Raw genomic sequence first — 72,089 nt, forward strand, 5'->3', positions numbered from 1 at the left:
ACATTTGATACACCTTATACACGTCTGATACACCTAATACCTCTTGATACATTAAGTCCATTTATAAGTTAGTTTGATTAGATTATGTCACATATACATGTATTACAATTAAGGGACACTTGCGAAAATGGCAAAATAAGTTATAATAATTAAGTCCATAGAACACATACTTTATTATTTGAGAAAATGACAAAAACAAAGACCAACTCACACATCAAGAGGTAAAATGTCACAAATGCCCTTGTTAATGAAGTACATTTGATACACCTTATACACGTATGATACACCTAATACCCCTTGATACACTTGATACTTCTTACTGATACACTTGATACATTTGATAGATACAATTCATGCACTCGGTACTCATTGATACACTCGATACTTTTTGATACACACCTGAAACATCTTCATACACATAATACTTCTCGTTACACTTGATTCTTCTTGATACACTTGATACCTCTGAGGCCTTGATACACTTGATTAGTTTGATACACTTAAAGACTTCACTTATAAGTTTGATACACTTGATACACCACTAATAAACTTGTTATACTTCATTGGTACACTTAACAAATTTGATATGTTTGATGTACATGCACTACAAGAAATTTACCCTTTGTCGATGACAAATATCGTCAGTAAATCTTCAAAAACTAATCGACTTTTCTTTTGCCAACGAAATTAAGCTGTCAACACACACCGTCACGCAGGTCTGTCGGAAGATCCTCTATCGATGGCAAAAAAAAAAACTGTCAGCAAAAATAGGAACAATCGATGAAATTGAACCATTAGTGTGCGTGTGTGTGTGCGCTCGCGTGTGCGCATGTCCACGTGTGCTTGGGTGTGTGTATGCGCACATACATGTGTACGTGTTTGCGTGTGCATTTGTGTGCGTGCGGTTTGGTGTGCGTGTGCATGTGTGCGTTTGTGTGTGTGTGCCTACGTTCGTGTGTGTGTGTGTGCGTGTATGGTGCACGCGCGTGCAAGTGTATGTATGTGTGTGCGCGTGTGATTGTGTGTGAATAAGTTGATATTTTTTAATGTTGAGTTGCTCCCAATTTTAAAACAATAATTTAATTATCTTGATATTCAAGCCATTAATATTATTGTGAGATAAAGATAGTGAATAAGTTGATATTTTTTAATTTTGAAATTCAATTAAAGTTATTTTGATACAAAATCTATTGCTGAGATTATCAAATTTTGAAAAATAATAATTTTGTTATGTTGAAATTCAATTTGGTTATTTTTGAAATTCAAATTCAATTAGGTTATTTTGAAATTAGTAAGATTAAATAAAGTTAAAGTCTTGAATCCATTACTTGAGTCCCGAGATATTAAGAAAAAAGTATAATATGAGTTTATGTATCTTTTTCAGGTAAAAAATAATTAAAAGTTGATAAATGCATAATATAAATTAATTACAACATAGAAACAAAATAATTTTAGTTGGAGAATGTGGATATTTTGGTATTTTATAAAATATTATGCACGTGCAAAAAATGTTATTTGCTAAAATTAAAAAAAAAAATAGTTTTGCCATTTTTCAAAATGACCCATAAAAATGTTCCTATATCTCTTATGACATAGTGTATATCTACTGGTTCATATTCGACCTGTTTGTTGCAAATAGAATTGGATAAAATCGCATTATATTGAAATAATTACACGAATGACACTTTTAAGCCAATATTGATAGAAATTATAGTTTAATTAATGTTATTAAGTCAAATGAACATGGTTTAAAAGTCCTTCTAAACACAATTAATGTAGTTTTTTTTTAATTTTAACTCATTTATACATCTTTATGCATATGTGTGTGTACGTGTGCGCGTGTAGGTAGGTGTGCGTATGTGTATGTGCGTGCGTTTGTGCGAGTGTCCGTGTGCATATATGTGTGGGTGTGTGCATGTTTGTATGTGTTTGTGCGTGTGTGTGTGTGCGCAGGCTATTGCGTGTGTGCTTGGTGTGTGTGGTGTGATCGCGCGTGCGTGTTTGTGCGCGTGTGCGTATGTGTTTACGTCTGTGCGTTTGTGCGTACGCGTGTGTGCGTTTGTGCATGTGTGTGTGCTTGTGCGCTTGTCGATAGGTGTGTGTGTGCATGCGTGCGCGTGTGTATGTGTATGTGCGTGCGTTCGTGTGTCTGTGGGTGTCTGTGTGTGTAGATGTGCGTGTGTGCGCGTGTGTGTAAGTGTGCATGTGTACGTGTGTGCGCAGTGCTTCTATGCTTGTGTGCGAACAAGTTAATATTTTTTAATGTTGAGTTTCTTCCAATTTTAAAATAATAATTTAGTTATCTTGATATTCAAGGCATTAATGTTATTTTGAGATAAAGATAGTGAACATGTTGATATTTTTTAATTTTGAAATTCAATTAAGGTTATTTTAATACAAAATCTATCGTTGAGACTCTCAAATTCCAAAAAATAATAATTTTGTTATTTTGAAATTCAAATTCAATTAGGTTATTTTGAAATTAGTTATGATTGAATAAAGTTATTAATATGTGAATTAATTAGTTGAGCCTCGAGATATTAAGAAAAATATTATGATATGAGTTGATGTATCTATTTCAAGTAAAAGATAATTAAAAGCTGATAAATGCATAACATAAATTAATTACAATGTAGAAACGAAATAACTACAGTTGAAGAATGTTGATATTTTGGTATTTTATAAAATACCATGCACGTGCAAAAAATGCTAGTTGCTAAAATTCAAAGGAAAAGGTAGTTTTGTCATTTTTCAAAATGACCCCAAAAAACGTTGTTATGTCACTTATGACAAAGAGTGTAGATCTATTGATCTATATTCGATTTGTTTTTTGTTGGTAAAATTGGATAAGACCGCATTATATTGAAATAATTACACGAATGACACTTTTTAGCCAATATTGATAGAAATTATAATTTAATCAATGTTATTAAGTCAAATGAACATGGTTTAAAACTCTTTCTAAACATAATTAATGTATTTGATTTTTAACGTTAATTAATTTACACATCTTTGTGCGTGTGTGCATATGTGCACGTGCGTGTGCGTGTGTGGATGGGTGTGTGTGCGTGCGTGTGCGTGCGTTGTGCACGTGTGCGCGTGTGCGAACAAGTTGATATTTGTTAATGTAAAATTTCTCCCAATTTTAAAATAATAATTCAATTAACTTGATATTCAAGCCATTAATGTTATTTTGACATAAAGATAGTGTACAAGTTGATATTTTTTAATTTTCAAATTCAATTAAAGTTATTTTGATACAAAATCTATCATTGAGATTCTCAAATTTCGAAAAATAATAATTTTGTTATTTTGAAATTGAAATTTAAGTAGGTTATTTTGAAATTAGTAAGATTGAATAAAATTAAAATCTTGAATCAATTAGTTGAGTCCCGAGATATTAAGAAAAAAGTTATGATATGGGTTGATGTATCTTTTTCAGGTAAAAAATAATTAAAAGCTAATAAATGCATAACATAAATTAATTACAATGTAGAAACGAAAAAATTACTGTTTGAGAAGGTGAATATTTTGGTATTTTATAAAATATCATGCACACGTGCAAAAAATTCTATTTGCTAAAATTTAAAAGAAAAAGTAGTTTTGCCATTTTTCAAAATGACCCATAAAAATGTTGCTATATCTCTTATGACAAAGAGTGTGCATCTACTGGTACATATTCGACTTGTTTTTTGTTCGTAAAATTGGATAAGACTGCATTATATTGAAATAATTACACTAACGACACTTTTAAACCAATATTGATAGAAAATTATAATTTTATTAAGTCGAATGAACATGGTTTAAAAGTCTTTCTAAACACAATTATTGTAGTTATTTTTTAATTTTAATTCATTTATACATCTTTGTGCATATGTGCGTGTGTGCATGCGTGTGCGCGAGTGCGTACGTGTGTGCGTATGCACATGTCCACGTGTGTGTGGGTGTGTGTGTCTACGTGTGCGTGGGTGTGAGTGTCCACGTGTGTGCGTTTGTGCGTGTGCGTGTGGGTGTGTGTGCGTATACGCACGCGTGCGTGTGTACGTGAGTGGGCGTGTGAGCTTTTTGTGCTTTTCTTCCAATTTTAAAATAATAATTTAATTATCTTGATATTCAATTCATTAAAATTATTTTGAGATAAGGTTATTTTAATATAAAATCTATCGTTGAGATTCTCAAATTCTAAAAAATAATAATTTTGTAATTTTGAAATTCAATTTGGTTATTTTGAAATTCAAATTCAATTAGGTTATTTTGAAATTAGTAAGATTGAATAATGTTATTAAAATGTTGAATCAATTAGTTGAGTCCCGAGATTTTAAGAGAAAAGTTATGATATGAGTTGATGTATCTATTTCAAGTAAAAATTAATTAAAAGTTGATACATACATAACATAAATTAATTATAACGTAAAAACAAAATAATTATAGTTGGGGAAGGTGAATATTTTGGTATTTTATAAAATACCATGCACGTGCAAAAAATGTTGTTTGCTAAAATTGAAAAGAAAAAGTAATTTTGCCATTTTTCAAATTGACCCCTAAAAATGTTGGATTTTTTTGTATTCCCTTGGCCTTTCTTGTTCAATATTTAGTCAAATTGCAGTATACATAAAATTTGCATTTGTTACGTCATAAGATTTCATTCACTATTTGTGTCTGTATTATTTTATATTTTATACAGGAGACTCCGTTTGAGTGTTGAGCTTTGGGAGGGACTACCGTTGACCCCAAAATTACAAGGTTTCATGTTGCTTACTGGATCACTAATGATTTGTCTCTATCTTTGGCTCATCGAGTGGTGGAGTTGGAACCCCTTGAAAGTGTAGATTTAGACTCTCTACCGTTGTCAAGAGCTGTTAAGTATGCAAAAATGGCCTTGAGAAATCCTATAAACTCTCTAAACAGGAGACATTCTAGTGTAAGAAGAAATACTCAAGTCCTTGAAGAAATTGAGGACACAACTCCAATTCCTAGCATGCTTTCTCTCTAAGACTATGCTGGTCCTAGTCGGGGAGTGGCATTTACATCCCAGAAAGACACACATGTATCACCTCGTGTTGGCACTTCCATTGCAATGCACAACTCAAACATATATAGTGCCGACATTTCCTTCCTTAAGCTTGAAAAAAGTGTTGGATCGGTATGGCAACCCTAGAGGGGGGTGAATAGGGTTTAAATAAACTTTTAGACAAATAAAAAGTAAAATCAACTAATTAGATATTTTTTCATATTTAAATAAAGAACTTTGTAAACTTTGTTAAATAACAAGATTGATAAAAAGATATGAATGGAAATATGCAATCAAACTTAACCAATAAGAATATGTAACTAAAATTAAATTAAAAAATAATTAGAAAAGAGTTAGAGAAGAAGACACCGTAATTTTATAGTGGTTCGGTTAAACTCAACCTACATCCACTTTCCCAAGCACCTCTTGGGATTTTGATTGAAAATCTTCTTTAGACTCTTTCCACGGATTTGAGCCGAACCGATTCTTGCTCCTTTTTCGGGTTCAAGAGCAAACCCGATCATTTCCACGGGTTAGGATCCAACCGTTACAATATGTTGAAATTTTTAAATCACACAAAAGAAAACTCTCTAAAAGAGTGAGTATACAATTTGAAGCTCACAAATTTAATCCTCACAATACAATAAGAAACTCTCAAGAATAAGATGAAAAGAATAAAAATTGGAAGCTTTAGAGAGAATAACAATGTTGGCTTTTTGCTTGAGGATTGTAAAGATATTATGATCTTGTGTAAATGTGAAGTATTTAAAAAGAGAGGAAAGATAAATTCAAAATCATTTGGGTCATTAGATATAAGTAAAAGAAAAATGAATGGTTGAGATTTAAACTTAATTAGCCGTTAGACACAATACAAATAATAATATAATAATATGTCTTTTCAAAATATTTTGTTTAAAAAGAAATCAATAAAGCAACTTCACCCTCTTTTAAAAAAACTAGCCGTTAGACACAAGAAAAAATAATAATATTAAAATCATTTTTCTTTTAAATTCATTTTCTTTATAAAAGCCAATAAAACATAACAAAAAGCCACATTTTCTTTTAACTTCATTGCTTCAAGTGGCTTTCTCTAATTGGTTCAAATTGAATGCTTGGTCGTCACGTCACCATCTCGGTATTTTTTCGTTAACTTTCTTTTAGCAATATTTTCTTCATTTGAACTTCGATTTGGGTGATTGAAGAGGCGTTAGAATCATTTTTCCAAGCTCTACGATATGGTCTATTCAAATTAATAAAATTGTCAATAAAAAAAGTCAGATTTGTTATCATCAAAACATAAATTAATTGAATAATTAAAATAAATTAATTTGAGATTAAGGGCCAAAAAGCCAACAAAAAGGTGATTTGATGTCCATAAAAAATTAACAGAGCAGTTAGATATTTTCTATCACGTATCGCACGTAATTTGATGCTCATTGATACTGCATTACTGTGTCAGGAACGTGTTGATGTAAAATCTTTCAGTTTTGATGGATCTTATTACAAGTTTTCAACTCTTCTTAGCACGACTTCTGACAGAACAAAGGTTTTATATATCTTTACACGATCGCATATCACATATGAACGATCGCATATCCCATCTGAAATATCGATCACCCCTGGTAAAACAACCGTTTAGATATTCTACACGATTGTTTGCTTAAGGATACACGATCATTTTGTAACTATTTTTTTTTATTATCCTTTTTTCTTTCTATACTAGAATCAGAATCAATTGTTTGATGATATTAACAACATGTATGATGATCTTCGTGATGATTCTAGTCATCACAATCTGGACAAGAATGATGACCATCAAAATAACAAACATGTGATCATCCATGAGAATCCATCTGTTCAAGAGTCACATCTTCAAGAATCTACTGTAGAAACTCAACAGTTAGTGTTTAATTCATTAGTTACCGCTTTATATTGTTTAAAATTGCTTAGATTATAAATAAACAACAATAATTTTTTTCTTTTATGTGTAGGGAACAAAAATGAACAACGCCTCAACATCAAGAGCAGTTAGGCAGTGATATTAGCATAGATGGCAGAGATGCACATTTGATATTAACTATAAGTAATATAGCAGAAAATATGGAAGGTCATACTCAAACAGAAACGGGACTGCTAGAAATGATTGAAAATCTTCCGTTGGTAAGCCAACCACTTACACTTTGTGAGATGCTACCATTAACTACTGTCAAAGGTCTTGCATTAGTTTAATTGGTATGTGTGCCCTAAAGGGATAAAAGCTCTTGGCAGTGAAAGACTTTACAAAACCATTCATCAGTTTTAATTTGAAAATTCCAAAATATCAGTACATTGACAATATTTAGAATCAAAGTTCTAAATAAAGAACTAAATATGCTATTAAATTAAAAGATTCATAGAACTTACTCTTGTTGACGTCTCTGAATCTATAATCCACCGAATTGGGGACACCACCCGTTGGAGACCTTCCTATCTTCGAAGATGAGATTGGTTTGTGGAAAACAATTGGAATGAAAAAAAAATTTAGAGAGAAACTATGTAACACCCCCAATATCAAGGTATTTCTCTTAAGCTAAATTTTTTAAATTTTATTAAGATTTTAAGGAATTTGGTTGTGGTGTGGATTTAGCAGGAAGTGAAGGGGGCTTTTATGAAAAAATATACTAATACTAAAGGTTAAATAATAATAATATATAATAATAATAGAATTAATCTTATTATTAATTTAAAATATCAATTCTTTATTGATTCACGTGCAACTCCATCTCTTTCTCCTTCACTCTTCCTCTTCCCCGTGCCCACCGCCGCCTGCCTCTCTTAGCCATTTTATATTACTCTTGGATGTCAGCCGGCCACGCCGTCACCGAATTCTTCGTCTCCGTTGAAGCCGAAGCACCATTCGTCGTGAGTTCGAACTCTCGGCATCGCGTCTTACCTCTGTTTTCTAGCCAAGCTGTGATTCATTCGCGCGTAGCTCCTTCCAAGCCGTCGACCAAACCTGAGCCCGTCGCGTCTGTCGAAGTGCCGTCGCGTATATCGAAGTGTCGTCGCGTCTGCCGAAGTGTCATCGCGCAACTCTTCACCTTCCAGCCATGGGTTGTAAGCTAAAGTTTACTTTTCATTTATTGATTAGATATGATCTATTACACGCGTCGATTCCAGTTATTCGAAGTTGTTGCCTCCATTTTACTCTAATTTTTGGGATTTTTGTGGTAAGTTGTATTGGTGAGTGTGGTGGTTTTACACTGTAATTATCCTTGGGTTGTAGTTTTGGATAATTAGTTAAATTGTTAATTGATTCTTGAAGGTAGCGTTTGAGTTCGTTGGATTCACAACTAAATTGTAGATTTGTTGGAGTTCGATTCGCCAATACTTTGGTAAGCTAGAATTTACATTGAGGAAATTAAATGAAAGAAAGTATTGTGAAAGTAATTGAGTTCCATATTCTTATTATTAGGTTTCCTTCGTTCGAGAAATTTGAGTAACATTAAAGTAAGGGGTTTCTATTACTGGACTCTTTGAAAGTTTTGAAATGTGTTGACTGTTTGGATCTCTGGACTTAGTATGGTTTACCAATATATGTAGAAGTCGATATGATGACAAATGTATATTATGCCAGACTGGTATAGAAGTAGATACGATGGATAATGTATTTGTAAACTGAGAAAGGTGTTATGTATATATATATATCTTGACTGTCTGGTGTGTTGTTATAGTATCAACTAATTTTGTGATAGATTGAATAGATTGAACGTAAGTGTGTTAAGTTGGATTGATGATATGATGGAGTAGTTTGACTATACTAGGAATGGATTGATTAAATGTGTATAACGGACTAAGGGAAAATTGATAGCTTTGTCGATTGATCACAAGACTTTTAAAGTGCAGGGCACCTCCAATAGGAAGTTAACAATTTTATTTTTCTTCTAACAAGATCAGTAGTGGGTCTCTTACTGGGTATGTTTATACTCACCCTTTTATGTTTAATCTTTTTCCGCGAAACTGCCATAGGGAAATGTCCTTCAAATTGCTTCTACTTTAAATTTTTTTTATTTTGGTTTTCTTTAGTAATTGAGACTGTTTTGGGTTTCATGATTGAACGACTTTTATTATCGATACTTTTACACTTTCAAAATTTTATTTGAAATAGAGCCCGAATAAAAACTCTTTAATGTTGTTAAAAAATATATTTTTTAAAAATTATAAAGTCTTATGGTTAAAGGATGAATCTAGTCTTAAAGTAATAACTTCGGCTTAATTAAAAAAATTAGGTCGTTACAATCTATTTTGCAGAAAAGAAAATCATCGATTTTATTTTGGTTAAGAAAAGCTGTTTTTCTTCTACATATTTATAACTCTCTTTCTTTCATTGAGTAGGAGACGGGGTAGGAGAAAATCATAGGATTCTATTAACTTAAAAAATATTAAATTAATAGAAGTTTCCAATCAACTAACTAATTAACCATTAATCAATTAGTTAATAATTAATTAAGTCATATTTATATTTAATATTTCGTTTAAATCTTATTGAATGAATATCTCTCCAATACCTTATAGTTTCATATTAATTTAATTAAATAATATTAAACTAAACTATTAATTAATTCTTCACATTAATTAATAACTAAATTAAATATTTTATATTTAACTTAAGTTAAATTTGAATCATATTCAAATATAACTTTATCTCATAATTAATAATTTTAATATGAAACAAATTCACATTAAATTAATATTTGAACTCATTCAAATATTTTATCTCATAAATTAATTTTGAACTTTATCTAAAATTAAATTTATATAATAAAGTTTCATTAACATATAAACTTTATATTATAATTGTATCACTATATATTATACTAATTAAACTAATTTCCAAAGTAAATTTGAATATTTCAAATTAGAACCAATATAAATATATCACATTACCATTTTGTATCATCCATTATTTTATATTCAGTCATACTAATTGGATCAACCTAATACATAAAACAAATATAGAAAAATTAAAAAAAAAAAAGCATGCACAAATAGAGACAAATAGACATTGATAGCTATCTATCTCTATCTATCTGAAACAAGCACACATAAATTTTTATATTTCTCTATCGGATGGACAAAAATAGCAGTCTATTTATATCTACCTAAGATACAAACATTAAAAAAAAAAAAAAAAACCTTACCAATAAAATTCTTGACTTTTCATGTTATTCTAAATGCAACACGTTCTCAGCCCAAGAAGTCAAACAACTCTTCATTGTAAAAGTAGCTTTACTTCTTTCATCAAACCACTTTTGCAATACATCTCTAATTGAACTAAGCATGGTAGCTACAGGTAGTTCTCTAAGATCTTTAAAAACTAAATTTACACTGTCTACACAATTTGATGTCATCATTCTATATATGAAACTCATTATACCTGAGATAGATTCAACCAATTTATCAAAGAACCTTGGAATCAACATGTATGATTTAACTGTGTCACCTTTTAATATCTTTACTATGTGTTCTTTTGCCCTCCAAGCTTTCTGCTAACTTATATTAACTCCAAGATTTGTACATGCCTTATGCACAATTGCTTTTGGAATGAAACGATCAGTAGACATGAACCTGAACTCATCTATCAAGCAACTGTCAATTACTGTTGAAGAAGCTTGCATGTGACAACTAGTATTCAATGAACAGTCATGTTCATAAATGTATTTTCATAGCATCCACAACTCGCTCTTCTTATCGTGTAATTGATAATGGTAACTGATCGTGTAATTCCATGTAAATTATCGTCAAAAACTTTAAACTATCGATCTTTATAATGAAGTACATAATTCTTACATTAATACTTAAATTTTGTCGTAACGACCCAACTTTTCTAACTAAGTTGAAGTCATTAGTTTTGACAAAGAGACCGTGATTGACACAAAATATAGTAAAATTCACTTGAAATCATACGATCAAAGAAAACAAACTTAAGTTCGGGCCCTACTTCAAATAACCAAAACTTTAAAAGTACTATTTACAAAACAACAGTTCGTAAACTCAGTTCCATCACAAAATTTTTTAAACAACCTCATGTACAAAGGAAAAACAAAAAAACATAAAGCGAAAGCATTTGAAGGACATTCCCTTATAACAAAAAACTAGTATTCAATGAACAGTCATGTTCATAAATGTATTTTCATAGCATCCACAACTCGCGCTTCTTATAACGAGATGTCCTAATAAACCATTTGCACTCTTCTAGTAGGCATCTAAATTCAAGAGACCTCAAATTTGATATTGTAGTTCTAAATTGAAAGTTGTTATTCACTTCTATTATGCCAAAACACTTTGAAAGCACATGCTATCATTCATGTGCACGTGATATTTTTTTTTTTTAATTTCTTTGTCCCTCTTCCGCTGTACAGATGTAATATAGGGAGTCTATCAGATTCCTCCTCTTTTCAAAGCCTCCAATCAAACTCAATGCTAAGTTTGACTGCTTCCTTCAGAGTGACGACCCTCATTTTCCCCCTTCCGTGGTTTGGGGAGGATTCCTCCTCTTTTTAAAGCCCTCAATCAAACTTGATGCTATGTTTAGAACGCTAAGAATAGGTGGTCTAGTTTTGGTTAGGCCAAAAGTGAAAATTTCCCCCAAAAGCACTAATAGTTAGGGAACTCAACACATTCTACTTGACTTAATCGACTTGACTCTCTAATTTTTATGTGCTTTTTTCTATGCATATTGCATATGTTTTTTTTATAGTTGTTGATTGTCTCACATTTTTATGGTTTGCATTTACAAGCCTTTTTTTTCTTTCTTTGGTATGAAATATGGTAATAGGCCTTGCTAGAACCGGTGGGGTAATCTCCTTATGGTTCTACACTTAGTTTCAAAGTTTGATTACTCCCTTCGAAGTGACAACAAGCCTCGTTTTCCCCTATTGTGGATCAGAGAGGATTCCTCCTCTTTTCAAACCCCTCAATCAAACTCAATGCTAAGTTTAACTGCTCCCTTCGAAGTGAGAACAAGCCTCGTTTTCCCCTATTGTGGATCAAAGAGGATTCCTCCTCTTTTCAAAGCCCTCAATCAAACTCAATTAGAGTAAAAAGGAAAAAAATTTCATCTCGGGTGCGTGTCCCTCACACGTGTCTCTCTAGGATTTCCAAGTTCTCTCACTCGGCTGGTGAAGGAGGCGAACGGCTGGTGAGTGTTGCGGTCAGCAAGGGATCAAATTCGAAGGTAATTCGTTCGGTTTTGGCAGATTGAATGTGAAAACTAATGTCATTTGGTATCCATTTCGAAATTTATTACAATTGATCAATTGAACCATTACGAATGATATTCGTTTTGATTCGGGAGAATTAACGTCTGTCCAGAAATTGTTTAAATCGGTTTCCAAGCTGAATTGATTTGAACTATCTTGAAAGTATTGCGTGTGGTACGAATCGATTTATTGGCTATCAGTTTTGGGTTTGAAGACCGTGATTTAATTCACTCGCTGGAGGGATCTAACATGAATCTCCTCAGTTGAATTTCAATTCTTTTTGAGTTCATTCGTGTTCCCAGATTGGGCCGAAAAGATCATCACGGGTGTTGGGTTGATGTCCTAAGCATGAAATGATGAAGAAATTCTCCAGTGACGTTGAGGAGGTGAAGAAACGCGTGATGTCAAGCCTTCAACGCGTACATGATATGGCGACGAACGACCGAAGGGCGACGACTGCAAAGGCTGACCTAATTTCTGTGAGGAAGAAATGGTCCGACATGAGTGGACCCGAACTGGTTTACGTGAATCGTGAAACATATAAAAACTGAAATACAGGAAATTGACCGAGCGGAGATGGTCCCATGAAGATTGTTGGGTTGAAACATATAAAAACAAGTGGTCTCTTTTTGTTTCTTTAACCATTGGGTTGAAGAAGCGTCCTTTATGGATGTTGTGTCCTCTGCTTGGACCAAAGATACTAGAGTTTCTCCAATTGTGAATATTGTGAGGAACTTAAGAAATCTTAAGTCGATTCTTCGCAGGCATTTTGGTAGGCATATCCGGACCATCAGTGAGGATGCTCATCTTGCCAATGATACCATGGACTGAGCTCAAAGAGAGATGGAGACGAAGTCTCTGTCGGAGGAGGCGAGTAATCACGCGAGCTTAGCCAGGGTAAACTTTTGGAAAGCGGTTAGAGTGGAGGAAGCCGCTATGTGCCAGAAATCGTGAGTCAGATGGTTGAAGCTAGATGACCAGAATACTGCCTTTTTTCATCGATCTGTTCGATCAAGGCAGAGCAACAATGCTTTGAAATCAGTTATTGACCCAGATGGAAATCGATTGACTAACCATGATCAGGTGACTCAGGTGGTAGTTAATTATTTCAAAGATAGTCTGGGTTCTCAGAATATTAGCTACAGAGAGCTCTCTACTTGTATTGAGGAGATTGTTCAGTTTAGATGGACTGAGGAGTGTTGCCAGGCCCTCCAGTCGCCTATTGGCAGGAGAGGAAGTGAGACGTGTTCTGTTCTCCATGGATGGTGGAAAGGCTCCAGGCCCTGATGGGTATTCAGTTGGCTTCTTCAAAGGAGCTTGGACGGTGGTTGGAGAGGGTTTCTGTGATGTCGTCTTACACTTCTTTGAGACCAATTACTTCCCTCAAGGGGTGAATACGACTGCTATTACACTTATTCCTAAAAGGAATTGTGCTGATCGATTGGAGGATTTCAGCCCTATATCTTGTTGCAGCGTTATTTATAAGTGCATTTCAAGAATATTGGCAGATAGGCTTCGTGTGTGGCTTCCTTCTTTTGTTAGTGGAAATCAGCCAGCTTTCATCCCTGGGAGGAGTATTATTTACAATATTCTTCTTTGTCAGGAGCTTGTAGGGGCATACCATTTGCACAGAGGTAAACCTCGATGCACTATGAAGGTTGACCTCCAAAAAGCTTATGATTCTGTTAATTGGGATTTCCTCTTTGGCCTGCTGATTGCCATAGGTACGCCTTTAAGATTTGTGAGTTGGGTTCGAGCGTGTGTGACCTCTCCGATGTTCTCCATTATGATTAATGGATCGTTGGAAGGTTTTTTCCATGGGAGGAAAGGACTTAGACAAGGTGACCCTTTATCCCCGTTCTTATTTGTGATGGTCATGGAGGTGCTTTCTCGCATGTTGAACAGCCCACCTCAGAATTTTCAATTCCACCAGTTTTGTGAGAAGGTCAGATTAACTCATCTTACTTTTGTAGATGACCTGATGATCTTTTGTACTGCTGATAATCATTCTATGAGTTTCATAAAAGAGACTATTAAGAGGTTTGGTGAGCTTTCAGGACTGTTTGCTAATCTTGCTAAAAGCTCAAATTTTTCTTGTGGGGGTTAATAGTTCGAAAGCTTCTTGGCTTGCTGCTAACATGGATTTTTCCATTGGTCATCTCCCTGTTCGTTATCTTGGGCTTCCTCTCCTCTCTGGAAGATTGCGGAGCTCTGATTGTGATCCCCTTATTCAGCGTATTACCAGTCATATTCGGTCTTGGTCTGCTAGAGTGTTATCTTTTGCAGGTAGACTTTAGCTTGTTCGCTCAGTCCTTAGGAGCCTTCAGGTTTATTGGGCTAGTGTGTTCATGCTTCCTATGAAAGTCCACAGAGACGTTGATAAGATCTTGAGGGCTTATCTGTGGAGAGGTAAGGAGGAGGGAAGAGGTGGTGCTAAAGTTGCCTGGGATGAGGTTTGTCTTCCTTTTGATGAAGGAGGTCTTGATATTCGCGATGGATCTTCTTGGAATATAGCAAGCACGTTGAAGATATTATGGTTGCTACTTGTTAAATCTGGTAGTTTGTGGGTTGCTTGGGTGGAATCTTATATCCTTAAAGGGAGATCGCTGTGGGAGATCGATGCTGGGGTGGGTCGATCTTGGTGCTTTAGGGAAATCTTGCGTAAGCGGGATATCCTTAAAGCTCATGTTAAGATGAAGGTGGGCAATGGAAGGAAGTGTAGAGTGTGGTTGGTTCCATGGATTCAGGGTGGGCCGATTATCCAGCAGTTTGGGTAGAGGGTGATCTATGATGCGGGTAGTCGGTGGGATGCGAGGCTGGTGGATTTCATGGGTCGGGATGGTGATTGGAGGTGGCTGCTTGTTTCTTTGGATTTGATGGACATTTGGGATAGGGTTTAGGGAGTGAGGCCGAGTCCGAGTGTTGAGGATAGGTGGGTCTGGGTGCTGGGGAGTCATGATAGTTTTTCGATCACCAGTGAGTGGGAGACTATTCGTCCTCATAGTAGTAGGGTTGACTGGTCGGATTTACTATGGGGTGGGGGAAATATTCCTAAGCACTCCTTCTGTGCTTGGTTGGCCATCAGGGATAGGTTGGGTACTAGAGATAGGTTAAGTCGGTGGGATAGGTCGATTCCTTTATCGTGTTTGCTTTGTGGAGGGAACTATGAGTCTCGTGATCATTTGTTTTTTTCTTGTCATTTTGGGTGGGAGATTTGGTCGAGGATCCTTTTGCTTATGTCATCTTCTCATAGAATCGGTTATTGGGGGTTGAGTTATCTTGGATTTATAATCAGGGTATTGGGAAGAGTGTGAGGAGAAAACTGTGGCGCCTTCTCTGGTGTGCTACAATTTATTTCATTTGGCAGGAGCGAAATCATCGTCTTCATGGAGGTGCTGTTCGAGAGCTTATGGTTGTATTCCAGCTCATTCGGTCGTGTATTAAAGCGCGTGCTGCTTCTTGGTCGGATGGTGTTCATGGTCTTATTTAATGTTCTTTTCGTTTGCTTGTCCCCGGGCTGTGGGGTTTCTCTTCTCTTTATTAACTTTGTTGTCTTTCTCTCTTCTTCTTGTCCTTTTAATGTTTGGAACACTAGTTGGTTTCTTTTGGTTTTAGTTCTTGTTCCCGAGATGTGGGGTTGTTTTGGGTACTTATGGGTTGTTTTGTCTAACTACTTGTTCTGTGAGTGTTGTTCGCTCTTTTGTCTTGACCTCAGGTTGTGAGGTCCACCTTGTTGTTGTATAATATTATCATTACCTTTTCAAAAAAAAAAATCAAACTCAATGCTAAGTTTGACTGCTCCCTTCGAAGTGACAACAAGCCTCGTTTTCGCCCTACTGTGGATCGAGGAGGATTCCTCCTCTTTTCAAAGCCCTCAATCAAACTTGACGTTATGTTTAAAACAGTAAAACTAGATGGTCTAGTTTTGGTTAGGCCAAAAGCGATGTTTTCCCCCAAAAGCTCTAATAGCTAGGGAACTCAACATGTTCTACTTGACCTAACCGACTTGACTCTGTATTTTTTATGAGCTTTTTTTAATGCATATTGCATATGTTTTTTTTTTATAATTGTTGATTGTCTCACTTTTTTATGGTCTGCATTTACGAGCCTCTTTTCTTTCTTTGTTATGAACTGCGGTAACTAGGCATTGCTAGAACCGATGGGGTAACATTTCTATGGTTCTACACTTAGTTTCTAAGTGTGATTGCTCACCTCTAATTTTCAAAACACTTAATTTCTAAGCACATACAATGTTCACCTAGAAAAAAATGAAAATTGTTGTAGTTAAGATCAAAACTAAATAGTTATGAAATAAGACATAAGAGATTTGATTTTAACAACCTTCCCGTTGTACTTGGGATCCACTCTGGCTTTGTGCTGGAAAATTGGTTTGGAGCTGATCGTAAGCTTTCGGTTGCTCTTCTGTAACCTTTAGATACTCTTCAAAGCTATAAGCTTTGCTTCCTGACGAAGAATCTTCTACTATTACAATACATAAGAAAATTCTATTTCATAAACCCTGTATCATAATTGAGGCTGATAGAATGATTATTCTATAACCCTACCGATAGTTTCATTCTTAACATTCATAGACACGATGCATGGCAGCTATCCAATTCTATTTCATGTTCTCGAGAATGGCTCGGTTTAACAATAATGTTAATTTTTGTTTTCTATTTTAAAATAATAACGCTGCTTACTAATCTTTTTTTTTCCATTTGGCATTCTACTTTTTCTACTCAGCTTTCTTTCCCTAGTGATAACAAATAATACGGGTGATAAAAAACTTAATCACTCACTTGTTTCAGCCACCGAAAGCCCTTCTGCTTTAGAAATAGAAGATGGGTTTGAGTAGGTAGATTTACTTGCATTGTATGTGCTGTTCATTGAACTCTCAATTTCATCGAGACCAATTTCTCACTCAAACATGGTCTTGCATTCTCTAGAAACGTCCTACAAACAAAAATGAAGAACAAAAAACTACAATAAGGTCTATGAAAAAGTTACAAAGGAAAATCTCAAAAACTGATATGTAAGTCATAACAACCTTAAGTCCTCTTATCGTGGGTTAAAATGCACGTAAGGTTTTTCCAAGAGTCCGAGCAACCAGCATGTAAATAAGTTAAGTCAACTAAATTTGCTATAAATTTACTCGTATTAACATTATCATTGTTATAGACTTGACAACTTCAAATTTATCAATATAAAATATGCTTTAACAAAACGTACCTTGAGGTTCCTCCAACCTTATTAAAAAAGCAAATAATCCAACAATTTAACAAATTTATAGTGCATATTATGTATATCAATTGATCACAACAAAATAAGATCGAACAAATACCCATGACTAATATTTAGCCACCAAATGAATAATGATGAAAACCTGAAAACAAAACCGAGAAAAAAAAGGAAACAATTCATCAACAAAACAAATTTAGGGGACTAAAAAATTGCTTACCTTATTACACACTTCAAAATATTAAGAAAAGTGGAGGGAAAAAACCAACCAATAATCAACAAATAAACTTCAACACAAATAGCCATAAATTTTCTTCTTTAAAGGTATCACAAATAAGTCCATCAGTAATAACAAAATAAAAAAGGGCAATGTGCAATTGAATTCTGCAGTCGTAAAGCTATGCTAAAGGCAGTATGAAATCAAACTTGAGCACTAACAAGAAAATTTGCAAAACAAAAATTACTAGACATCATTAACTAAAGTACCAGCACAACAATGAATGTGTAACCTCCGCAAGAGCAAACCCGAATGGAGAAGAACATGAAGAAATATATAAATAGAAGAAACATAAAAGACAAACATGAAACACATGGAAATATACAAAGGGGATAAATAAAAGTACAATTATAAAGTGATGAAGCACAAATATAGGTATCAACAGAACCAGAATACAAGTCTTACCCTATCTCGACTGTCGAGGAGTGTTAACCAACCGTCGGAAGGTTGGTTTTATTTTTTAGAAAAAATTAATGTTGTCTGAATTCTTTTCCAAGCCACTAACCAGCCCCTCCTTATCTATGATCGACGATCAACTCCTCAACCTCTAATTACATTTAAAAGAGTGATGCGAACATTGTGTGAAATCCCAAACCTTTGATGGATCCCACCATCACTCTCTTTCTATCCCCTTCAAAACCTCATTATTTTCAAGAGAGGCCTCAAAGCTTCTTCCAATTAACATAAAAGAAGAATGAAAGAGAAGGAGAGAAAGGGAAAGTGGTTCAAAAGCTATGGAAAAAAAAGTAAAAGAAAATGGTCTACTCATTGGCACATCTTACACAGATGATAATGTTAGGGCAAGGCAATGAGAGACAGAATGCATTTGGAGCCTTCTCCTCTACTTTCGAAGATTTTAACAAACTAAAATATGCAAATGTTACAAGAAAGATCTTTGGAGATTTGAAATAATCCAAAATAAAGAAAAAGGAAAACCCCAATATGTACAAATTTCAGAATCTAAAACTTGAAAAGTGATTGAATGATGAGATATGTTTGTACAATCAATTATAGAGACAGTGAAACATTAAAACAAAAATGAAACGTACCAAGATAAAAAGAATAGCAACTAGTATTATGACCTTTGTATGTCTTCAAAATACAAACATCAAAATGAATCAAGAGATCTACCACACAAATAATGGTATCAACACAAATAAAGCAATTGTTTTAGTAACAATATTTGAGTACAATTAAACTAAGCATGCTATTGTCCTTGACAAATTTACATTCTTCTAATCGAACAAAATCTGACCTTTAAATAGTGATAGAAACTGAAGATGAAAGCAAGTTTAGCTACAACTTCAGACCGTGATATATATGACGGAACCAATAAAAAAAGAAGAGTACCTAACTATATATACACAGAGGAGATCTGATGCTTACTAGCACATCAGAGGCTCAATCAATTTATATTTAATTGAAAAACAATCCCTATATTTTAATGCATACACATTGAATAGCCTCTGATTCAATCCAATTTACAAAACTACCTCCATAAAATTACATAATGGGGGAAGTTCGACCGGATGCACTGTGCTTTACCAGAACCACATGAAATTATTGGAACATAGTTCATTCAATTAACTTTCTATTCAATAATTGAAACAAATGGAAAGAGGACAATTGAATATTAAATAAAGATGGAATTAATTGGGAACTCACGGAGTAATGCGATTTGTTCGGGGGCTCACCACTGGAGTTAGAAGAGAGACAAGGATTAGAAAGGAAAGGAAGAGGAGCGTCTGATATATAATCCAGCGGATTCTTTGATGAGTGGAGTACTAGTAGTAGTAGTGGAGGTTCCAAGGACATTGAAGTCAATCCGGTGAGAGTGAGGGAATCCAGAAGGTTGAGGTTGAAGAGAGTAGAAATTGCAACCAAAATCGGTGACGATGGTGGAATCGAAATTGCGAGGGAAGAAGAAAAGAGCATCACAGGTCGAAGTAGAGGAGGAATCAACACTGGAGAAAGGAGGAAGATGAGGAGAACCTGCCATTAATGGAAGAGGAAGGAAGTGAGAGAGAATTAATTAATTAAAGAGAATTAGGGTTTGAGAAGAGAAAGGGAAAATGGAGTGTATGAACAAAGAAGAAGAAGAAGAAATGGAAAGGACGCGATAAGAGAAGAAGATGGAGATGGATCGGTGAAATGGGTATGATAGGGTTTCTTCCTTAAAGAAACGAAAATTGAGAGATAGGCCTTAGGGTTTTGAAAAGAGAAAGGAAAAATGGAGTGTACGAAGAAATGGAAAGGACGCACTAAGAGAAGAAGATGGAGATTGGATCCAAGACAAAAAGAAGGGATGGATCCGCGAAATGGGTATGATAGGGATTCTTCCTTACAGAAACGGAAATTGAGAGATAGGCCAAAGAAGACAAGAGAGCAAGAGAGAATGGGGGAGGAGAGGGAGGAGAGGGAGACTTGGCCGTTAGAGAAGAGGAGAAAGAAATTTTAAATGAGAGAGACTGTACATGTAGGGTTTTTATTAGAATTTTTTTTTTTTGAAATCTTGCTTAATTGGATTTAGAGAATTTTGTGTATTCGGTTCACCGACTCGTATTAGCTGTCCATTGGTCCATTGTTTTGTCATTTTTTTTCAACAAACTAAATGTTTTAAGCCATTTACAAATTAGATTTCGATAAATCGATAATCATATTTTTTTACAATATAGGACAAAGATAACATAGATATACATATATATATATATATATATATATATATATATATATACATACATACAGATATATATACATACAACAGTATACAAAAAAAATTCTTTTGAATTTTGTAGTTTGTGTAAAAAAATAACCTTAAACTTTGAAATGTTAAAAAAAATTGTTTTGAACTTTTAAAAATTATTCATAAATACATCTACATACGTAGGATGAAGGTATTGGCATGATTCTCTAAAAAAACTTTCCAAAAAGATGTTGTGTGACTTTTGAAAAGAAAAATTACAAATGGGGTCGTTTTTAAACAAATTAGATATATCGAGTTATATTTCTTTAATTTTTTTCCTTTTTTCACATATTATCAATCACATCTTACTTTTTTCTTTTTTCTCTGGAACCCTGCAAAAATAACAAAAACATTTATAATCACATGACTCATGTCACTACATTTTCTAAATTTTAAAAGTAGTAAATTTAAAAGTTGATAACCCTATGATTATCGTTTGATAGTCATCTAATATCACTAATTTTGTCATATTCGTAATATCCAAATAAGGTTTCTTGGTGAGTCTAGAGTCAAACGTGAGGACTTATACTAAAAATATATTTATATTTTAAAATGATCATAAGGTGATTAATAACATACGCCTAAGAACAATAGCGGTATCATCCACTTGTAAGGGGGGAGGGGAGTCATCCACTATAGATAAGGTCCACTTGTCTCCCTCACCCAACTTCATAAGGCTGCCAAAAGAGTTAGGCATAATCACATCCACACGTTTACCCTTCTCTCGAACATAAACCAACTCTCTTTTCTTCCTAATAACGAGTAATTTCATCTCGATTACCTACCTCCTTTTCCTTAATATGCCTAATGGGGAGCTATTAGTCTTACTTTCCTCCAACTATTTAAAGTCTAACACCACATCCACAAGACACAATTGTCCGTTCCTCCTCTTTGTTTGAAACCACCTTACTCACATCCTCCTCTCGATGAACTTTGTTTTCCACAATCTTAGGACACTTACCACTAGAATGCCCAAAAGACCGGCACAAATTACACCTTCGAGGCTTCCACTCATAATTCACAGCCATAACGAAATCCTCTCCCCTAAGGTGAATTGTAAATTCAGCAGGCATAGGAGAGTCCACATTTGATTCAACACATACTCAAGCATGTGACAACCTTCGTCTTTCCTTAGTAGCTAGATCTAAAGATAGAGGTTTGCCTATAGCACTAGCCACAACAGTCAAACTGACATCTGTCCATAACTCCATTGGAATCCTACCTAGTTTAATCCATATAGGAACATAATAAAAAACAAAGGATTTAGGGACAATACCTGGAGTCCATTTACAGAGGAGCATACTTTTGCCAGCAAGATGTCGCGATCAACGTGATAGGATCCATTCAACAAGTTTTGGGCATCTGAATTGGAAACAGATGAGTCCGTTCTCAAGAATTGTAATCGTTGGCATTTTAATTTTATCAACAATAACAACGAGCTAAACAAAATCCTCTATCCAGGACGCACTAATGAAAACTAAAATGTAAAATAAGTACGAAGTAATTAATTAAAACAGAAGACAAAAGAAACCCAAAGTAAGTTGACAAAATGCCCACAATAAGCTTCAAGATGAGTAAGAGGGAACACCAAGAGAAACATGAATAGCCTTGCTAACTTTTCACTACTAGCCAACTACATATTTTTTTACAATACGTGTTAGGGAAATCTTTTGTAACGACCCAACTTTTCTAGGTAAGTCGAGGTCATTAATTTTTAACAAAGGTAATAAAGGTGGCAAACCGGCGAGGGGCAGGAAGGAAGCGTGATTGCCATAGGAAACGTGTCATTTTGCTTCCGCTTATGGTTTCTTTTGAGGTTTAAGATGTATTAAAACTTATTTTACAAACTTTTATTTGTAAATAGTATTATTTTTAAGTTTTCTTGAATATTTGAAAAATCAGGCCTGACATAAATTTGTTTTTCAATTGACTTACGTTTCATTTTGTATCAACCAAAGTCTTTTGTTAAAAATTAATGACCTCGACTTACCTAGAAAAGTTGGGTCGTTACAGTTGGTATCAGAGCCTAAGTTTTAGGTTCTGTAGACTGACTTACGATGTAAGTCTATGTTTTTGTGTTCCTATGGCTAACGCGACCCTTCGTCTCTCGTCAGGTATGCTTGATGCTTATATGTATGGTTTATTTGCATGACTTTGCCTAAATTAAACTAGATTGCATGACGATAAAGACTTGCTTATGCTTATGATTAAGACTTTTTTTAAAGAGTGTTGTTGGTGGATAATAGGAATTATGCCGCCAAGGGGAGGTGTACGTAGAGGAGGTCGTAGAGGCCGAGGTAGAGGAGCAGGAGGCCGAGGTAGAGGAGCAGGTCGTAATCAGCCTACTGAGGGTCAAGCTGAACAGCGAATTCCTGCTGCACCCGTGACTCACGTCGAGTTTGATGCACTGTCTGCTCACATGGAGCAGAGGTTTACGGAACTTATGACGGCTATAGCTCGAAACCAGCAGGCACCTGCAGTTCCACCTGCACCTGTGGTTCCCCCTGTACCAGCAGCTCCACCTGCACCAGCAGCCCCTCCTGCACAAGGATTGGCTGCACAACAGCCGCAGATATTACCGAACCAACTTTCTGCTGAGCGCGAAACATTTGAGGGACTTTAGGAAATATGACCCTCAGACGTTTGATGGGTCACTGGAGGATCCTACTAAAGCTGAGTTGTGGTTGTCCTCTGTGGAAACCATATTCAATTACATGAGATGTCCCGAGGAGCACAGAGTTCAGTGTGCTGGCTTTTCTACTGAGGGACAGAGGCATTATCTGGTGGAGGACTACAATGCGCATGCTAGGTGGAGATGTGAGGCAGATTACCTGGGATCAGTTTAAAAACTGCTTCTATACCAAGTTTTTCTCGCTAACCTTAGAGACGCCAAAAGCCAGGAATTCTTAGAGTTGAAGCAAGGACATATGACAGTCGAGGAGTACGACCAGGAGTTTGATATGCTGTCACGTTTTGCCCCTGAACCTGTTGGTAACGAGCAGGCTAGAGCTGATATGGTTCATCAAGGGATTGAGAGATGAGATTAGGGACTTTGTGCGAGCACTAAAGCCCACTACCCAGGCTGAAGCGCTGCGTCTGGCAGTGGATATGAGCATTGGGAAGGATGAAATACGGCCAAGGAGCTTTGATAAGGGATCGTCGTCTGGTCAAAAGAGAAAAGCAGAGCAGAGAACTATGGGAGTTCCTCAGAGGAACTTGAGACCAGGCGATCCTTTTCGCAGTTTCCAGCAGAGTTCTGGCGGGGCAGGAGACACTACTCGAGAGAAGCCATTATGCAATACGTGTGGGAAACGTCACCTGGGTCGTTGTTTGATGGGAACGAGAGTCTGTTATAAGTGCAAGCAAGAGGGACACATGGCTGATAGGTGTCCCTTGAGATCTACTGGGGCTAGACAGAGCAGTCAGGGAGAGAGACCTCCACAGCGGGGTACAATCTTTGCCACTAATAGATCAGAGGCAGAGAAGGCCGGCACAGTGGTGACAGGTACATTACAAGTGTTAGGGCATTTTGCCTTGACCTTGTTTGACTCGGGATCTTCTCATTTATTTCATCGCTTTTTGTGACGTATGCATGCTTAGAGGTGGAACCCTTAGATTATGTTTTGTCAGTGTCTACACCGTCTGGAGAAATTATGTTGTCTAAGGAAAAGATTAAAGCGTGTGAAATTGAGATAGCTGGTCGTGTGCTGGACGTAACCTTGTTGGTATTAGATATGCGTGACTTTGATGTAATTTTAGGTATGGATTGGCTAGCTACTAATCATGCTAGTATTGATTGTTCTCGTAAGGAAGTTGTGTTCAGTCCCCCTACTGCATCTAGCTTTAAATTCAAGGGGGTAGGAACAGTAGTACTGCCTAAAGTAATCTCAGGCTATGAAAGCTAGTAAACTACTCAACCAGGGTACTTGGAGTATTTTGGCAAGTGTGGTGGATACTAAGGAAGATGAGACTTCTTTAACTTCAGAACCTGTGGTAAGAGAATACCCAGATGTATTTCCAAAAGATCTTCCAGGACTACCGCCACAATAGAGAGGTTGATTTTGCCATTGCATTGGAGCCAGACACTACTCCTATTTCTAGAGCCCCTTATAGGATGACTCCTGCTGAGTTGAAAGAACTGAATGTATAGTTACTGGAATTGCTTGACAAAGGCTTTATTCGACCTAGTGTGTCACCTTGGGGTGCACTAGTATTGTTTGTGAAGAAGAAGGATGGGTCGATGCGTCTTTGCATTGACTATAAAGAGTTGAATAAAGTAACAGTCAAAAACATATATCCTTTACCCAGAATCGATGATTTGTTCGATCAGTTACAGGGAGCCACGGTGTTCTCTAAGATTGACTTACGGTCAAGTTATCACCAGTTGAGGATTAGAGACCGTGATGTTCCTAAGACTGCTTTTCGTTCGAGGTATGGACATTATGAATTCATAGTAATGTCTTTTGGTTTGACTAATGCACCTGCTGTAATTTATGGATTTGATGAACAGGGTGTTTAAGGATTTCTTAGACACTTTTGTGATAGTCTTCATTGATGATATTTTGGTTTATTCCAAGACTGAGGCCGAACATGAGGAACACTTACATAAGGTGTTAGAGACTCTTTGAGTCAATAAACTGTATGCTAAATTCTCTAAGTGCGAATTTTTGGTTGAAGCAGGTGGCTTTTCTTGGTCATGTGGTTTCCAGTGAGGGAGTTTCAGTAGACCCTACAAAGATAGAAGCGGTTACCAGTTGGTCTCGACCCTCTACAGTTAGTGAGGTTCGTAGTTTTCTGGGTTTAGCAGGGTACTACCAGAGGTTTGTGGAGGATTTTTCACGTTTGGCTACTCCCTTGACTTAGTTGACAAGGAAGGGAACTCCGTTTGTTTGGAGTCCAGCTTGCGAGGATAGTTTTCAGAACCTTAAGCAAAGGTTAGTTACTGCACCGGTCCTTACAGTACCAGATGGATCCGGAAGTTTTGTGATTTACAGTGATGCTTCCAAGAAAGGACTGGGTTGTGTTTTGATGCAGAAAGGTAAGGTGGTTGCTTATGCCTCTCGTCAGTTGAAGAGTCACGAGCAGAACTACCCACACATGATTTGGAGTTGCAGCAGAAGTGGTTTTTGCATTGAAGATATGGAGACATTATTTGTACGGTGAAAAGATACAAATCTTTACTGACCATAAGAGCCTGAAGTACTTCTTTACTCAGAAAGAGTTGAATATGAGACAGCGAAGGTGGCTCGAGTTGATAAAGGATTATGACTGCGAGATATTGTACCATCCTGGTAAGGCAAACGTGGTGGCTGATGCTCTTAGTAGAAAAAGTATCACATTCAGCAGCACTCATTACTAGACAGGTACCATTGCATCGAGACTTGGAGAGAGCTGAGATTGCAGTATCTGTGGGGAGAGTCACCTCACAGTTAGCTCAATTAACGGTGCAACCGACTCTGAGGCAGAAGATTGTTGATGCTCAGAGTAGTGACCCTTATTTGATAGAGAGACGTCGCCTTGTTGGAATGGGACAGACTGATGAGTTCTCCATATCCTCTGATGGTGGGTTGATGTTTAAGAGACGTTTGTGTGTGCCAGCGAACAGTACAGTTAAGATTGACTTACTAGATGAAGCCCATAATTCTCCATTTTCCATGCATCCTGGTAGCACGAAAATGTACCAGGATCTAAAACGTTTTTATTGGTGGCGGAATATGAAAAGGGTAGTGGCGGAATTTGTTAGTAAGTGTCTAGTATGTCAGCATGTTAAGGCACCTAGACAGAAACCAGCAGGTTTGTTACAACCTTTAAGTGTGCCAGAGTGGAAGTGGGAGAATGTGTCGATGGATTTTATTTCAGGGCTGCCTAAGACCCTGAAGGGTTTCACAGTGATTTTGGTTGTCGTAGACAGGCTTACGAAATCGGCACATTTTGTACTAGGGAAATCCACTTATACTACTGGTAAGTGGGCACAGTTGTATTTAACTGAGATTGTGAGACTGCATGGAGTGCCTGTATCGATTGTTTCTGATAGGGATGCACGGTTTACTTCCAAGTTTTGGAAGGGACTTCAGACTGCTATGGGTACGAGATTGGATTTCAGTACAGCCTTTGATCCACAGACTGATGGTCAAACTGAACGTTTGAACCAAGTTTTAGAGGATATGCTACGAGCTTGTGTTTCCAGGTAGTTGGGACTCTCATCTACATTTGATGGAGTTTGCTTATAACAACAGTTTCCAGGCTACCATCGGTATGACACCATTTGAGGCTTTATATGGCAAATGTTGTAGAACCCCTGTTTGTTGGAGTGAGGTTGGTGAACATAGGTTTATGGGACCTGAATTAGTTCGATCTACTAATGAGGCTATTCAAAAGATTAGAGCACGTATGCAAACAGCGCAGAGTAGACAGAAGAGCTATGCAGATGTACGATGAAAAGACCTTAAGTTCGATGTGGGAGAAAAAGTATTCTTGAAGGTAGCACCTATGAAGGGTGTTATGCGTTTTGAAAAGAAAGGGAAGTTAAGTCCTCGTTTTTCTGGACCATTTGAGATCTTAGAGAGGGTTGGTGTTGTGGCGTATCGCTTGGCATTACCACCATCACTCTCTGCAGTTCATAATGTTTTCCATGTTTCGATGTTGAGAAAGTATGTGGCCGATACGTCTCATGTAGTGGACTACGAACCTTTGGAGATTGATGAGCATTTGAGCTATGTAGAACAACCTGTGGAGATTCTGGCTAGAGAGGTAAAGATGCTTCGTAATAGAAGCATTCCATTAGTAAAGGTTTTGTGGCGGAATCATCGAATTGAAGAGGCGACATGGGAGCGAGAGGAAGAGATGAGGACTCGTTATCCAGAGTTATTTCAGGATTAAAACTTTCGAGGACGAAAGTTTCTTAAGGAGGGAAGAATGTAATGCCCCAAAGGTATATATATATATATTTTGTTTTTATTTTATATATATATTTTTTAATATTTAATTTAAATAAAAAGAAAAGAAAAAGAAAATTTCTTTATTTTTTTCCTTTTTCTTTTCTTTTCTTTTCTCTCTTTTTCTTCCTCCTGTGCGCCGCAACCCCCATCCGTTTTCTTCTCCTTCCCGTTCGCAGCAACCGCCGCCTTATCCGTTCTCTTCTCCTTCCCGTTCGCAGCAACCGCCGCCTTATCCGTTCTCTTCTCCTTCCCGTTCGCAGCAACCGCCGCCCATCCGTTCTCTTCTCCTTCCCGTTCGCAGCAACAACCGCCGACCATCCCTCTCTTTTCTTTCCGCCGCAGCCCAGCAACCGCCGCCCCTATTCTTCTTTCCGGTCGTTTTCTTCTCTTCTTCGGATCCAAAACTGCCGTTGTAACCGTCGGCCGCCGCGTGACCTCTGCCCAGCGCCGTGTGACCCTCTGCCCAGTCCCGCCGCGCAACATCTGTCTCCGTCGAAGCCAAGCCAGTCGCCGTCCATTCCTCTCCTTTCTCCTCTGTTTTCAGCCAGCCGCCGCCGATTCCTTCTCCTCCATTGTCTGCAATGCCGCGCGACTCTCCGTCCGTCTGTATACGGTCTCTCCGTCGCACGTCGTCTCTTCGCAAAGCTACTGCTCGACTTCTTCCGCGAATGACATCTACCGTGAATCGAATTAAAAACCCCAGATCCAACTTTCTATGCGTCGAGTTCCTTCTTCGTCCTGCCACAGGATTGGGTCGTTAACTGTCGTTCCTGCTTTGCCACGAGTCATATACATGTCTGTTTCAAGCCTGTGTTGAACAACTTTTAATTCCCTAAGATAAGGAGATTTATCTGAAGGTTCAAGAATAATGACATGTCCTAAACTAACCCACCAGTTCGCAACAGTGAACCAGTTTGATCGTTAGGGGGCAACTTTTGATAATAAGCGCACAACCATGCCCCAATTTCAATGTTGCCCAAAAGTAAAGGCCTTTCTTCACAATGCTCCATAAAGAAAAGTTCGACTTTCACATAAAGATCTTATTTCTTTTTTATTGCTCCAAGAGATCTAATAGATCTATTTTCACCACGCAAATCCCTTTTGTTATCATGGAAAATGTGTTGGTTGTGCTCAAACCAAATCTCTGCTAGCAACACTTTTATCAAATTAACCCATATTTTTTTTTAAAAAAAAAAGAGGATATGAGTTTCACTATTATTAATATTGAAAAATGAAGAGACAAAGCTCAATGTCATGAGGATTATACAAGATCAAAACCAAAAGCCACAAATAGAAGGCTTTTTTTGTGTTTGTTTTGCCTTTGGACATTACTCCTTTGGTATGGGTTTTAGCTTGGTTGGATATGATGAGGGCGCTAAGGGGGTGTCAACCTAGTTGAGATGCCAAGGTGCCCCCCTGATCCATGGTTACATATTCATTGTATAACTCTCTTGTACTATGAGCTTTTGTCTAATTATTATTATTATTTTAATATTAATAAAGAGGTTGTCTCCTTTTCAAAAAAAAAAACAAAACAAAACAAAACAAAAAAAAAGCCACAAATATAAAACCAAACAAAATCATAAAATAATATGTCAAAAAAAAAATCATAAATCATAGGTAGCAGGTCGAGAACAAAGAAGAATAAGCCTTGATTGAGCAAAAAATCCCAACAAATATTGAATGTTTGGAGAAGATGGAACCAACATTTCGATATAAAGACATAGTCAATTAAAAGGTGCTAAATATTTTTCATGTTATCAACACAAATGGGGCAGACATGAGGTGAGAGGACATGGGAGGGAAGTTTTCTTTGAAGTACTAAAGCACAGTTTAATTTTCCAAACAACGTAATCCATATGGGGATATTTATCCAAAGAGTGAGCTAAATAGCCCAATGAGTGATTGTTTTATAAAACATCGTTTTGAAATAATAAGTATTTAACAATTAACTCTTAACATAAATGAAATAAAACTCAAACAACTTATCTCAAACTTTCTGTAACGACTCAACTTTTCTAAAACCATTTAATGTGTTTCGTATAAACTTGACCGTGTATTTAGTCCTCGTTAAAACCACCTACATAACTTATTTTTCTTAGATTTCCAATCACAAAACAGACAATTTCGCTAACAACGTCTTACTTTTCTACTACTCGACCACTCCTTTGAACACGTCTACATGGCAACATTTTTCCTAAATTTCACCATTAAATCCTTCACCATTAAATCATAACATTCATGTAATTCTAGTTTAACTTAGGTAAGGTCATATACATAAACCATACATATAAGCATAAAGCATACCTGACGAGAGACGAAGGGTCGCGTTAGCCATAGGGACACAAAAACATAGATTTACATCGTAAGTCAGTCTACAGAACCTAAAACTTAGGCTCTGATACCAACTGTACCGACTCAACTTTTCTAAGTAAGTCGAGATCGTTAATTTTTAACAAATAAAGACTTTGATTAATATAAAACAAAACGTAAACAATTAAAAAAAAAAAAACATCTTCAAGTCAGGCCTGATTTTTAAACATTCAAGAAAACATAAAATAATACTATTTACAACAAACGTTTGTAAACTAAATTTCAATTCATTTTAAACCTCACAAGAATCCATAAGCGGAAGCAAAAACACATTTCCTATGGCATCACGTTTCCTTCCTGCCCCTCGCCGATTTGCCGCCTTTATTACCTTTGCCTAAAAATTTAACATAAGAAGGGTGAGTATTTAAATACTCAGTAAGAGACCCTCTACTGGTCTCGTCAGGGGAAAATTAATTGTTAAAGTTCTATTGGGACACCCTGTACAGTCGCAGTCTTGTGATCCCGTAGGATACACATCTCAGTCTAACGCCCCGAGGGACGTACATATCAGTCTAACGCCCCGAGGGACGTACATATCAGTCTAGTGTTCTGTAGAAACACATATCAGTCTAATGCTCCCGAAGGTGCACAATAAATTGGTGATCCCTTGGGACACCTACAAGGTAAACATCCCAATACAATCTAACAATTTTCCCCTCATTCCATTCAACCCATCTTTCAGTTACTTCAAGTCACAAAGTTCTTTCTTTCAACATCCTAACAGTCAACTTATTTTACTACAGTCATATGTCTGTCAATAATATGCTAATACATCAGTCAATCCACTATACAGTCAATGCACCCCTCAGTTCACCAGCACACAGTCATACTTTAGCGTAATCATACACCCAATCTAAACGAGAATCTCATACAAACACAATCTACAATCTCCATCCTGTCCACATACACACATTTATATATAGATTCCATGACAATCACGACATACATTCGACGTCAAGTCTACTTCAATTCATATACATTCATATATATTTTCAGTCAACCCACAATATACATTCAACACACATACAGTTCACAATCACAATTGAGTCCAGTAGAAAATCCCTTACCTCAAAGTTTACGTAAAGTTCTTCAATCGTACTAAATCCAATAAATTAAATTCCAAGTAGAATGAAGCAACAATTCCAATGAAGTTCACTTCGAAACTTAAATATCCAAGCACAGCTCTCCAATATCACCTTAAAATCAAGCAATACCCAAATCAATTAATCAATTTCAAAACTTACGCTAGCCAAGAACAATACTACTAAATCCACAATTTCTCCTTACCAATGAAATCACAACATAGCTTTGACGATTGACAACAGAATAGAATCAGCGACAATCGAATGAAACTCATGCGTGCAAAACAGATATGCACTACAATAAAGATGGATGTCGGACCCGTGACTGGAAAACGAGGAGTTGCGCAATAGATGAGGACTTCACGATGCACAACTGTTGGATGCTACACGGCTCGTATCTGAACGACAAGTGTCGGCAAAACAATTGGGACGGGGCTACCGGTGGGGACCCGGCGTTGCAGATCTGGACAACGGCGCGGAGAGACACGGCGGTTACAGGTTCACGCGGCGGCCTTGGCTTCGACGGAGACAGAGATGGCGGCCGACAGTTGCAGCGGCGGTTTTGGATCGAAGAAGAAAAAGAAAGAGTGGCGGTTGGGTTCGGCTTTGGTGAACGGAGAAAGGAACAGACGAACCTGGTGGACGGCTCGATCTGCCGGAGGTGCGATGGCGTGGCAGCTGTAACTGGTGAACGGGGAAGAAGAACGTGCGGTTGGAGGCTAGGGCAGGGTGAAGGAGAAAATAGAAAAAGAAAATGAAGGGGAAAGGGGGTTGCACACGGAAGGAAGAAGGAAGGGAATTTTTTTTTTCTTTTCTTTTATTTAAATTAAATAATAAAACTAAAATATAAATAAATATATATAATTATATTTTCACATTTTCAAATCTTCTTTCTCCCCCTTCAACATATTTTCTTAAAAAAATAAATCTTGTACAAATCGAATAATTTTCTTAAAATAAATTACCTTCGAGTTTCGGGCGTTACACTTTCCCTTTCAGTTGCTATACCTAGAATCGTTGAGACGAAAAACAATAAACTAGGCATAGAAGCCCTATCCCGTGATACGATACTTACGAGATGAAACTCTAGGCATCAATTGTACCCTATCTCGTTATAACTACAATGAGATGGAAAACTAGGCATTCGTACAGGCTCTCGTCCCTTGAGATGGGAAACTAAGCATCTTTAGAAGTCTTCATCTCTTATCTAATACCAATGATGGAAAGCTAGGTATTTACTGAATTTCCAAATCAAATGACCTCTATGCACAAGAAAATCTCTCCCGAAGGGTTGCTATATATCTTAGAATATTTTAGGTATAGACTAAAACATGCTAATATTATTTTCAAGCTTAAACATTTTGAAAACTTAGCACAATCATAATTGCTTATAATTTTCATTAGTAAATTCATCAATAAAAACATGTTTACCAAAATGTTTCTAAATTCATGCTTTGGAAATACTTTATAAGTCAGTATCCTCAAATATTCAAACATCAAAGCATACTTGAAACATTTGATAGTAAATTCATGTTTAGAAATCAACTTTAAACTCATTTTTGTCACTTATAGAGAGTAGCTTGGACCCTTGTCTTATAAACTTGTTCGATCTCCTTCAGATCTAAAATAATGCAAAATAATGGGAAATAATTCCATTTAATTCCCGTTGATCATAAAAATATCAAAACTTTGCTTAAAATTTCCAAAAACCACAAAAACAGCCCAAAGACATTAGCTTGCGTACAAAATATTGTGGCAGAAGTTGGCAGGCGCGCGTAGGGCTTGCCTTGCCATGTCTCATTCTAACCTCATGTGCAGCGTGTCACACTCACAACTTTTCAAACACGGAACAGACTATTGTGCGGCACTTGTTGTAACTCGATGAACACGTTAGTTGTATGAAATTAGATACGATGTAGCCTCCCTACAGGTTTTAAGAGAAATTGGTTTTATTAAACATGAGAGAGAAAGGAAAGCATTGGAAACATCGTTAAAAAAAACTTTGAAGACTGTCCATTGCAAAGAGAGCTTAAATTGCAAAGAGTACCTCTGTGATGAGATTGGTTTGTGGAACCAATTGGGATGGGAAAAAGTTTAGAGATATTTGAGAGAAACTCTTTTCTTTTTGCAAACAGCAATAGCGTTAGCCTTATTTTTTCTTTTTTTAAGAAAATTGTTTTCTTCCAGATATTATAACTCTCTTTCCTTCTAGGAAAAAAAAATGAAGTAGAAGAGAACCATGAGATTCTATTAATTTACAAACAATTAAATTAATATATATTTCAAATCTACTGATTAATTAAACATTAATCAATTAGTTAATAATTAATGAAATCGAATTTAATTAAATAATATTAAACTAAACTATTAATTAATTCTCCAATTAACTAATAACACTAAATTATTTATCTTATATTTAACTTAAATTAATTTTGAATCATATTCAAATATAAGTTTCTCTCAATAATTTTAATATGAATCCAATTCACATTAAATTAATATTTGAACTCATTCAAATATTTTATCTCTCATAAATTAATTTTGAATCATCCCCAAAGTTAAATTTATATAGTAAAGTTTGATAAACTTTATATTATAATGTATCACTATACATTATACTAATTCCCAAGTTAAATTTAAACATTTTAAATTACAACCAATATAAATAAATCTCATCACCCTTTACGAGCTAGGAAAGGGACCTAATGGACCTACAGATTAGAAGCTACAACGATCTAAGTTTAATTGGCTAAACTCATTAACCAAATTAATCAATATTCGTTAGTTGTGTGTACACTCCACTAAAGACTCACAACTGAACTCTTCTCACTAAAAAGTGTTTGTCCTTCACGAGTGTTTGTAACACCAGTTGGATCAATTTACCGCTTTACCCCTATGTTACCTCTAATCCTTAAAAACCAGTGCTCCTCTAATGAACAACTTGTTTATGGTCCTACTAATAAACAAAAACCCCTCTCATGTCATAGAGAGGGTACGTGCCCTTTGTTCAAGTTTTGGAGACACCATTTAAGCTAACATTCATCTACTTACCCTAAAGTAGGAAATGAGTGAATTCCATTTTGTGCAATTATAATCTCAACTCCCCACTCAGTCTTGTCCCCAAAATCACTACTACAAAAATAGGCTCTCTTGACGGTTGTAGTTTTCCTTTCTTGATGTTTCTGAGAAAAAACGTCAAGAAAGATGTGATTTCAAATAAAAAAACGTCAAGAATTTTTATGAAAGGCCAATTTTCAACTTTCTTGACGTTTTTTCTTGACGTTTTTTGTGCAATTAAACGTCAAGTAAGATGTATTTTTTCTTGACGTTTTTTAAACATCAAGAAATATCTAATAATTTTTTGACGTTTAAAAAACGTCAAGAATGTTCATGAATTCAACATAAACGTCAATAATATATAGTTTTCCTCGACGTTTTAACAAATTCTTAACATTTTTAAAATGTCGAGATAATTCTAAAAAGTTCTTGACATTTTTAAAAACGTCAAGAAATTTATAAAAAATTCTTGACGTTTTTTAAAACGTCAAGATAATTCTAAAAAAATCATTGAGAGAAATTTTAATTTGTTTTTGACGTTTTAAAAACGTCAAGAAATTTCTAAAAAATTATTGTGTTAATATTCTTTTACAAAACACAACGTTTCAATTTGATCACTTCCCCTTTTCTTAATTAAACCTAATTCGCCGCGACTTTGTCCCTTCTCCACCCGAAATCAAAAGCGTCGTTCACCTAACCTTCCCTTCGCGTTCATCTGTGCATTCATCTGCGTTCATCGCCGAAAAAGACTTCCCTTCGCGTTCATAAGCATTCACCTTCATTCATTTGCGTTCATCGTCCGTCACCGTCCGTCTGCTTTGCGTTCCCTTCACCTTCGTTGATTTGCGTCCGTCTGTTCACCGTTCGGAATGCGTAAACACATTCTCTGTTCGAAAACGAGTAAACACGTTCACCATCCTTCTGTCGCATTCCACTTTCGCTAAACCTCTATTCGTTTCCAAATCCTTCATGGTTACTCATTCATTTTCTTCCCTTTCTAAAGGTAATAATTTTCCTTTTTTCCTTTGTGATTAAAATTTGTAATTTGTAATTTAAAATTGGAATGCAAAATTAAAGAAGAGGAGATATGCCTTAGAGAATGGAAGAAAGGTTTTGCATTTTAGGCTTCAAAAGGGGGGATACAAGTTATTATAATTGTAATATATAATATTTTGAACAAGGCTACCAAGCGTGCGAATATGATTCATTGGCTAGTTTAGGGATTGGAAAGAGAAGGATTGTGGAGTTTGTGATAATATTTTGGTACACTGGAGCTGGAAACAGAGAATATTAAAAAACACATACTGTTATACACAGTATTATAATAATACGAATCACTAGCTTTTCTTCTCCTTGAATTTTTGTTATGGGTATTATATTGAGTTTTGTGTTTTAGATTGTGAAGTATGGGGTAGCTAAACTCTTAATCTTAGGGATAGATGTAGACAAAGTTTATGAATTATTCTTTGTAATGCATATGATTATTTGCTCTTAATCTTTTCATGTTTTTATGTGAATAGCGTTCATAATATCTTAATCACAGATTAATTGTTGATTGGCCATGAACCTTAATCTTTGCATGACTAGAGTGGTTATGAACTTGGATAGAGATAATTAAGGATCCTTGAGGAGGTTGTTGAAATAAGTGGACCTAAAAACTTTTGTTTGTTAATAAAAAGAAAAATGAACAGAGATTCATCTTCGTCAGGGTCTTGATGTTTAATTTAATTTAAATTGTGTATGAATTTTTAATTACGAGAATTTTAATATGTTGCAAGAGCACTATAGCCAAGGTATAGAGTGAGGGAGATAAGGTTTATATGTCTTAGAGAATGGAAAGATGGAATTTGTGCTAAAATCATTAGTGTTCCAAATACAATTATGAATTGGGTATAGTTGCATTCCCCCTTCTGGATTGCATAGCACATAAATATACTCTCATGGATTGCATAGCACATAAATATACTGTCAAAAACAATAACATAAAACACAAACTTGATTTAGTTTCATTCACACTTGTACACCAACATGTTTCAAGGAATGATCATATATTAAAAATCATTTTCAAATTTGGTAATATAAAATGGAAGAAGTGAGACCTTGAGGTTTTGACCACCAATACTATCTAACTGATGAGTTTATGATTTTTGTTTCTACTGTGTTCTTTCCTTAAGCTTTAACTTGCTTTAGGGGCAAGATGGTGAAGGTCTAGTCCACAACCTTTCCCAAGAATTTAATGATGTTTGGGTTGACCCAATTATTGTTATTGGACAGCGTTTTATGGTAATTGGTTGTTATGGTTTTTAAGTGTGTTTTGATATCTTGTGTTAAAAAATAATTGCAAAAAGTCGGAAAAGTTTGTTAAAGATTAGGTGTTTTTAAGTTTGTCATTCCACTTTAATTCTCACCAGTACTTGCTGAATGGAAGCCTCTTGTCTAAGACAATTCGAGTGGAATAACTCTCGTGACTACCACAACATTTGGGAACTCACCAAATGTAAGACTATTCCTTTATCCTAGCATTTGATCTCTCTCTATAATTTGGTTTGCTATCGTAAGTTTGATTAAAATAAATGTTGATAATTCAACTCCAATGTTCTTATTTTCTTAACTCTCATTCAGTCAGTTAGAATCAGAACTCATTTATTTATCTTGTCTCCATAATTTGGATTCAAAGATTCATCACAATAATCTTCTCAACAACATTCTTGAAAAGGTATTGAATTTTCAACTGTGTGACCTTTATACACAAATTTCTTCAAAGAAATTTACATTCTTTAGAGTTTAGAGCTTTGAATTCTAGTACAACTTATAAAGCTTTTGATACTTGTTAGACTTTTTTGCTTGGTGCGGATAAAACCTTATTTACATTCTTTCTTTCCTGCATGTTCTCTTTTGATATTTGTTAGACTTTTTTGCTTGGTTGTCCTTAGTGTTTTCCTCTTTAGCTGAAATTTCTCTATCTTGAAAAAAATAGAGCTTTAAAATTCAACTTTAACTTTATTTGATACTATCTTAGTCCATACTTATTTTGGTATTTCTTTCCTTTCTCACAAACACATCTAAGAGGTTGCCTTCACAATATGGCCAAATTAACAATATGGCAACCTTTTTCATTGCAAAACATATTAGACGTGGTTACTTAGTTAGCCTTATTGGGTAAATAATTGACATTTAGGTACTTTTTAGTTTGTATATTTATAGATGCCAAATCGATATGTGAATTTTAATTGTTGCTTATTTGAAACATTGCAACCATTTGATAAAATGTTGCTATGTGAATCCATCTTAACTTGATATATTATTTTATTTTGGTTTAGGTTGTGGAATCCAAGTTTGTATTTGAAGTCAAATTCATCCAAGATCATTGAGTTCATAATACACTCAAGATTAAGACTAAGTTATCTAGGTCATCCTAGTGAAATAGAAACCTAACTAGTTAATGTAGTAACACCAAGTGGTTACTATTTCACAGTCTAGTCTATTGCAATCTCATTGCATAGGATACCTTCACTCGCATGTCAACTACATGAACACATTGGATCATTCAATACTTATTAAACAGTTTAGGATGTTAGTTTATTGGATTTGAGTTATTAAGACAAAACTAATAATATAATCAATAACAATTAATTACAATAATAAACACTTTATTAACAATGGTCAATGGATTAAAACTTGATTCCAAGGCTACTCATGTTTATTCTCTTGGTGAAAATGAATTGTCAGGTGATACTGGCTGAACCTATCAAAAATAAATGAGTCATAGTTTGTTTGATCATTCATTTTCTAATCTTTCTTCTTTATATTTAATTAGTTGTTTAATTTCTTAAAAAAGAATTCTGGTTTATTTATAGTATATTTGGTAGTATGCATGCCTCAGCTCCTTTAATGCATGTCTCTTACAGTATATTTGGTAGTCTTTTATAATGTTACACCCTTTTTTTTAATTCCTAAAACCTTTTAACTTTCCAAATTTTCATTCATTCTTTTAGAAAATTATTTTCATTATTTTTTTATGGTTACAAAACCATCCATTAACTACATTAATTAGACAATTCACTCCAATAATAAATAAATAACTTTTTTGGATCTAAGGTCTTTTCTCATTCTACAAATTTAATTTACTATATAAAGGTTATTATGCTAATTGAAAAATATATTTCTCTCAAGTATGTAATGACAGAAAATTAGGTTATAAATATAAAAAAATATATTTTTAGGTATTATAATTTTTTTTAAAAAAATTATATTTTAAATTTTTAATAAAACCTTGCATTTGGGGATTCACATGTTGTTACTTGTCGAACCAAAAAAGATAAATTCGCGGTGAAAACTCTTTAAAACCCAATTTGTGGAAGGAAAAATTGAACTGTGGCGTTGAGTTATTTATATATTTATGTATGTATGTATATATATATATATATATATACGTATGTCATTACTACAAAAAAGGCCTTTCTTGACGTTTGTTGTTTTTCTTTCTTGACATTTTTTTCAAAAAACGTCAAGAAAGGGGTAGTTCCAAAGATAAAACGTCAAGAATTTTTACGAAATGGCGTGGGTAGGTCAATTTTCAGATTTCTTGACGTTTATTAAACATAAACTAATATGTATTTTCTCTTGACGTTTTAAAAATGTCAAGAAATATCTATAAATATTTTGACGTTTTTAAAACGTCAAGAATGTTTATATATTCAACATTCTTCAAAATTTTCAAACGTTAAGTAATATGTACTTTTACTTGACATTTTAAAACCGTCAAGAAATATATTAAAAATTCTTTATGTTTTAAAACGTCAAGAATTTTTATAAAAAGCCGAAGAAGAGTTATTTTTAAAATTTCTTGATGTTTTTTAGACGTCAAGTAAGATCGTTTTTCTTGACGTTTTAAAAACGTCAAGTGTTATTAAATATATATTTATATATATATATATATATATATATAAGAAAATATTTGGGTTGAATCCTTCGAAGCCCTAGACTTGTCTCTGCCGCATTCGAAAATGCCAAGTTCTCTGTGAGGATCTCTCACTTCTGCCGTGTTCACCGTCCGTCCATCCGCATTCACCACGCCCTCTCCGAAAATGCGTACTAGATCCTTCGCTTTCAGTCGTTCACCATCCACTGAGTACGAGATCCCTAAGACTTCCGCCATCTGCCATCCTTAATACTCTGAAATCGTCATTCGTTGTCCCTCAAAATTGTCGTCCTTCTGTACGAAAAAGTCGTCCTTCTTTTGAGTCTTCATTCCCCTTTATGTCGTCCTTCTGTATTTAGAGGTTATACTTCATTTCCCTAAAACTTCCACTAGTTTCCATATTTCAAGAATTTGAAATTTTTATAGGATATTACTAGTGGAAATTAAGTCAATTCTGTTTGCTCCCAAACTACCTCCTAATTATGCTGTCTGGTTGGGAGAAATAAAGTCTTTGTCATATTTCAAGGTAGTGTATGTTAACCAACACTTAGTGCATTTTCGTGTTTATGAGCTTATTTTAGTTAATATGTTTTTGTAGGAAAAATATGATGTCAATATGGCATATTATATGATGAAATTGTAGTCGTTTAACACAAAATTTTGAGGTTCTTTTTCAACTAATTATGCTTTATCTAATATATTTTTCCAAATCTTAAAGAAGAACTTTTGATTTCATTGGAGTTTATCATTAGAGGCATTACAATATTGGCTGCCTCTCAGTGGGCTATAGGTTTTCCAATTGTCATTTGAGACTGGTTGATAATAGCAAAAGTTAGAGCTTGAGAAGGAGTGAAGAAAGTAGTGAAGACAAAAGAAGAAAGAAAGCTGAGTGAAAAACGAAAATTGACAAGGTAGAGATGTGACATGAAAATGATGATGAGAAGTGAAGGAGGCACGACACAATACTGGTACACAATAACAAAGCCTTGATAATTAAAAAAAGGATGGTGCCAAGAAAATTTAAATACAAAAAAAATGAAGGTTCTTGCAAGTGTATTTAGTGAATGGGAGAAAGAAAGGATAAAAAAGGTAGAAAGAGAGAAAGAGAAGTCAAGGGTAGAGATACATAGCTTTGTATATAGAAACTTTATGTTTATACTCCATTATACGTTGTGGAGAATATAACATCCTGATATGTTTGATTCAATTTGAATGATGCAATTATTTATTTTTCTGCAATAATTCTACTTCTAGAACTTAAATTTTGAAAGCCTACTAATTTTTCAGAATTAATTCGAGACCCCACTTTTGCTCCCCTTCCTACCTACGGTTACTTTTTTGCTTAAACTTTAAAAGTTGTTTGAAAATTTTTGCTGAAACTTGTAAAATTTGTTTGAAGTTCGTATATCTCTCACATATTGCAAGGTTTCTTAATTATTTTATTGAATTTCCTACATAAATGCATTCAAACATGAGTTGACATTATTGGAAAAGATCCGTCATCCTAAAGTAGTTCAGTTTTTTGGTGTCGTTACTCAGAATTTGCCTATGATGATTGTTTCTTAATACCATCCGAAGGTATGGATACATTTTCTTACCCTTTATTTTATTCTAATGAAAATTATTTCATCATGTTTCATTCCAAGCATTTCATTACATATTTTGTTCATATAGGATGAATGGTGATTAATTTTTGTATCAACTTATTCCCTCTTTCATGTATATTTCATCTTCCAGGGTGATATATATCAATTTATTCCCTCTTCAATTGATTCTTGTTTTTACTCTTGGCTTATAGGTTGCTACATGATCGTATATTAGGAGCAAAATTGTGCAATTAGTTTATAGTTAGGGAGATTTCAATAGTAAAAAGCAAAGAGAGTAAATGGTAACAAAATCATATTGTTCACATGAAATGATAAAATAATCATTACACATTTACAAGAACAGTAAATAAATTATGTATGTGATTTTCGTGAGAAAAATGAAGAAGAAATAGCTTCTAACAAAAGTGAATATAAATTAAAGGAGAATATAAAATTGTTTAAAATATTTATTTTCAATAATTCGGAAGTTCTTTGGCTATATATAATGGAAGAGAGCCTTTCCAAGGTGTGATGTCTGGCGTCAACAACGACGCGCTTAGCACAGATACGGAACCAGACACCATCTTCTTGGTGTTTGTCTATGCAAAAGCCTCGAGTGGCTATGGTCTTCTTCTTCTCTGTGAGGGAAATGGTTGAAGTTGCTAGACTATTTCAATTACTATGTGAGAGGTGGCTGAATTTTATTGGACCTCTCTTCTTGGGCTTACTTTTTACAATTGTTTAACAATCTCTCTCCGAATATACCTTCGTCCCCTTAGCTGCTTCCCACTTTGGTAAAATCGCCAAAGCTTTATGTGTAAATTGCAAGAGACAGAGGAGCAAGGCAAAATAAGGTTATTGGAACAAGGCGAAAGTTATCATTGCTAGCTGCAACTTTCCTCATTCTTCTCACCCTCCTTCAAACCATATTTTCTGCTATGTATGCATTTCCTAGCTAGCCTTCCCCCGCATATTCTATTTTAGCTTTTTTCCTCTCCAGTTTCTGTTATGTATTTTTACTGAATATTGATCTCCTTTTTGCTATCAAGATAGTATACCATACATGCATGTGTAGGACTTTTATCCCTTATATTTTATAATTTGTCTTACTACTGTTATTGACTGATATACCAATATACATGTGTAAAGTATTGATCATATAATTAATATTAAATTTATTACATTCACTCATCAATTTAAGTTTTTTAGTCAATGTATGTTCATGATTTAAAACAAATAATTCGAAGCTTTCATCCCACTTGTGAACAACGACCGAAAAAAACCTTACTTCATCCCACATCGTCGCTGTCTTTCTCTCTCGCAAATGCTCTCTGGCGACGTTCCCCCCTCTCTAGCAAATACTCTTCATGACTTTTCCTCTCTCTTAAAATTAAGCTCTTCGCCCACCGTTTGAAGGAACTCACCAAATTTGCAAGTAATTGAAGAATTTGTGGTCCATGAGATCGATTAAGTCCATTTATGAGTTAGTTTGATTAGATTATGTCACATATACATGTATTACAATTAAGGGACACTTGCGAAAATGGCAAAATAAGTTATAATAATTAAGTCCATAGAACACATACTTTATTATTTGAGAAAGTGACAAAAACAAAGACAAGCTCACACATCAAGAGGTAAAATGTCACAAATGCCCTCGTTATTGATGTACATTTGATACACCTTATACACGTCTGATACACCTAATACCCCTTGATACACTTGATACTTTTTACTGATACACTTGATACATTTGATAGATACAATTCATGCACTCGGTACTCATTGATACACTCGATACTTTTTGATACACACCTGAAACATCTTCATACACATAATACTTCTCGTTCCACATAATACTTCTCGTTACACTTGATTCTTCTTGATACACTTGATACACCCTGAGGCCTTGATACACTTGATTAGTTTGATACACTTAAAGACTTCACTTATAAGTTTGATACACTTGATACACCACTAATAAACTTGTTATACTTCATTGGTACACTTAACAAATTTGATATGTTTGATGTACATGCACTACAAGAAATTTACCCTTTGTCGATGACAAATATCGTCAGTAAATCTTCAAAAACTAATCGACTTTTCTTTTGCCAACGAAATTAAGCTGTCAACACACACCGTCACATAGGTCTGTCGGAAGATCCTCTATCGATGGCAAAAAATAAACTGTCAGTAAAAATAGGAACTATTGATGAAATTGAACCATCAGTGTGCGTGTGTGTGTGCGCTCGCGTGTGCGCATGTCCACGTGTGGTTGGGTGTGTATGCGCACATACATGTGTACGTGAGTAGGTGTGTGCGTGTTTGCGTGTCCATTTGTGTGCGTGTTGTTTGGTGTGTGTGTGTGCATGTGTGCGTTTGTGTGTGTGTGCGTACGTTCGTGTGTGTGTGCTTGTGTGCACGCGTGTGTGTGTGCGTGTATGGGTGCACGCGCGTGCAAGTGTATGTGTGTGTGCGCGTGTGATTGTGTGTGAATAAGTTGATATTTTTTAATGTTGAGTTTCTCCCAATTTTAAAACAATAATTTAATTATCTTGATATTCAAGCCATTAATATTATTGTGAGATAAAGATAGTGAATAAGTTGATATTTTTTAATTTTGAAATTCAATTAAAGTTATTTTGATACAAAATCTATTGCTGAGATTATCAAATTCTGAAAAATAATAATTTTGTTATTTTGAAATTCAATTTGGTTATTTTGAAATTCAAATTCAATTAGGTTATTTTGAAATTAGTAAGATTAAATAAAGTTAAAGTCTTGAATCCATTAGTTGAGTCCCGAGATATTAAGAAAAAAGTACGATATGAGTTTATGTATCTTTTTCAGGTAAAAAATAATTAAAAGCTGATAAATGCATAATATAAATTAATTACAACATAGAAACAAAATAATTTTAGTTGGAGAATGTGGATATTTTGGTATTTTATAAAATATTATGCACGTGCAAAAAATGTTATTTGCTAAAATTAAAAAAAAATAGTTTTGCCATTTTTCAAAATGACCCATAAAAAGGTTGCTATATCTCTTATGACAGAGTGTATATCTACTGGTTCATATTCGACCTGTTTGTTGCTAATAGAATTGGATAAAATCGCATTATATTGAAATAATTACACGAATGACACTTTTAAGCCAATATTTGATAGAAATTATAGTTTAATTAATGTTATTAAGTCAAATGAACATAGTTTAAAAGTCCTTCTAAACACAATTAATGTAGTTGTTTTTAAATTTTAACTCATTTATACATCTTTATGCATATGTGCGTGTGTACGTGTGCGCGTGTAGGTAGGTGTGCGTATGTGTATGTGCATGCGTTCGTGCGAGTGTCCGTGTGCATGTGTGTGTGGGTGTGTGCATGTTTGTATGTGTTTGTGCGTGCGTGTGTGTGCGGGCTATTGCGTGTGTGCTTGGGTGTGTGGGTGTGCTCGGTGTGCATGTTTGTGCGCGTGTGCGTATGTGTTTACGTGTGTGCGTTTGTGCATGTGTGTGTGCTTGTGCGCGTGTGGATAGGTGTGTTTGTGTTCATTTGTGCGCGTTTGTGCGTGTGTGCGTTTGAAATTAGTATGATTGAATAAAGTTATTAATATGTTGAATTAATTAGTTGAGTCTCGAGATATTAAGAAAAATATTATGATATGAGTTGATGTATCTATTTCAAGTAAAAGATAATTAAAAGCTGATAAATGCATAACATAAATTAATTACAATGTAGAAACGAAATAATTACAGTTGAAGAATGTTGATATTTTGGTATTTTATAAAATACCATGCACGTGCAAAAAATGCTAGTTGCTAAAATTCAAAGGAAAAAGTAGTTTTGTCATTTTTCAAAATGACCCCTAAAAACGTTGTTATGTCTCTTATGACAAAGAGTGTAGATCTACTGATCCATATTCGATTTGTTTTTTGTTGGTAAAATTGGATAAGACCGCATTATATTGAAATAATTACACGAATGACACTTTTAAGCCAATATTGATAGAAATTATAATTTAATCAATGTTATTAAGTCAAATGAACATGGTTTAAAACTCTTTCTAAACACAATTATTGTAGTTATTTTTTAATTTTAATTCATTTATACATCTTTGTGCATATGTGCGTGTGTGCGTGCGTGTGCGCGTGACGTGTGTGCGTATGCGCGTGTCCACGTGTGCATGGGTGTGTGTGTCTACGTGTGCGTGGGAGTGAGTGTTCACGTGTGCGCGTTTGTGCGTGTGTGTGTGGGTGTGTGTGCGTATACACGCGTGTGCGTGTGTACCTGAGTGGGCGTGTGCGCTTTTTATGCTTTTCTTCCAATTTTAAAATAATAATTTAATTATCTTGATATTCAAGTCATTAAAATTATTTTGAGAGAAGGTTATTTTGATATAAAATCTATCGTTGAGATTCTCAAATTCTAAAAAATAATAATTTTGTAATTTTGAAATTCAATTTGGTTATTTTGAAATTCAAATTCAATTAGGTTATTTTGAAATTAGTAAGATTGAATAATGTTATTAAAATGTTGAATCAATTAGTTGAGTCCCGAGATTTTAAGAGAAAAGTTATGATATGAGTTGATGTATCTATTTCAAGTAAAAAATTAATTAAAAGTTGATAAATACATAACATAAATTAATTATAACGTAAAAACAAAATAATTATAGTTGGAGAAGGTGAATATTTTGGTATTTTAAAAAATACCATGCACGTGCAAAAAATGTTGTTTGCTAAAATTGAAAAGAAAAAAGTAGTTTTGCCATTTTTCAAATTGACCCCTAAAAACGTTGGATTTTTGTGTATTCCCTTGGGCTTTCTTGTTCAATATTTAGTCAAATTGCAGTATACATAAAATTTATGTTTGTTACGTCACAAGATTTCATTCACTATTTTGTGTCTGTATTATTTTATATTTTATACAGGAGACTCCGTTTGAGTGTTGAGCTAGTAATGGGAGGGACTACCGTTGACCCCAAAATTACAAGGTTTCATGTTGCTTACTGGATCATTAATGATTCGTCTCTATCTTTGGCTCAGCGAGTGGTGGAGTTGGAAGCCCCTGAAAGTGTAGATTTAGACTCTCTACCGTTGTCAAGAGCTGTTAAGTATGCAAAAATGGCCTTGAGAAATCCTATAAACTCTCTGAACAAGAGACATTCTAGTGTAAGAAGAAATGCTCAAGTCCTTGAAGAAATTGAGGACACAACTCCAATTCCTAGCATGCTTTCTCCCTAAGACTATGCTGGTCCTAGTCGGGGAGTGGCATTTACATCCCAGAAAGACACACATGTATCACCTCGTGTTGGCACTTCCATTGCAATGCACAACTCTGACATATATAGTGCCGACATTTCCTTCCTTAAGCTTGAAAAAAGGTGATTTGATGTCCATAAAAAATTAACTGAGCAGTTAGATATTTTCTAATACGCATCTCACGTAATTTGATGCTCATTGATACTGCATTACTGTGTCAGGAACGTGTTGATGTAAAATCTTTCAGTTTTGATGGATCTTATTACAAGTTTTCAACTCTTCTTAGCACGACTTCTGACAGAACAAAGGTTTTATATATCTTTACACGATCGCATATCACATATGAACGATCGCATATCCCATCTGAAATATCGATCACCCCTGGTAAAACAACCGTTTAGATATTCTACACGATTGTTTGCTTAAGGATACACGATCATTTTGTAACTATTTTTTTTATTATCCTTTTTTCTTTCTATACTAGAATCAGAATCAATTGTTTGATGATATTAACAACATGTATGATGATCTTCGTGATGATTCTAGTCATCACAATCTGGACAAGAATGATGACCATCAAAATAACAAACATGTGATCATCCATGAGAATTCATCTGTTCAAGAGCCACATCTTCAAGAATCTACTGTAGAAACTCAACTGTTAGTGTTTAATTCATTAGTTACTGCTTTATATTGTTTAAAATTGCTTAGATTATAAATAAACAACAATAATTTTTTTTCTTTTCTGTGTAGGGAACAAAAATGAACAACGCCTCAACATCAAGAGCAGTCAGGCAGTGATATTAGCATATATGGCAGAGATGCACATTTGATATTAGCTATAAGTAATATAGCAGAAAATATGGAAGGTCATACTCAAACAGAAAAGGGACTGCTAGAAATGATTGAAAATCTTCCGTTGGTAAGCCAACCACTTCCACTTTGTGAGATGCTACCATTAACTACTGTCAAAGGTCTTGCATTAGTTTAATTGGTATGTGTGCCCTAAAGGGATAAAAGCTCTTGGCAGTGAAAGACTTTACAAAACCATTCATCAATTTTAATTTGAAAATTCCAAAATACAAGTACATTGACAATATTTAGAATCAAAGTTCTAAATAAAGAACTAAATATGCTTTTAAATTAAAAGATACATAGAACTTACTCTTGTTGACGTCTCTGAATCTATAATCCACCGAATTGGGGACACCACCCGTTAGAGACCTTCCTATCTTCGAAGATGAGATTGGTTTGTGGAAAACAATTGGAATGAAAAAAAAATTAGAGAGAAACTATGTAACACCCCCAATATCAAGGTATTTCTCTCAAGCTAAATTTTTTAAATTTTATTAAGATTTTAAGGAATTTGGTTGTGGTGTGGATTTAGCAGGAAGTGAAGGGGGCTTTTATGAAAAAATATACTAATACTAAAGGTTAAATAATAATAATATATAATAATAATAGAATTAATGTTATTATTAATTTAAAATATCAATTCTTTATTGATTCACGTGCAACCCCATCTCTTTCTCCTTCACTCTTCCTCTTCCCCGTGCCACTGCCGCTTGCCTTAGCCATTAGCCATTTTTATTACTCTTGGACGTCAACCGGCCACGCCGTCATTGATCGCTTCGTCTCCGTTGAAGCTGAAGCACCGTTCGTCGTGAGTTCGAACTCTCGGCATCGCGTCTCACCTATGTTTTCCAGCCAAGCTGTGATTCATTCGCGCGTAGCTCCTTCGACGTTCGCGCCACCACATTCTGCTCCAGGTGATGAGTAACGTCACCGATTGACCTATCATCTCACCGGCGTTGTTACTTAGTTGAAGCAGCCGTCGACCAGACCTGAGCCCGTCGCGTCTGTTGAAGTGCCATCGCGCGGCTCTTCACCTTCCAGCCATGGGTTGTAAGCTGAAGTTTGTTTTTCGTTTGTTGATTAGATCTGATCTATTACACGCGTCGATTCTAGTTATTCGAAGTTGTTGCCCCCATTTTACTCTAATTTTTGGGATTTTTGTGGTAAGTTGTATTGGTGAGTGTGGTGGTTTTACATTGTAATTATCCTTGGGTTGTAGTTTTGGATAATTAGTTCAATTGTTAATTGATTCTTGAAGGTAGCATTTGAGTTCTTTGGATTCACAACTAAATTGTAGATTTGTTGGAGTTCGATTCGCCAATACTTTGGTAAGCTAGAATTTACATTGAGGAAATTAAATGAAAGAAAGTATTGTGAAAGTAATTGAGTTCCATATTCTTATTATTAGGTTTCCTTCGTTCGAGAAATTTGAGTAACATTAAAGTAAGGGGTTTCTATTACTGGACTCTTTGAAAGTTTTGAAATGTGTTGACTGTTTGGATCTCTGGACTTAGTATGGTTTACCAATATATGTAGAAGTAGATATGATGACAAATGTATATTATGCCAGACTGGTATAGAAGTAGATACGATGGATAATGTATTTGTAAACTGAGAAAGGTGTTATGTATATATATATATCTTGACTGTCTGGTGTGTTGTTATAGTATCAACTGATTTTGTGATAGATTGAATAGATTGAACGTAAGTGTGTTAAGTTGGATTGATGATATGATGGAGTAGTTTGACTATACTAGGAATGGATTGATTAAATGTTTATAACAGACTAAGGGAAAATTGTTAGCTTTGTCGATTGGGTAGTGTGCCTTGAAGGTGTCCTACGGGATCACCACCTGTTGTGTATTCTTCGAGAGCACTAGAATGACATGTGCATTCTTCGAGAGCAATAGACTGACATGTGCATTCTTCGAGAGCACTAGACTGACATGTGCTTTCTGCAGAGCACTAGACTAATATTTGTGTCCTTTAGGGCATTGGACTGATTATGTGTATTCCTACATGATCACAAGACTTTTAAAGTGCAGGGCACCTCCAATAGGAAGTTAACAATTTTATTTTTCTTCTAACAGGATCAGTAGTGAGTCTCTTAGTGGGTATGTTTATACTCACCCTTTTATGTTTAATCTTTTTCCGCGAAACTGCCATAAGGAAATGTCCTTCAAATTGCTTCTACTTTATATTTTTTTTATTTTGGTTTTCTTTAGTAATTGACACTGTTTTGGGTTTCATGATTGAACGACTTTTATGTTCTTGAACTTTCTTTATTATCGATACTTTTACACTTTCAAAATTTTATTTGAAATAGAGCCCGAATAAAAACTCTTTAATGTTGTTAAAAAATATATTTTTTAAATTATAAAGTCTTATGGTTAAAGGACGAATCTAGTCTTAAAGTAATAACTTCAGCTTAATTCGAAAAATTAGGTCGTTACAATCTATTTTGCAGAAAAGAAAATCATCGATTTTATTTTGGTTAAGAAAAGATGTTTTTCTTCTACATATTTATAACTCTCTTTCTTTCATTGAGTAGGAGACGGGTAGGAGAAAATCATAGGATTCTATTAACTTAAAAATTATTAAATTAATAGAAGTTTCAAATCAACTAACTAATTAACCATTAATCAATTAGTTAATAATTAATTAAATCATATTTAATTAATATTTCATTTAAATCTTATTGAATGAATATCTCTCCAATACTTATAGTTTTATATTAATTTAATTAAATCAAATTTAATTAAATAATATTAAACTAAACTATTAATTAATTCTTCAATTAATTAATAACTAAATTAAATATTTTATATTTAACTTAAGTTAAATTTGAATCATATTCAAATATAACTTTATCTCATAATTAATAATTTTAATATGAAACAAATCCACATTAAATTAATATTTGAACTCATTCAAATATTTTATCTCTCATAAATTAATTTTGAACTTTATCTAAAATTAAATTTATATAATAAAGTTTCATTAACATATAAACTTTATATTATAATATATCACTATATATTATACTAATTATACTAATTTCCAAAGTAAATTTGAATATTTCAAATTAGAACCAATATAAATAAATCACATTATCATTTTGTATCATCCATTACTTTGTATTCAGTCATACTAATTGGATCAACCTAATACATAAAACAAATATAGAAAAATTAAAAAAAAAGCATGCACAAATAGAGACAAATAGACGTTGATGATAGTTATCTATCTCTATCTATCTGAAACAAGCACACATAAATTGTTATATTTCTCTATCAGATGGACAAAAATAACAGTCTATTTATATCTACCTGAGATACAAACATTAAAAAAAAAAAAAAAACCTTACCAATAAAATTCTTGACTTTTCATGTTATTCTAAATGCAACGCGTTCTCAGCCCAAGAAGTCAAACAACTCTTCATTGTAAAAGTAGCTTTACTTCTTTCATCAAACCACTTTTGCAATACATCTCTAATTGAACTCTTTAAAACTTTATAAATTTACACTGTCTACACAATTTGATGTCATCATTCTATATATGAAACTCATTATACCTGAGATAGATTCAACCAATTTATCAAAGAACCTTGGAATCAACATGTATGATTTAACCGTGTCACCTTTTAATATCTTTACTATGTGTTCTTTCGCCCTCCAAGCTTTCTGCTAACTTATATTAACTCCAAGATTTGTACATGCCTTATGCACAATTGCTTTTGGAATGAAACGATCAGTAGACATGAACCTGAACTCATCTATCAAGCAACTGTCAATTACTGTTGAAGAAGCTTGCATGTGACAACTAGTATTCAATGAACAGTCATGTTCATAAATGTATTTTCATAGCATCCACAACTCGCTCTTCTTATAACGAGATGTCCTAATAAACCATTTGCACTCTTCTAGTAGGCATCTAAATTCAAGAGACCTCAAATTTGATATTGTAGTTCTAAATTGAAAGTTGTTATTCACTTCTATTATGCCAAAACACTTTGAAAGCATCTCTTTACTTTCAAATAAACTATTTTCCTTCAAATCACCATGATATGAGATGTCTCTTATAATTTCATCATTTGAAACATAAGAAGAAGAACCTACATTCAATGCATATCAACATTCTATCGTACACTACTAGAAGAAGAAGACCTTCTAAAAAAATCAACAGTTACATGGGCAACTAATGGATGTATATTAGTTGCATCTTTAGCAAAAGATAAATACCAAGCCACATCATTGTCTTTTTTTACTGGCACCACAGTTGGACCTTGCTTTTACCAAAATCAAGTAAAACAGATAATTCTACTTATCCATCCAATTGAATCTGTTCACATATTAAATCAACTAGAGAATTAAAGCTCACTCGGACATCTACCAAAATTTCAGCAACTAAGTAATTCTCATAAATATTACATCCATTCCATTGACCTCCATAAAAAACAACAATAGGAAAAGACATTATAATCTGTAAAAAAAAATAATAATAAAATTAAGTATTTAATTGTGATAGAAAGAAATAGATAGACATAGATATACATTTATTACTGAATAAAATAATAAAATGTACAAAATGATAATACTAAACATAATGCAAGAATAAGTAAACGATCGTGCGATGAAATAATATACATTAAACGATCCTATTAACCGTGATAAACGACCATTTAACAACGGTAAATGATAATATTGATTAAAATAAATTATCGTGTTGACATGGGTACACGATCATATGATATTGGTGATCGTATTGAATAGTGTAAACAATCGTCTTGTTATCGGTACACGATCGTGTTAATATTTGTAAGTGATTCTATTGATAGTGGTAACTGATCGTGTAATTCCATGTAAATTATCGTCAAAAACTTTAATATTTGAAAATATGTTATTTTAGAAAAACTACAAGTGTTTGACAACTCTTTGAAAGCTATTGAAATACTCTCAAATTGTATTTTAAGGAATTTTAATAAAAAGAAAGTCTACATAAAAAAATTACCCTTTTTAAAGGAACATTTTTTCTCTAATCACTCCAATGGAACTCAAACACGTACTTCAAGTTAATTCTGGTATCCAAGAATCAGTCTCATCTAACATAAACAAGAACATTCAACTTGATAGAACTTCATTACCTCATTTTTACAATTCCCAAAGTTACTAAATGAAGGACCATTCCTAAAACATACTTACATCCAACTTTCTCCATGAATAAACTTATCGTCTTTTATGTACTGATGAATATAGAGATGGAGCGATCAGAGTTTGTTTATGTACCAAATTAGAGTGAGTTGAGAAAAGAGTGGATTTACACAAGGACGAAATGGCTGGCTGCTGCTTGTTCAAAACTGAAAGTTAGGGTGACCTTGTTTCTCATAGGGACTCAGCAAATTGAAGGGCCTCCAAGTCTACTTCTTGTCTCATTATACATGCCATTAGCCATTCAACGTTGAAAGTCCATATCCCTTTTTCTACGGCCACCAAGGCTTCCTCCACGTCTTCCTCACAAGCCACAAAGATCGTCTTTCATACATTGTTTACTTTATCTAGCTCATGAATCACCTAAATTTTCAAGCATAATGAATTTGCCAAATGAGAGAAAAAATTATGTATATACTACAAGGAAATTGCAAGAATTCACCCTATAAAAAAATATTAAACAAATTCTTGTTCTAGTCCCTAAAATTTTCCATCTTTTTTCAACTTTCAAAATGCTTCCTATGAGATATATTCCAATCACATATAGCAGAAATGACCGATGAGTATTGAATAAATGAATATTAATTGATAAAATAATTTACAAAATACTAAAACCGTTAGTTGGCTACGTTTTGGAAGCTCGATGACTAAAATGGATGTTTTGAAAGTTCTAAGGCTAAAATGGAATTTAAATCAACATAATAGTAAGTTCAAGATCAAAGACAAGCTAAACAATAAAATGTTGCGACCAGAAAACAATCTAATCATAATTAGAAACATGGATGTATGTATTTGTACACCAAATCACAAAAAAATAACTCCAGATTTCGATCTAGAGACAATTAAAAACTTGAACAAATTTGATAATTAAAGAAACACGGAGATGGCCATATGACCCCTTGTGCATAGACTTTTTACATTACATGCTCAATTCCTAGGATCAAAACAAACATAAATATTAAAGACTTAAGAAGCACATACACTCAAGTTTGGCTAGTGTATCAATAAACAATATGTATGGAACACTCGGAGAACACGTGTTGAACACTAGTTAGTACAATAGATGTGTTAGACAACAAGTATTCCAATGCAATAAAGGTCAAGATTGGTTACACACACATATTAAACTCTTGGCTTTGAATAAGTTTTGAGTGAAGGATGAGCTTATTTTTAAGCATATAAATACATAAACTTATTGACTTTGAATTTCTATATAAATATGATACATACTTTTTAAATTATATATATTAAAACTGTGTTCTAGCACTACCTATATTTTTTTAGAAAAAAATGACACGTCACCATGTCTATAATTTATTGACCCATGTCTAGAATTCGTATACGTGCTTGTTTGTTGAGAACTTCACGTCTTCATTAGATGGGAGGATAGCCATATTATAGTGGTTGTATGTGTAGTATAGAGAACCAAACCTAGTACTCGAGATTTGTACAATAACAGAGAACTTACATTTCCACCGGCTGACTTGACTATCAGGGATAGAGTTTTAGGTGGTGGTTGAGCGTGAGCTGATATGCAAACATCATACCCTTCAAATAAAGCTCAAAAACATGCTTTTGCCTTGAGAACTGCAGCTTTTAGGCTGGCTCGATACTTCGATATGTAGTCATCATCATTTAGTATGTAAGGCAACTCGTCTGCAGATCAATAAGGAATTAATCAATCACAAAAATTAGGTAGGATGAAAAACATAAGTGGAAGAAAATACATTACGCTTTGATACTAGCAAGCCATTCGAACTTACCAACAAATCTGCCTTCCGGTAGCTTTCCTTTAACCAACTGGAGGAGACAATCCAAGCTCTGAGTAATTTGCAATTAACTTGCAATTTTAGTAAAGATATAGTAAAAATTATGAGCAAGAGCACACTGACACGCTTGAAGCCACATGGTAATGCATATGCTCGATAATCATTGAGAACAATAACAGGAGAAAATAAAGTTAAGAAGAGTAGCTTGAAGAACAAAAAACAATCTACAACATAAAATCTTCAAAAACACATTGCTTAAAATCAAGTTTACTAATATAAAAGGTAAGATATTACGTTCCACTCTCCACACTACTGAAGTTCAACATTTCACATGAAAGAAATGAAATACTACTCCCAAATATAACTGAAAAAAGCATAATTGGGTAAAGAAAAAGCATAGAGAAATGCAAAAGAATCCTTGGCTTTGATATATTGAAAGGTAAAAAATATCAACCATAGATGTCCGGGAGAAGAACTCCTACAAATACACACTTAACGCAGATTATCATTCGCTAACATGAGACCTTCTAGAGGAATTCTGTTAGGATACTTCCTAACAAGAACAAGATCTTAATTTATTATAATGAACTATAAGAAAATACAAGATAAAACCAAGTATAAGGCACTTGGAACCTCCCTCTTGAGTACTCTCACCCAAGCCCTAGATCACTTCCCAGAATTCTCCCCTCACTTACCCTCCCTCCATTTATAATAAGATGTAACCACACTTACATAATAACTACTAGTAACTTTCTAAATATCTAATTACCCTTATACCCCTAACCTTATACTAATCTAGGTATCTAACATTACCCGATGCTTCAAAACACCTTGTCCTCAAGGTGTGCTTGCAAACATGATCAAGGCCCCTTTCTCTTTTTTTCTCTTTTTAATTGCAAACAATCCCCAGCATTCTGCTCTTCAATGTTGAAAAAGAAATCCTCCCCTTCGGCTTTGAAAAACTCTCGATTCCAATAAGGTCCATTGACTTCAGCCCACAAAGCAGCCCAATGTACTTGAATTTTCCTTTTCCAAAACACATTGTCTTAGTTAACCCTTTGCATATCACCAACAAGTGTTTAATTTTCAAACTCTTCATCTCTAGTGGGCTAGGCCATAATCAAAGTGTTGCGTCAAGACCAAAATCATACTGCCGCGGTTTCATTCCTAGGACCCACCTACATACAAGTTTTTCTTCCCTCCTATTTTTGGAACTCTCCACCCACTTCATCTACAAAATGATGTGCCCCCAATGTTTTATTTAGAATAAGTTGAAGCTCATTTAGAGTAAGTTGAAGCCCACTTGAAATAGTAAAACCCAAGATTGTTCCTTTTGTCCTAATCCTCTGTCCTACCAATTTCTACCACGCCATTGGCACCATCATGTGTGCAACAACTTCTTCCTCGTCACGTGATTCACCCCTATTCCAGACCACCTTCTCGAGCCTCTGTAGACCGATAACTATCGGCTTCTTCTTTCTCCATTGCAACCAGCCATTTTGTGTTTCTTTTAGCAACAAATTTTTTTCACTCGAGTCTTCATTTCGAGCCTCACAGGTAATCCTCGTCGACCTTCCTCTATAGTTTCTTCTTGGTCACTCTTTGCCATCCTCTTCACCTTCGTTGTATAACCGTTGCAATCACGTTTTCCTCGATTCTTCTATGGATTCAGATCCTTCTTGAAATCCATCAATTTATGGACCTGAAGATTCCAATCCGTTCTAAATAAACACAATCCAGATCAGTGCCACTGAACACAGGCATTTCAACCTTCTTGAATTTGCTATGATCGTTCGAGTTTTCATCCCTTTCAAACTTGTTTGTTTTACCTTCTACCTTGATTTCCTTCAATGTCTTACCTCCACCTTCGATTATACTCTCAATCGTTGGTCCTTTGCTCGACGATCCTTCCATTCTTTCGGAGATCGTCAAATTATCCTTCTGCTATTCCTTCGATGCATTTAGCAACCGTTCTTGTTTTTCCAACTAGATGACCAGTCTTTCGATGCTTTTTGGCAAGCATAACAAGTTTTCTTCAATTGCCAGCAACTTGTGTAACTCCACTAGTATCCCCGAGATTTCCTTATCAGAGGTCTCCAACTTCTCTTTGATCCGTTTTTGTGCTGCTCTATCATTCTCCCAAGTAAAAACGCTCTGATACCAATTTGTTAAGATACTGTAAATATACGGCAAGTGTATCTTACTTTATTGAATTACCTCAATGAATTACAGTATAGAGAATAAAAAATCACTCACATCTACTTCCTAAAGGCACACTCCAGTGAGGATCACAACAAAGAACAAGAAAAACTAAGAACAAACCGCAACCATGAAAATGACCAAAACAAACAATAAAAAGAACTTGACTTGGACCCTCTACTTCTCCCGAGCACGAAAGACGGCAGCCTCTACTTCTTTGGAATATTTTGTCCCCTTTCTCCCTCCTCTTTCCTCCATTTTATTTTGCTTTACTAACAAACTAATGGGAAAGATCTCCTCCGATATTCTCTCCTCCTATAATCTCTCCTATATTCTTGTGTGGGTCAATATTACCCTTTTTAATTCTCTACTGTATTAAATAATATTGGAGACATATACTTCCTAACAAGAACAAGATCTGAATTTATTATAATGCAACTATAAGAAAGTACAAGATAAAACCAAGTATAAAGCACTTGGAACCCTCCCTCTTGAGTACTCTCACCCAAGCCTAATGGTTGTCTTAACAACCACTACCCACCATCACGATAGAAACAACCGAAAAGGAAGAGCATGATACAATCCAACTCAAACATAAGAATTGATTTTGATGTTTAACTAAAAGTAAATAGGCAGTAGAATAAGAAACTATGCCCTTTTAGATCTAGAAGGTTCACAACAATTTCCAGCCTAAGCACAACTACGAGGCAATGGAAGAATAACGGCAAAGGCCTTGTCTGTATGGAATCGCTAACTTTGGTGCAAATGAGATGATTATCGGTATTCAAAGGCCAAAAGGACACATAGAAGAGTGTTCGTCTATGGTTGCAAGAGAGCAATACAAAAGTTTAGAGTTTTCCGCACTTTTCCTGTAATGGCATGAGCGCTTGTACTCCCATCAGCAGTGAGAGAACCACCAAGTTCCTCAATCATCTAAATCAGAAAACAACTGCACATTAGAGCAGTCACAATTTGGAATAAAAAGAACTTTTTATTGTTAGAATCTTAGAATATTTATGAAAAGTTTATGGGAATATTTTTCTTAATTCCTAAATATTTTTCTTTTTTATTCCTCTGTATATTCTATTTATTCTCCCTTGTACCTATTGTATTTTTCATCAGAAAATAGTAAGAAGAAAAATATAGTGGTTTTTCTCTTGGTACACAGGTTTCCACGTAAAGTTGTCTGTTTGTTTGTCTCCCTTTCAATATGGTATCCGAGCAGGTGGTCCAAGAAGGTCTCGTGTTCAAGCCTCGTATTTTCGTTTCCTCCCCAATTAAAATCCATTTCCAGTTGTTGTGCCTTTCAAATATTTCAAGCTCACAAGTGAGGAGAGTGTTGGTGATATATAATTGAATTTTCTTTCTTTTTTTAAAAAAGGATACGAGTCTCACTATTATTAATATAAAGAAAGAGACAAAGCTCAATGTACATGAGGATTATACAAAGAGCAAAAGGGGAGAGGGAAGATCAACAGGCGCATCCGGGCATCACAAACTAGGTTGACACCCCCTTAGTGCCCTCAAAACATCCAAAAAGAGACAACACAAGATCAAAACAAAAAGCCACAAAAACAAAGACAAACAAAATGATAAAAAGAATCTTTCCAAAGCAAAATCATAATAAAAGGCAGCATGCTGAGAACAAAGAAGAATAAGCCTTGATTGGTTGAGCAAAAACTGTTTGAAGTAGAGGGCTGATCCGAAAGTCCGGATCATCAAAGACTTCAAAGTGGGGATGCTGTAAAGGCTGGCCAATATAACACAATATCCTACATCGAAGATCTTCTTTTGCATTACATTTTCTAAAATTTCCAATCCACTCTGTTAAAGGCCTTTTCAAGGTCTTATTTAATGATCCATCTTTTCTTTTTTCGGATAATATATACCTCCAAAGTTTCTTTTGCTATTAAAATAGGATCCAAGATTTGGCACTCTTCCAGAAAGCCACATTGTAATGGAGAAATATGTTAGGATTCTAACAATAAAACACAAAATATCCTAAACAAATGGCTAAACAGAGGCAGCACTCTGTAATTCTTTATTTATGTAAAAGCCAAAACACATTCAACAATAGTAGATATGAAAAATAAAGAAGAACAACATAGAAAACTTACCCAGCTCCTTTATACAGGGCTGGATACCCTCAGGCTACAGCAACCTTTACTCTCCTTGAAATAACCAAAAAAGACCTAGCCTCCCCCACCCCAACATTACATGTTTATACCTCTCTGTCTCATCCCTCCTAGTGAGCCCCACCTGCACGATCCTGTCCCATTATTCTCTCATCATTGGTTGCTAAGGAATTTCCCTTTCTACCCTTCCTTTTATAGGTATAGATAATAGGAGGTCTTACAAAGTAATACCTGGCCTGGCTTTCTTTAATCTTTCTGCGAGAACCTTTCCAAACAACTTATAAATTAATGTTGAAACAACTTATAAGCCACACTGTAATGACCTTCCTTCTCTTGACTGAACTTCAATAATCGACAACTTATATTTATCCACATAATCAGCAAAACTCTTAATCTGCCACTTGCTTCAAACAAAGACCCAGCCAATTCCTTTTGAACTCCATAGTGCCTTTATAATACAACTGGCAATCTCTTCTCTTTTGGTCCCCGGAATCAATGCTCTATCTGGATTAGCTTTCTTCAAAAGATTTTTAATAGCCAATTGTTTCGAATGGCCCATGAATCCTCTAGTGTTCCATGATATAATCTTCATCTTTGCAACCTCTGCCTTATATCAATTCAATTTCACATGCTGCCAAGAAAGGAACCAACTCTTGAGGGGGAAGGATACTTGCTGACCTGCACAAAATTTCTTTTTATGGGGAGGAAAACAATTTAATAAAATCTGGACTGAGAGAGTCACTGTCCTCTTGTTTCTCTGTCTCTGATTGAATTATTCCTTCTTCAACTGGTTCAAATTATGCACTACTTACACTGGTGACTGATTAAACTTCCATGAATTCATCTTCTAGGCTCTCAACTTTTTTGAGACAAGAAGTATCTTGCACAAAATTAAAGAATGAACCAGAAAGTTTGGAGGGAGGATTGAGAAAATTTATTACTTAAGGAGGAAGGCAGTACTGACCTTTTGCCAACTGAATTTGGAATTTGTATCTTCACACAACTTTCCTCTAATAAATCAGAATTAGCCAAGCTCATCCAAATGTTGCGAAAAGAAGTTCTCCCTTTGGTATAGGTCTTGAGGTGCTTAGAAAAATTTCTGGCATGAAATGGAATAGCTTTCATTGCAGATGATATTTTAGTCTTGGGAGAGGCTGGTAATTTTGGTTGAGAGCTGAAAACAGGAGATGGCCCGCAAGTGAAGTTCCTTGATGGAGGAGAGGACTCTGATTCTTCCTCCAATTAGAAAAACCGTTGGAATTGTGATTAATAAAATTATTGGGGCCTACCATCTGTGTGTCAGCTTTTAAAATGTCTGCAGATACATTAAGTTTGAAAAAATCTGGTTGGGGAGCTGTTTTTTGAGATAATAAAATGTCGGTTGGCTGCCTTTTCTTCTTTTGAGGTATGTTTTTCTCTCTTTTCTATTGAAGTCTTTTCCCCTTCTAAGTACGTGGAGATCCCAGCTATACCCAAATTTGATTTTTTCCTTCTGAAAATTATTTTTTTCGGCAAGGATTCAAGGGCTGAAACTCTTTCCGGTCGAGACAAGGTTTTCTTCTTCATCACCCAACTTCCTAAGTGCTTCGAAAGGATTTCTTGAGATGGATGGGGCATTCTGTTTGAGAAAATTCAGGTATCTGGGAGACCATCACTTTGGAGCCCTTCATCTAAAATCACTGAATTTATTCTACATAAATCAATAGGATTGGAAAAATCACTTTGAAATAGATCAGATTGGATTATTACAGGAGCTTATAAGGGTTCAAAATCCCCAAAATTAAGGGAAAAATTTCCTCAGTTCTCACTCTTTAATTCTATAGTTTCTGGTAAGAATCCGCAAAGATTTTTTCGAACTTTAATTCTTGCTTTAGAGAACTTGATCAGATTGAGTGTTTCTAAGATTATACTCTCTAGTCCACCAAAGTAGCTTAAGCTTAAGGCTATAATTGAATTTTCTTTCAACCACCAGCTTAAACTTTTTGGTGAATCGGTGGTTTAATATTTATATTAATATTTTATAAAAAATGTACACAGCTAATGCCATATAAAATAATAAAGAATATTTAAATCTACATCCATAAAATATGCATGTGAACACATATCAGAAGATGGATATTTGTAAGTTAGAAAGACCGATAACAAAATGTCATAATTAAACAACAACATTAATATTATGGGTAGTTTCAAGCTTCATTTGTCTATTCTAGGTAGGGATATTGAATAACTCTTAAAAATAATATAAAGATTGAATCCCTAAACTTCATGTGCTTGCTAGTATACAACCTAAAAGTTCAACAGTTAAAGAAACTGATTAATCATTTTTGGCAGGATGTCAGATTCGCCTTTCGAAATCCTACATGAGTAGAGCCAGCCAAATAAGCCAAGCAAGATATGCCTCTTAAGGAATATGGAGAAGTTCAATGACTGGGTATGTATATGATAAGCCTTAACCTCAATTTTATTTATCAATAATGGAGGGAAGGAATCAGAAGCTTCTCTAGCTCTCCCAATTATTCTAAGAAACCTGATACAAGCTATGCCAAAACATACCCTCCCCAAACAATCATAATAGCATTTATATGAAAGCATAAAAGACTCATGGCTCCCTTAACTAGCAACATTCAGACCAACAAATACAGCTTCCCATCCTCCTCACCTGAATCCTTTCTTGTGCCTACGGGTGTACACCTTCACTACCATGGGCCTATCAGTATTTAGAGATCGTAGAGGCTGTATGAGCCAAGGAGTTGGAAGAGTAGGATTAGGGAAGTGTGGAGTTTTCCGCTCTTTGTTTGGCCAAAAGTGTTTGTGGACTCCCGACAAGAAAATTTCAATTTTATGCCTTATTGACTTCGTATGTCCTAGGCCCTAAGAGTTCAAAACTTTCTAGATTTCACAACTTCTTGGACCACTCCTTCTGTCAAACACCCCTTTAAAGAATACTAAGCCAAGGATATAAAACTTCAATACCATCAATAGAAAATCTCATAAAAGAAACATGATTGATGAATATTTTAGAAGACTATAAATTGGTACCGTACCTTCATGAGCTGAGTTTTCTTAGTTTCGTTTGCAATGTTCATCAACATAATTTTAAATGATTTTCCTAATGTGTTCTCTTCAGAATTGAGGTCCTCTGATGCCACATTTACACTTCCAAATTCTTGATAGAAATTTTGTGTACACTCATTGGTTGGATTTTTAGGATAAATACTTGATAAAATCTCATGCTTTGAATTGGCTAAAGAGCATCCTTGAGAGCAGGTATCGTATACATCACTTTTAGCTGTCATACTATACTGTCATGTTGTTCTCTATTTCTGCAAAAGAAACCGGACCGTTGCTGTCATGCACTGCATCCTGGTTTAAATAAACCGTTCTGAGATAATTAAGCAACATATGGAGAATAATTTAAATTGTACTATCTTGTGGAACAAAACCTGAATTACACATACCCTGAATTTCATTTTCTTCTCCAAGGGGCACTAAAGTTACAAACTCGTCATGTTGAAAATTCAAATTTTGAATGGTATGCTGATCAGTTGCATTTGAAACGTTGCAACCTCGATTGGCAACACTAATTCTTGCAGCATACAGGGCTTCAGGCTTTAGTAGAGAAAGTAACTTTGGAAAGTCAGTCGAACACATTGAAATTCCCTGAATGTGCGAAATCCATGGATTTTATTACACATCCCAAAGGTGAACGACTTTGAGGCATCTTGGTTATAATCAATGTTGGATCGGTATGGCAACCCTAGAGGGGGTGAATAGGGTTTAAATAAACTTTTTGACAAATAAAAAGTAAAATCAACTAATTAGATATTTTTTAATATTTAAATAAAGAACTTTGTAAACTTTGTTAAATAGCAAGATTGATAAAAAGATATAAGAATATGTAACTAAAATTAAATTAAAAAATAATTAGAAAAGAGTTAGAGAAGAAGACACCGTAATTTTATAGTGGTTCGGTTAAACTCAACCTACATCCACTTTCCCAAGCACCTCTTGGGATTTTGATTGAAAATCTTCTTTAGACTCTTTCCACGGATTTGAGCCGAATCGATTCTTGCTCCTTTTTCGGGTTCAAGAGCAAACCCGATCCTTTCCACGGGTTAGGATCCAACCGTTACAATATGTTGAAGTTTTTAAATCACACAAAAGAAAACTCTCTAAAAGAGTGAGTATACAATTTGAAGCTCACAAATTTAATCCTCACAATACAATAAGAAGCTCTCAAGAATAAGATGAAAAGAATAAAAATTGGAAGCTTTAGAGAGAATAACAATGTTGGCTTTTTGCTTGAGGATTGTAAAGATTTTAATGATCTTGTGTAAATGTGAAGTATTTAAAAAGAGAGGAAAGATAAATTCAAAATCATTTGGGTCATTAGATATAAGTAAAAGAAAAATGAATGGTTGAGATTTAAACTTAATTAGCCGTTAGACACAATACAAATAATAATATAATAATATGTCTTTTCAAAATACTTTGTTTAAAAAGAAATCAATAAAGCAACTTCACCCTCTTTTAAAAAAACTAGCCGTTAGACACAAGAAAAAATAATAATATTAAAATCATTTTCCTTTTAAATTCATTTTCTTTATAAAAGCCAATAAAACATAACAAAAAGCCACATTTGTTACTCCTTCATTGCTCCAAGTGGCTTTCTCTAATTGGTTCAAATTGAATGCTTGGTCGCCACGTCACCATCTCGGGTATTTTTTCGTTAAGCTTCTTTTAGCAATATTTTCTTCATTTGAACTTCGATTTGGGTGATTCAAGAGGCGTTAGAATCATTTTTCCAAGCTCTACGATATGGTCTATTCAAATTAATAAAATTGTCAATAAAAAAAATCAGATTTGTTATCATCAAAACATAAATTAATTGAATAATTAAAATAAATTAATTTGAGATTAAGGGCCAAAAAGCCAACAATCTCCCCCTTTTTGATGATGACAAATCATTGAAGAAAAAAACTTGAAACACACATGATCAACAAGTAATTCTATTATCAAGATGTATAACCATAAAGCTCATGTATATATTTCACCACAAAGATCATACTTGAAAACAATTGATAAGAGAACCTTCTTTGTCCTTAATTAATTTTTCTCTAAAAAAATATGCATTATTCAATAGAAACAATTATGCAACAAATTGATAAAAACATATTTTTCTTATACTTCTCCCCCTTTGGAATCATCAAAAACAATACCAAGGAAGTTAGCTCTCCCAAAAAAATATGAACACATACAAAATGTCTAATTCTCCCCTATCAATATGCATTACGGTAACAATATCAAGTAAGATATAAAATCAAGATGCATCACAACGAATAATTCCAAGCTCAAGCCTATTTTTACAAAAGCTTTCTTCACTCAAAGGTTTGGTAAATATATCCGCTAATTGATTATTGGAACTTACAAACTCAAGAGTAATATGACCATTTTGTACATGCTCTCTAATAAAGTGATGCCTAATATCTATATGCTTAGTTCTAGAATGATGAATAGGATTCTTAGTCAAATTTATGGCACTAGTATTATCACAAAATATAGGCACATTATCAAATTTTAATCCAAAATCACAAAGAGTTTGTTTCATCCAAAGAATTTGTGCACAACAACTAGCAACCGCAATATATTCCGCTTCGGTAGTGGATAAGGCAACCGAATTTTGCTTTTTACTAAACCAAGATACTAAGGAACTACCAAGAAATTGACAAGTCCCACTAGTACTTTTACGGTCAAGTAAACTACCGGCAAAGTCCGCATCGGAATATCCTACCAAATTAAACTCAACATTTCTAGGATACCATAATCCAACATCAATAGTTCCAAGCAAATATTTAAGTATCCTTTTAACGCATGGAAATGTGATTCTTTAGGACAAGATTGAAATCTAGCACAAAGACATACACTAAACATGATATCGGGTCTACTAGCGGTCAAATAAAGTAAAGATCCGATCATACCTCGATAAGTCTTTATATCCACACACTTACCTTTTTCATCTTTGTCAAGCTTAGTGGTAGTGCTCATAGGAGTTTTTGCAACTTTACCTTCATTTAATTTGAATTTCTTGAGCAAATCCCTTGTGTATTTTTCTTGACTTATGAAGATGCCATCCTTGAGTTGTTTGATTTGAAGACCAAGGAAGAAACTAAGTTCTCCCATCATACTCATCTCAAACTCATTATGCATACACTTGGAAAATTCTTCACACAAAGATGAATTAGTAGAACCAAATATAATATCATCCACATAAATTTGTACTATAAGCATGTCATTATTTTTAACTTTAATAAATAGAGTATTATCAATTTTTCCCATCTTAAAGTCATTCTCAAGTAAAAACTTGCTAAGTCTATCATACCAAGCTCTTGGAGCTTGTTTTAAGCCATAAAGAGCCTTTTTCAACTTATAAACATGATTAGGTAAATCAAAACTTTCAAAGCCCGGAGGTTGTTCTACGTAAACTTCCTCCACAATATAACCGTTTAAAAAAGCACTTTTTACATCCATTTGATACAAAATGAAATTTTTATAAGAAGCAAAAGCAAGCAACATTCTAATAGCTTCTAATCTAGCAACCGGTGCAAAAGTTCTTCATAATCTATACCTTCTTCTTGACAATAACCTTGAGCTACAAGTCTAGCTTTATTTCTAATGATATTTCCATTTTCATCCATCTTATTTCTAAAAACCCATTTAGTTCCGATTATAGATGCATTAGAAGGCCTAGGGACTAATTTCCAAACTTTGTTTCTTTCAAATTGATTTAATTCTTCTTGCATAGCTAAAATCCAAAACTCATCACATTCGGCATCTTTAAAACTTCTAGGTTCAATTTGAGACACAAAAGCAAGATTACTAAATAAATTAAGAGAAGAACGAGTTTTGACACCTTGTTCGGGATTGCCAAGAATTAGATCCTTGGGATGGGATAGAGCATATCTCCACTCTTTAGGCAAGGATGAAGAACCCTCTTCTTTCTTTCTATGATGTTCACATCTTGCATACTTGGAACAATTTCTTTGCCTTTGTCATTAACAAGTAAATCTCCAAAATCTTTTTCTAAATCATCACTACAAATAGACTCATTAGAAACATTATTCCAAGATTCATCAAATACAACATGAATAGATTCCTCAATAACTAAAGTTTTCTTATTGAAAACTCTATAAGCTTTACTAGTAGAGGAATATCCTAGAAAAATACCAACATCCGTCTTAGAATCAAATTTTCCAAGTTTTTCTTTGTTATTCAAAATAAAACATTTACAACCGAAAACTTTGAAATACCCAATATTTGGAATTTTTCCATGCCAAAGTTCATAAGGAGTTTTATCTAAAGAGGTCTAACTAAAACTCTATTTGAAACATAGCAAGCGGTGTTAACGGCTTCCGCCCAAAAATATTTAGGTAAACCATACTCATTCAACATTGATCTAGCAAATTCTTGCAAAGTACGATTTTTCCTTTCAACTACACCATTTTGTTGAGGAGTTCTTGGAGAGGAAAAATTATGGGAAAAACCATTTTCTTCACAAAAAGCTTTAAAAGCATCATTATCAAATTCTCCTCCGTGATCACTCCTAATTTTGGAAATAAAAAATCCTTTTTCATTTTGTACTCTTTTTGCAAAACTAATAAAACTTTTCAAAGCATCATCCTTATGTTTTATCATCAAAACCCAAGTAAATCTAGAAAAATCATCAACTATCACAAAAGCATAATAATTTCCTCCATAGCTAGCAATTCTAGAAGGGCCAAATAAGTCCATGTGTAATAGTTGTAAGGGTCTAGTAGTAGAGATCACATTTTTAGATTTGAAAGAGGACTTAGTTTGCTTACCCATTTGACAAGCATCACAAACTTTGTCTTTTTCAAATTTAAAACTAGGAAGACCTCTAACCAAACAATTTTTAGAAATATTTGAAATTAAGTGCATGCTAGCATGTCCTAGTCTTCTATGCCATAACCAAGAATCATTATGCAAAACCGAAAGACATTTATCAATAATAGGATAATCATTCAAATCAAGAGTGTACACATTTTCATCCCTATTTCCAACAAACAAAACTTTTCTATCACTAACATTTTCAATTATGCAATTTTTTTATCAAATATTACTCTAAATCCTTTATCACACAATTGACTAATACTAAGCAAATCATGCTTTAAACCATCAACCAAATGAACATTTTCAATCAAAGTAGATGAATCATTTCCTATATTACCCTTACCAATTATTTTACCTTTCTTGTTGTCACCAAAGGTTACCATGCCTCCATTCTTTTTGGAGAAAGAGATAAGCTTGGATCGGTCTCCCGTCATGTGTCTTGAGCAACCACTATCCAAGTACCATTTGTTTTTCTTGGAGGCTTTCAAACAAACCTAAAAACAACTAATTTCAAGTTTGATCCTTTGGTACCCATACTTGTTTGGGTCCTAGAATGTTAGCATTTACATATTTAGGGATCCATTTCATTTTTTCATAGACATTACAAGCACTAGATCTAGATAGGTAACAAGAATAAGCTTTATGTCCATACTTGCCACAAGAAAAACAAACAACATTATGCAAAGATTTATTTTTCATAACAAATTTATGTACTCTACTTTTATTGGAGAAATTCTTCCTTGGAGCAATGTAAAACTTTGCTCTTTGCGAAAAATTTCTTCTTGAATAAGTATTTTGAGCATACTTCAATTTAAAGCATTTAGGTCTAATGTGACCTTCAACACCACAATTATGACATATGGGTACAAAACTAGATTTAACATGATTAGACACATGATTAGACATGTTAAACTTAGGCACAATAGGTGATGCTTTAACGAATGTAGTTTTAGAACTTGAAGGAGTAGATGATTCATCAATATAGCCTAAACCTCTCTTATCACCATAAGATTTTCCTACTTCAATAATTTTGTCCAATCTTTGAGCACCTATTGTCAACTTTTTAATAGTTTCTTTAGCTTTATCAAGTTCTTGTAAAACACTTAGTTCATTTTCTTTAAGCACTTTAATCAAGTTATCTTTTTCACAACTATCATGCTCAAGAAATCTAACTTTATCAAGCAAAGCATCTTTCTCAATACAAACATGCTTATCACTAGAGACATTCAATTCTTCAATTTGCTCAAAATTTTCATTCTCTTTAAAGCAAGCAATTGTATCAAGTAAAGACTTATTTTCACTAATTAAAACATTGTATTTCTTCTTAAGCACAACATACTTAGAACTAAGTTTTTCTAGGTCATTTTGCATGCTTTCAAAATTTTCAAATAATTCATCAATAGAAAGAGGTTCTAGAGTTACCTTATCATCATGTTCATCATCTTTGTCACTATGAGCCATGAGACCAAGATTTGCCATTTCTTCAACTTCACTTTCACTTTCACTACTATCATCCCATGTAGCCTTCATTGCCTTCTTCTTGGATTTCTTAGATGATTTGAGGAGAGGACAATCCGTTCTTATATGACCCGATCTTTTGCATTCATAACAAATCACCTCATCCTTTTTGCTTTTCTCACCTTTTGACTCTTTTTGGGTTGATAGGTGTTTCTTGAAATATTTCTTTCTTTTTATGAAATTTTTGTACTTACGTGAGAAATAAGCAATGTCATCTTCATCAAGGCCATCCTCATCTTCGGGATCAACTTCCAAGGAGATAGTCTTTAATGCAATGCTCTTCTTCTTTTTGGACTCATCCTCCAAGTGCTCCTTCATGATGATCTCATGAGTCATGAGTGAGCCAATAAGCTCCTCTAGTGGAAGTTTGGTGAGATCCTTTGCTTCTTGAATCGCCGTTACCTTAGCTTCCCAAGTCTTAGGTAGAGACCTTAGAATTTTTCTAACATTTTCGGAAGTTGTATAAACTTTACCAAGACCCTTCAAAGCATTTATGATGTTAGTAAATCTAGTAAACATATCGGTGATAGTCTCATTAGCATCCATCTTAAACAATTCATAATTATGAACAAACATGCTAATTTTAGACTCTTTAACTTGATTTGTTCCTTCATGAGTAATTTCAAGAGTATTCCAAATTTCTTGAGCGGAAGAACACATGGATATTCTATTAAATTCATCTTTACTCAAGGCACAATACAAACAATTAATAGCCTTAGCATTAAATGAACACTTTTTCATTTCATTTTCATCATACTCTTCTTCTAATTTAGGCGTATCAACATTATCAACATTTTTCATGGGTACATAAGGACCTTTAGCAACAATTAACCACAAATTATAGTCAATAGATTGCAAATAAATTTTCATTCTAGCTTTCCAATATGCATAATTTGAACCATCAAAATAAGGAGGTCTAGAAGTAGATTGACCTTCAACAATACCATTTGCCAATAGGTTTGCCATAATGCTCTAACAATAAAGTTTATCAAGAAATTAAAATTTCAAGATGAGCAACCTTGCTCTGATACCAATTGTTGGATCGGTATGGCAACCCTAGAGGGGGGTGAATAGGGTTTAAATAAACTTTTTGACAAATAAAAAGTAAAATCAACTAATTAGATATTTTTAAATTTAAATAAAGAACTTTGTAAACTTTGTTAAATAACAAGATTGATAAAAAGATATGAATGGAAGTATGCAATCAAACTCAACCAATAAGAATATGTAACTAAAATTAAATTAAAAAATAATTAGAAAAGAGTTAGAGAAGAAGACACCGTAATTTTATAGTGGTTCGGTTAAACTCAACCTACATCCACTTTCCCAAGCACCTCTTGGGATTTTGATTGAAAATCTTCTTTGGACTCTTTCCACGGATTTGAGCCGAACCGATTCTTGCTCCTTTTTCGGGTTCAAGAGCAAACCCGATCCTTTCCACGGGTTAGGATCCAACCGTTACAATATGTTGAAATTTTTAAATCACACAAAAGAAAACTCTCTAAAAGAGTGAGTATACAATTTGAAGCTCACAAATTTAATCCTCACAATACAATAAGAAGCTCTCAAGAATAAGATGAAAAGAATAAAAATTGGAAGCTTTAGAGAGAATAACAATGTTGGCTTTTTGCTTGAGGATTGTAAAGATTTAATGATCTTGTGTAAATGTGAAATGGATTTAAAAAGAGAGAAAGATAAATTCAAAATCATTTGGGTCATTAGATATAAGTAAAAGAAAAATGAATGGTTGAGATTTAAACTTAATTAGCCGTTAGACACAATACAAATAATAATATAATAATATGTCTTTTCAAAATACTTTGTTTAAAAAGAAATCAATAAAGCAACTTCACCCTCTTTTAAAAAAACTAGCCGTTAGACACAAGAAAAAATAATAATATTAAAATCATTTTCCTTTTAAATTCATTTTCTTTATAAAAGCCAATAAAACATAACAAAAAGCCACATTTGTTACTCCTTCATTGCTCCAAGTGGCTTTCTCTAATTGGTTCAAATTGAATGCTTGGTCGCCACGTCACCATCTCGGGTATTTTTTCGTTAAGCTTCTTTTAGCAATATTTTCTTCATTTGAACTTCGATTTGGGTGATTCAAGAGGCGTTAGAATCATTTTTCCAAGCTCTACGATATGGTCTATTCAAATTAATAAAATTGTCAATAAAAAAAATCAGATTTGTTATCATCAAAACATAAATTAATTGAATAATTAAAATAAATTAATTTGATATTAAGGGCCAAAAAGCCAACAATCAATTGGTTCTCGAAGTACGCCACCTTCATCCCCACTACAAAACTATGTTCTGTCGAGCTGATAGCACACTTGTTCTTTAAGAACGTCTTGAAGTTATGGGGAGTTCCATCAAGCATTGTGAGTGACAGGGATGGTAGATTCATTGGTACTCTCTGGACCGAACTATTCGCCTTCTTGGGGACACGCCTAAATATATCCTTAAGCTGCCATCCTCAGACGAATGGCCAAACTGAAGGATTCAATTGTATGCTTAAGGAATATCTACGACATTTTGTTGATTCTGGACAAAAGAATTGGGCCTAGTTGATGGATGTGGCTCAATTTTGTTTTAATGCACAAACTAGTCTATCCACAAGAACGAGGCCTTTCGAAATCTTGAGTGGAAGACAACCTATACTGCCTCATATTGTTGATCATCCTTATGCAGGAAAAAATCCTCAAGCTCATAACTTTACGAAAAAGTGGGAGAAGACTACGAACATCGCTCGAGCATACTAAGAGAAAGTCTCGAAGCGTATGATAAGAAGCATCATCCTCTCAAGTTTTGAGCGGAAGACCAACTCTTCATAGAGTTTAAAGCAAAGCAAATTTGATTTAGAGGACATCAACATCAGCATCTCACCAGAAAATACGAAGGGCCTGTTGAAGTTCTGAAGAAAATTGGAAATGCATCCTATAGGGTATCGTTGCCTGCATGGATAAAAAATCATCTAGTAGCTCATGTGAGCAACTTGAAACCTTACCATCAAGATCCAGATGACCAGTAGTGCAACAATGGTGTATGGTCATCTAGTGACCTAAAGCAGAAAGACGATAAAGAAATGGAAGAAATCCTTCCTAAGAGAGTGAGGAAGGGTATACCCATGAAGAGGATACATGAATTCCTACTGAAGTGAAAGAACCTCCATGTGGAAGAAACACGTTAGGAATGTGCTGAAGACCTTGGAGCGTGAAAGAAGAAGATCGAGGAATTCTAGCTTCGCCAGTCGACAGGGATGTCAATTGTTTAAGTGGGGGAGAATGTAACAAGCATGCTTGTCCAGGGCGCTGTTTGCTTATGGTCGCATGCCCAAACACCCCCAATTTACATTGTTTTTATGTTTTGTATTTAGTTTTACTTTTTGCTTTCCTTTTTATGTCATAAACCTTGGGTGTGACTTGGCTTTTTCTTATGCAAGCCTACCAGAACTAAAAAAGTCTAAAATGTATTATAGATGGGACATAGTAGTTGAATCCCTGTCCAAGCCTTGTTGCACTCTTCGCAATCAAAGTTTTTCTTTGCAATTGACAGTCTTCAATGCTTGCTTTAACGATATTTTCATTGAATTTCTTTCTCCTCACGTTTTATAAAACATTTTCTCAAGAACGTGAAGAGAGGCTACATCGTATCATGTGTTTGTCCGTGGTTTTTGGATTTTGATCAGCTAACTTGTTGTCTACGTAAAACAAGTGCAACATAATCGCTCCTCTCGTGTTTGAAAGCTCGCGATTGTGACACAAGAAATGCACTAGCCAAGAATGCACACGAGGAGGGCTACACGAAATGCCAAGCACGCAACCAAGTGAGGTTCACAATGTGCTTGTGTGTAAGGTTAGCACGCGGGCATGCCCAACGCGCGTGAAAAGCCTCTTGTGAGATTCACACACAGTAGCCAGCGCCCAACCAAGGCCCTGCCGCCCACCCATTCGTGCCAGGCAGTGTCATATTGCGTGTTGAGCTATTTTTGGTAATTTTTTAAGTTTTTTAAGTATACTTTTGATATTTTCTTGGCAAAAGATAATTAATTGTACTATTTTACCATTATTTCAGGACATGAGAAGATCATACAAATTTATAAACCAAGGATTTGAGCTTGTATCTGTGAGTGGAAAATGTTTTATTTAAAGTGATTTCAAGCATGTTCTTAAGTCATGATTTATGACGGATTTATGATAAAATGTTTAAGTTATGTTATGAACAGTCTTTCAAGCGTGTTATTGTTTAAAGGTATTTATTCAAGCATATTGTTTACTCTTCAAAATGCATAATATTCAAAATGTTTTCCCACTTTCTAGGTAGAGATCGTGTCCTCTAAGCCTAACTTGCTGCTACCTGTCTACTGAAGGATTTCATTTTGTTATCGTATGTGTCCTGTTATTTTGTACTAATGATAAATTAGTCTTTTGTGCTATCAGACTTAGGCTTTTGGGAAGGTTTTATAAGGTTTTGTTCTAGATAAATAAGATTACGTTTTGTCTATGTAAAACTTGTCTAAGGTTGTTAAATGAAAAAGGTTTAGCCCAATTGGTTTTAGTAAAATTTATGTGTTATGTTTCCTCTGTTGTTTAGAGTTTAAAGGTTCAGGCTAAGGGTCAGATGGTGTCATCCTTGACATGGGTGCTATCGATTGGCTTCACGCCATATCTCGAGCCACGCAAGTAGGTGCTCGTGGTGGGGTGTGATAGCCTAAGTTGGCTTATTAACAATTAAAATGTAAACATGTCCATAACAAAATA

The 72,089-nt window shown here is 34.6% G+C and overlaps 1 protein-coding gene and 2 long non-coding RNA genes across 5 annotated transcripts; 1 reads left to right on the forward strand and 2 right to left on the reverse strand.

The window, feature by feature from the left end:
• Positions 1 to 16,967: 16,967 nt before the first annotated feature.
• Positions 16,968 to 19,087, reverse strand: LOC116405875. 3 transcript variants are annotated; one of them, XR_004218954.1, is made up of 2 exons: positions 19,023 to 19,087; positions 16,968 to 17,205 (listed from the first exon to the last, which is right to left on the reverse strand). It is a non-coding gene; the product is annotated as an uncharacterized LOC116405875 (long non-coding RNA). The 3 variants fall into 3 exon arrangements; XR_004218956.1 differs by lacking the exon at positions 19,023 to 19,087 and adding an exon at positions 17,594 to 17,636; XR_004218955.1 differs by lacking the exon at positions 19,023 to 19,087 and adding an exon at positions 17,300 to 17,587.
• A 3,379-nt stretch (positions 19,088 to 22,466) lies between these two features.
• On the forward strand, positions 22,467 to 23,133 carry LOC116405882 (oleosin-B6-like). The gene is made up of 2 exons (XM_031889659.1): positions 22,467 to 22,624; positions 22,757 to 23,133. The coding sequence occupies exons 1-2, from the start codon at positions 22,486 to 22,488 to the stop codon at positions 23,131 to 23,133; spliced, it is 516 nt and encodes a 171-aa protein (XP_031745519.1). The 5' UTR covers positions 22,467 to 22,485.
• A 28,501-nt stretch (positions 23,134 to 51,634) lies between these two features.
• On the reverse strand, positions 51,635 to 53,579 carry LOC116405874. The gene is made up of 3 exons (XR_004218953.1): positions 53,558 to 53,579; positions 53,263 to 53,450; positions 51,635 to 52,157 (listed from the first exon to the last, which is right to left on the reverse strand). It is a non-coding gene; the product is annotated as an uncharacterized LOC116405874 (long non-coding RNA).
• Positions 53,580 to 72,089: the final 18,510 nt, after the last annotated feature.

Source organism: Cucumis sativus, unplaced genomic scaffold, assembly GCF_000004075.3.
Source record: "Cucumis sativus cultivar 9930 unplaced genomic scaffold, Cucumber_9930_V3 scaffold40, whole genome shotgun sequence".
Taxonomy (NCBI): Eukaryota; Viridiplantae; Streptophyta; class Magnoliopsida; order Cucurbitales; family Cucurbitaceae; genus Cucumis; species Cucumis sativus.

What these genes read in the sequence shown, in the direction of transcription:
- LOC116405882 (XM_031889659.1), top strand. Translation starts at nt 22,486, where the DNA reads ATGACCTCGACTTACCTAGAAAAGTTGGGTCGTTACAGTTGGTATCAG. An exon ending in GACCCTTCGTCTCTCGTCAG is followed by an intron (nt 22,625 to 22,756) that starts GTATGCTTGATG and finishes GGTGGATAATAG; the next exon opens with GAATTATGCCGCCAAGGGGA.